Genomic DNA, 72089 nt, shown 5'->3' with positions numbered 1-72089 from the left:
CCTGCTGATTTTTAGTGTGAAATCTGTCCCTGACCCACTGCCAGTGAACCTGTCTGGGACCCCAGAGGCCCGGTTGGAAGCTCCATAGATCAGAAGCTGTGGAGACTGGCCTGGTTTCTGCAGGTACCAATTCAAGTAAGTGTCTCCGTCACTATCTTGGAGGCTCTGACTGGATCTGCAGGAGATGGAGGCCGGGTCTCCAGGGATGACAGACAGGGAGAGTGGAGTCTGGGTCAGCACAATATCCCCATTGGATCCTAAAATAATGAAAGAAAACAACAAAGTTCTGGACAAAATTTATGAAACAGTTTCAGAATTTCTCTTCTGTTATTGACGTCAGGCTAATTTTTTTTTCTTTTTGATTCCGAAGAATACCCAAAATACCCAATTTCAAAAAGAACCCAAGATTTACAATGCAAAGAGGTCTCTAGACGTCATGTACACTTGACCACTCTTTCTATGCCACCATCTTCACCAGAGGACAGACACTGCTTGTTCCTTCCAGATTCATCCTCATTCTCATATCACTAAACATCACATGTCTTTTGCAGAGGGTATGGTATGCTTCTAACATGTGGACAAAGACACATGAAAAGCAGTGGTGGTGCTCCCAGAGCTCACCCTCCCACCCTCCTTCTCATCTCCCCTCCGACCTTACCTGGGACCCAGAGCATGAGGAGGCCCAAGAGCTGAGCAGGGAACCCCATTTTCAGAAGCTGCAATTGATGAGTCCTGATAAGTCAGAGCACGACTGGAGCTGAGCTTTTATCTCACACTTGCAGGGGAAGGTCCTCCCTCGGGAACAACATGCAAATCCCCTGGTGGGGGAGGGGGGGCAGCTGTGTGGAAAGAGCCAGGGGGAGGGAGGAAGGGAGGGGCCCAACTTTGAGCAAAGTGAAATAAAGGCCTTCTGTGTTTGGAATAAAATGAACATCTAAAATCCAGACTTCTTGGAATAGTGGGAAGAAGAATTCCACTGTGAAAGTCCCGGTTGATTGCAAGAACACACTGCACGTGGCTTGTGGCTATAAGAAAGCATACGAGACCCTGAAGTGAAGGCATGTGGGTCCAGGGTCAATATCCGGGAGGGGAACAGTCATCTTGCTCTGATTCTTCCAGGCTGATCTAGATAAGAGAACAGCTCCTTCCCCGCTAGTACTGACCACCAGAACTTTCTCCAAATAACTGCATAGAGTTAAGCTGTTTCAAGAGCTGTCAGGTAAGTGCAGTTCCCAGGTTACCTGTTTAAGAATGTTAGAAACAGATGTTAGAACTGGTCTTTTCCTGAGACCTCATGAATTATATTTCAAAGACCACTTAAATCACAAGAACTTGACAGTAAAATGAAATACCTGAAAACCAGTTGTTTTACTCTGGTGAATAATCTATCATAGTTCTATGTCTGTCTCTCTCTCTCTGTCTCTTTCTGTCTCTGTCTCTGTCCCTCTATCTCTCTGTCTCTGTCTCTCTGTCTCTCTGTCTCTCTCTCTCTCTCTATATATATATGTTTTGTACATACACACACACACACACACATATATATACACATATATATGTCAGATTAATCAAAGGAAAAAATTCACTTGGGATGATGGAACATAATGAAAAAACAACGATTTTATATTATTTTTTCTGAGTGGTGCTTAGAAAAACTCATCTCCTGTTGACTCTTTCTCACCTGGTAGAACCAGGTCCTGCAGGGTTTCCTGGGTCTTGTCAGCTCTGTGTGAGGACCTAAGGTTCTCACTGGCCAATATGTTGGAAGCCACAGCCATCAGTCTACATTTCAAAAGGAGATGCCCTTTCTGAGAAAAGCAATGACTGGATCCTTTATATTTATTTATTTATTTATTTTTACTTTTTTGCAGTACGCGGGCCTGTCACTGTTGTGGCCTCTCCCATTGCGGAGCACAGGCGCTAGACGCGTAGGCTCAGAGGCCATGGCTCACGGGCCCAGCCGCTCCGCGGCATGTGGGATCTTCCCGGACCGGGGCCCTACCCGTGTCCCCTGCATCGGCAGGCGGACTCTCAACTACTGCGCCACCAGGGAAGCCCTGGATCCTTTATTTTAACGTCTCAGTGTAGCCTATGTCTATCATTGACACATTCCTGGGCTTTTATTTAAGAATGGTCATTATGGAACACAGTTCCAGACCACCACTGCTCAGGGCATCAGTCTGTCACACCAGCTTTCATTAAATAGGAAAACAACACGACTATTCTCATGTGTCAGCCTGGTGCAGGTCCTGTTGAATTGAACAGCTCCTGAAACATAGTGCCAATGTCAAATTGCTTTTGTCTTGAAAATAAAACCTTGGAGAAATTGAAAAAGTTGACTTTGCCATCTTATTAAAGTTTGGATAATTTAAATCCAAAGTCAGACTTAACTGACCAAGACAAATTAACTAATACGATACTATGTAAGATTCCACAAGAACATCTGGTCTGAATATTCTCTGGGAAATATTCAAGAATAAAATCTTGAAACAATGCTGAAAAAATAACCGAACAAAAATTATGTTCATCTTTAAACTCTGAACCCTATGGCAATAATCTCATTAACGGAGATAAGCCATGGTGTAGAGGTACAAGTAGAATTACACATGTTCCATATTTCACTGTTCAAAATATTATTTACTCTTTCATTTTATCTATTTCTTAAAGTTTTTGCTTTCCTTGACCTGTTTTGTTTTTTTTTTTAATGATAGTAGCAAAAAGATTCTGGGTTTTACTCCTGGCTGATGAAGGTACCAAGACAAATAGGTGTTTCTACTAGGTAGCAGGCTGCTATCCTGAAATTCCAGCCCTCTAATCAACCATGTAGTGAAAGAAGTCAAAAGATAAGCACCTGAAAGAAATACAAACAAATATGAAGCAAAATGGAGAAATTGTTATAAATATTAAAGCTACTTTTATAGGAATCTTTTAACATGTTTTAACTTAAGAACTGTTTTTATGCTCTATTATTAGTTCAATACTATTTCCCTAAACTTATATTGAAGTTTTAGCCCCCAGAACCTCAGAATATGACATTATTTGGAAAATATTCATTGTAGATATAATTAGGTTAATTAGGATGTGGTTATACTGTAGTATCGTTGGTCTTTTTATAACTGAAATATAATTAATGTAAAATATCATGTTAATTTCAGGTGCACAGCACAGTGACATATATATACATATATGAAACTCTTCCCTTATAGGTTATAAAAAAATATTGAGTACAGTTCCCCGAGCTATACAGTAGATCCTTGTAGGTTATCTATTTTATATAAAGTAGTGTGCATATGTTAATCCCAACCTCAGTGTATCCCTTGCCCCACCCCCCTTTCCCCTTTGGTAACCATTAAGTTGTTTTTTTTTTTAAAATTTTTATTGGAATATAGTTGATTTACAATGTGTTAGTTTCAGGTGTATAGCAAAGTGAATCAGTTTTATATATATATAAAATATATATATATATATACTCTTTTTAAAATTCTTTTCCCATATAGGTCATTACAGAGTATTCAGTAGAGTTCCCTGTGCTATACAGTAGGTCCTTATTAGTTTTCTATTTTATATATAGTAGTGCGCATGTATCAAAACCAGTCTCCCAATTTATCCCTGCCTTCCCCCTTTTCCACCCTGGTAACCACAATTTTGCTTTCTATATCCATAACTCTATTTCTGTTTTATAAATAAGTTCATTTGTACCATTTTTTTGAGGTTCCACATATAAGCGATCTCATATGATATTTGTCTTTCTCTGTCTGAATTACTTCACTTAGTATGATAATCTCTAGGTCCATCCATGTTGATGCAAATGACATTATTTCATTCTTTTTTTATGACTAAGTAATGTTCCATTGTATATATGTACCACTTCTTCTTTATCCATTACTCTTTTGATGGACATTTAGGTTGCTTCCATGTCCTGGCTATTGTAAACACTGCTGTAACGAACACTGGAGTGCATATATATTTTTGGATTATGGTTTTCTCTGGATATATGCCCAGGAGTGGGATTGCTGGATCACATGGTAGTTCTCTGTTTAGTTTTTTAAGGAACCTTCATACTGTTCTCCATAATGGTTGTACTAATTTACTTTCCTGCCAAAAGTGTAGGAGGGTTCCCTTTTCTCCACACCCTCTCCAGTATTTATTGTTTGTAGACTTTTTGATGATGGCCATTCTGACTGATGTGAGGTGATAACTTGTAGTTTTCATTTGGATTTCTCTGATAATTAGTGATGTTGAGTATGTTTTCATGTGCTTTTTGGCCATCTGTATGTCTTCTTTGGAAAGATGTCTATTTAGATCTTCTGCCCATTTTTTGATTGGGACGTTTGTTTTTTTGACATAGAACTGCATGAGTAGATTGAATATTTTGAAGATTAATCTCTTGTCAGTTGCTTCATTTGCAAATATTGTCTCCCATTCTGAGAGTTGTTTTTTTGTTTTGTTGATGGTTTCCTTTGCTGTGCAGAAGCTTTTAAGTTTAATTAGGTCCCGTTTGTTTATTTTTATTTTCATTATTCTAGGAGGTGGATCAAAAAAGATAGTGCAATTTATGTCAAAGAGTGATCTACCTATGTTTTCCTCTACGAGTTTTATAGTATCTGGTCTTACATTTAGGTCATTAATCAATTTTGAGTTTATTTTTCTGTTTGGTGTTAGAGAATGCTCTAGTATTATTCTTTTCCATATAGCTGTCCAGTTTTCCCAGGACCACTTATTGAAGAGACTGTCTTTTCTTCATTGTATGTTCTTGCCCCCTTTGTCATAGATTAATTGACCATAGTTGCATAGGTTTATTTCTGGGCTTTCTATCCTGTTCCACTGATCTATGTGTCTGTTTTTTTATGTCAGTACCATACTGTTTTGATGACTGTAACTTTGTAGTATAGTCTGAAGTCAGGGAGCCTAATTCCTCCAGCTCCATGTTTTTCTTTCTGAAGGTTGCTTTGGCTATTTGGGGTCTTTTATGTTTGTTAAACTTATAATTAATAATTAAAGTTATAAGACAATTATGGTAGATCAGAAAATATGTTACTCTGATTGAGACTGCAGTCTAATTCATCATGTCTTGAATCAAGTTGGGTCTAGGGTCTCACTTTGACAAACAGAATGTGATGACAGGAACCCTGTGCCAGTTCTGGAGTCTAGGTCTCAAGTGCCTTGCAGCTTCCACCTTCCCTCTTGGATATAAGAAAGCTGATCTAGCCTATTGGAGGATGAGAGGCCATGTGGAAGAGAACTGAGGCCCCTCAGCCAACAGCCAACACTGACCACCAGATATGAGGTCAGTGAACCAAGCTCACTGCTCTGAGACTACCAGCCCTGCAGGGAATGGGACAGGCTCTGCGGGACACAGGAAAGGAGGGTGAAGGCTGGGTTTACACACAGTGCCTGTGGTCTCGTGACAGCTCCTCAGTAATTATCCCCTTCTTGATAAGAAATGCCCTGAGCACTGGAAACTGAGATTCTCATCTATCTAAATTTAGGAATTCCCTAGCATTCAAAACAGAGTCAGACTTTTTCCAAAGTTTGGGAAAGCCTAGAAAACAGAGGCATAAAAAGGGAGCTCAGTCTGCCCCTTGGGTGATTCTTGTGGGAGCCTCACCCCTGGCTCTGGAGACGAGGGGAAGAAGGGTCCTGCGATGCTCTAGGGAAGAGGGAAGTAGCATGAGTAGTGAACACTGCCCCATCTGCTGCCTGGGAAAGCTAATAGTCTTCCCCACCTCCTTCCCTCAAAATCCCTTTTCCTCATGAAAAATAAAGAAAAGAAAAATCTCTGGAAAAGAGATTTTACGGTAGAAAAAATGCACATGAAACGTCACAGGCTACAGTGAGGGATGTATTTATTTTGTGGAATAATATTGATGACTTTCAGTAGAAATGATAATATATGGCTAGTAATATCTTCCATAGCACCCTCATTCTAAAATATTCAAGGGTGCATAAAATAGACCACCTGGGTACTCTTCACACAATATATATACACACACACACAAACACACACACTTTGTGGTGCATCATCTAGTTAACCCTCACAACACCCCTTTACATGTGTAGTGATCTATTGCACAGATAAGAGAAGAGTTCATCAGAGAGCATGTGTGGTTTGGCCAATGTCACATGGTCAGCGGGTGCTGGGCTGGGATTCAAAGTCAGATCTGTGTGACATTAAATCTGCTCCTTCCATGAGGCCACATCCATCCCATAAATGAGGACATCAGGATTCCATGTTTGTCTCTGCATTATCCAATTTTAGCAAGAATCCTGTTAAGTCAATTTAGCAAGAATCCCCCATCCTCCATCCCCAATACCTAATCAGGTTCCTCATCTTCCACCGTCCCCCAGGTGATGTCTTCATCAAGACTCCTTCAACAAGACTTCTGTTAGGGTGATTTAGCCAGACCATCCCATCCCCTTACCCCTGATGTTTCCTCTTAGTAATTTTTCATCCACAGAGTTTGTAGCCACACTTCTTGTCCATGCTGTCTATATTCAGAGCTGAACCTCTGTACTGAGGTCTCTTTTCCCCTATTGCAATTGTCCTGGACAAAACCTGTTTTTACCACTTAACTACTGCCCAGTTCTGATTCTCCTTTAACAAAACATGGGTGATGAAAGAAAAATTCATGAAAACAAGACATGGGTGATAAAGGAAAATTGGTGAAACTTATAAATCCAACTGTCAGGAGTGTGCCTCTTGTAGAAGTGAGAATTTCCAGGTCCAAAGTGATTTTGAGGTAATAATCTGAACCCCAGGGCTATCCTTCTATTGGAGCAGTTCTCGTAACCACATAGGTTGTGTGAACCCACATACAGACAGAGAAAGGAAAGCAACTCTCGGGTCCCCAGACCAAGGTTGTATGAGAACTGTCCCCTGTCCCCATGCCATCAAGTGACAGAAATCTGTCCAGAAGCCAATAGTCAGAGTTCAAACCTTAACTGAGAAAGGAAGGAATGATCCAGATATAACAGAAAGGGATTCAAGAAGATTTGCTGCATCAGAGCCAAGAGAGTCATTAGAAAGAGCTATACCAGGTTTCTTTTTAAAAAATAGGAAGTGTAGGGCTTCCCTGGTGGCGCAGTGGTTGGCAGTCCGCCTGCCGATGCAGGGGACACGGGTTCGTGCCCCGGTCCGGGAAGATCCCACATGCTGCGGGGCGGCTGGGCCCGTGAGCCATGGCCGCTGAGCCTGCGTGTCCCGAGCCTGTGCTCCACAGGCGGGAGAGGCCACAGCAGTGAGAGGCCTGCGTACCGCAAAAAATAATAATAATAAAAAAAAATAGGAAGTGTAATATACATGTATGTATATGTGTATATATATATTTTTAATTTTTATTGGAGTATAGTTGCTTTACAATGTTGTGTTAGTTTCTACTGTACAGCAAAGTGAATGAGCTATACATATACCTATATCCCCTCTTTTTTGGATTTCTTTCCTGTTTAGGCCACCACAAAGCATTGAGTAGAGTTCCCTGAGTTATACTGTAGCTTCTCATTAGTTATTTTATACATAGTATCAATAGTGTATTTATGTCAATACCAATCTCCCAATTCATCCCACCCCCCCTTTTTCCCTTGGTATCCATAAGTTTGTTCTCTACGTTTGTGTCTCTATTTCTTCTTTGCAAATAAGATCATCTATACCATTTTTCTAGATTCCACATATATTCGTTAATATACGATATTTGATTTTTTCTTTCTGACTTACTTCACTCTATGCCAGTTTTTTAAATGCAACTTTGAAACATACTGTAAGAAAAGAAGGATGCTTACCAAATACAGACAGAACATATTCTGGAAGAAAGCATCACCTGAAAAATAGAATGATATCCCTCACCAACATGCTGACCTGTGAAAGTACTTAATAAAGATAAATTCCATACAATGAGACCCCCAAAGTTGAGATGAATTAGTTAATAGAATTGAGTGGAAACGGAGATTTCACAGCTGAGGAGACAAATTGAGACCTAAACCAGCAGGATCAAAGAACGATTTCTTTAGTCTACACAATTCACACCCGGCTAGAAGCTAAGGGGTAGGGGAAGGGCTGTTTAGTTTCCTCCTACTCATCCTTGCTGGCCCAGCTGGCCAGGTATCAGCCTCAGGCACATAACAGCACAGACGTGGAGACTCAGATGAGCTTCCTGTATCCTGCTGCTCTGGGTCCTGCGTGAGGAAAGTGAATATGGAAGATTCTAAGAGAAGAGGAAGTGCCCCAACCATTCTCTGGTCCCACAAGAAGGCTGTCCCTCCACTGTTGCCCCTCCAGGTCTACCTTATCCACTGTCCCCCTTTTTGCAGCATCTCCAACCTTCCTCTCACTGAGCTCTCCTCCTAAGCTAATCAAAATGCTCAAATATCAGCCTGCTTGCCTTGGATTTGTGATTCCCTGTGGCTACCACACTTTTCTTTCCTTCTCTCCCTTTACTTTCTAAGTTAAGAACATTGCTCAACATCACTAATTATCAGAGAAATGCAAATCAAAACTACAGTGAGATATCACCTCACGTGGTCAGAATGGCCATCATCAAAAAATCTACAGACAATAAATGCTGGAGAGGGTGTGGAGAAAAGGGAACCCTCCTAAACCGTTGGTGGGAATGTAAATTAGTACAGCCACTATGGAGATGTGGAGACTCCTTAAAAAAATAAATATAGAGCTACCACAGGATCCAGCAATCCCACTCTTGGGCATATACCGGAGAAAACCATAATTCAAAGAGATACATGCACCACAGTGTTCATTGCAGCACCATTGAATGTGGAAGCAACCTCAATGTCTATTGACAGAGGAATCGGTAAAGAAGATGTGGTACACATATACAACGAAATATTACTCATCCATAAAAAAGAACGAAACAATGCCATTTGCAGCAACATGGATGGACCTAGAGATTGTCATACTGAATGAAGTAAGTCAGACAAAGACAAATATCGTGTGATATCACTTATATGTGAAATCCAAAAAAAAGTGGTACAAATGAAACTATTTACAAAACAGAAATAGACCCACAGATAGAGAAAACAAACTTATAGTTACCAAGGGGGAAAGGGGAGGGGAGGGATACATTGGGAGATTGGGATGGACATATACACACTACTGTACATAAAATAGATAATGGATAAGGACCTGCTGTACAGCTCAGGGAGCTCTACTCCATACGCTGTAATGACCTATATGGGAAAAGAATCTAAAAAAGAGTGGATGTAACTGATTCACTTTGCTGTACAGCAGAAACTAGCACAACATTGTAAATCAACTATGCTCCAATAAAAATTAATTTAAATATATATATATATATATATATATAAACTGGAAAAAAAGAGCATTTTTTGAAAGCCTCGTCTACACTGACTGCCTCCAATCCCTCACCATCCTCTCACTCCTCAAGCTGCTACTGAATGCCGCCCTCACCACGTCACTGAAACTGCAAAATCACCATTGCCAAATCCTCAATGGCCACGCAACCACCAATTCCAACGTCTGAGCCCTTCTCTTACCTGCTCCGCTTGCAGCATCAGACACTGTTGCTCATCCCCCCTTCAAATCCTCTCCTTTTGTTTGGGTGAGTCTCTTCTCTCTTAACTCTCCTACTTCCTGTCTGATGGCTCTAGCTGTCTTTTACTGAATACATTTTTCTGCTCTCCCTTTAAATGTTGGCACGTCTGGACTCTCTCCTCAGCTCTCTTTCTTTCTTCCTCTGCCCAGTCGACTTGCATACGTGAAAGCTCCATTAAACATAGAGTGTGCTTGTGATCCAGCAAAGGATCCACCTGGAACTCTGTGTAGGAACCCGTGATCCTCCAAAATTAACCTCAGCCCTGCTGTTCCCAGGGAAACTGCGGCCTGGGAAAAGTCTCCCATTATGATTTATTAACACCCAATAGAAATGATCTTTGTGAAGAATAAGATTCTGGTCCTCTAGAATCCTGTCTTGCCAGAAGTTACGTGAGCTTTTCAGAGTTTAAAGGTATGAGAAATGAATGCACAACTCATTTTGTGAGACCCTACCTCTGGGGAGCACCTCTGCAGCCCAGGTGAGAATGAGGCATCAGGAGCCCCGCTGAGGTTTCCTCATGCTGGTGGAAGCGGGGCGGGGGGGTGGGGAGGGGCTGGTGCTCAGGTCATATTCCGTGGGAAGGACCATAAGACTCTGGGGCAACATTTGTTTTCAGATTGTATGAGAGTCCCAATACAATATCAGGAGAAGAAGTTGCGTTGGGGGAAGTTGTGGGTGGGGTGTAGCTAGGAAAACTGCATATATGCAGGTAGCAGCTTATTTATACGATGCTTAGATTGTTGACAAGGAAGGACTCCTAATGCCTACCCTCCTTGCTACACACACACACACTCACACACACACCCCTCAGGTCCAGAAAGTGTGGTGAGGAGGAAACCAGACAGAGTTGCAGCATCTGGAGTAGGGCTGGACCGTCCGGAAGCATCAACCACGGCATTTGGAAACGAGAGTTCTGTTCTAAATTCAGTTCCTAACGTCTGTATGGCCTTGCTCAAGTCACTTCCTTCTTACGAAACTTGCTTTGCTCCTTTGTAAATGAGGAAATTGAACTATGTACTCGCTAGGATTCCTCCTAATTCTTCATCTCATGAGTCTGTAAATATAAATTAAGCAATATTAATGCTTGTGTTTGGAGAAGTTGCACTTACCCACTTTGACCACTAGAGGAAGACATGCGATCGTTACAGAGGCTGGGGTTTTAATTTATTTTTTTATTTTCTATTTGGTCGCTGTAAGGTACTCTTTCCCTGCACTTAAAGGCAAAGAATTTCTTGGATTTTTCCATTTTCCTCATCAGTTGTGATTATCAGAGAAGGTCAGAAAGAGTCACCTTTTCAATTTAACAATAATTTATCAGGAAAACCTCCTAGAGAACACATTTAAGAAGGAATGTTCAAAAATAATCCCTTTAGGCCTTGTATTGGCTAATTATGACTATAACATTCTTTAAGCATTACTTACATGACATTCACTTAAAAATGACTAGAAATCTGCATATTCTGTTTATCTCAGCATTATTTATATTAGGGAAAAATTAAATACTAGCCAAGAATTCAAAAAAAGAATGGTGAGGGGAAAGCATATGGTTCTTTTAAACAGTAATACTCACTAAAATTGATAATAGTAACTAAAAATAATGACATAAGAAAAACGTATATTGTTGAGTGAAAAAAATCAAGATAACTTTAAAATTATTATTACATTTCAATATTGACTATAAACATATAAAGAAAGATAGGAAAGAAATCAACCAAAATTTGAGAGAGTTTATCCTTGTTAATAGGATTATCAGTTGTTGTCATTTTTCTCTTTTTAATGTTACATGATTTTCAAATTCTTCAGTATGGACTGGTATTACTCTTGTATTTTAAAACAAATATGTAAAAACCCCCCAAAACCTGCCATGAACTTTCCAGTAGATTTAACTGATCAACCATAACTGTGTTTCTGGCATCAGCAAACATTGAACACACCCTTGGCACCATCCATTTCTTGGCTTTACTTTAAAAATGCCTGTGGTGAAAGACTTCTACTTCCCTCGTACATCCTACTGTATAGTTGGTTAGCTCTGATTATGACAACATTCCAGATACAAAGGCAAACTCTGCCTTTTTGAACTTCCACCCATCAGTTTGATTCTGCCTCCTGCCGCAAAGCCCATGACAGGACTTCACAAGTTGAAGGCAAGCTCACATGACTCCTTGGTCCTGCAAGGGTTCTGTTGTCCAAGCTGAAGAGCCACCATTGATTCCTTCATTCTGTTAATATTTAAGGGTCAGAAATTGTGCCAGATCCTGACATGTAGCAAAGAGCAGAGCTCAGGGTCTAACATAATAAACCATAAACCAGCTGTGTTACCGTCAGTGCCATGTGTTTGCTAGGAGTAAGCAGGGGCCCTGGGCCACACATGAAAAGACATCTCCTTGGACTTGAGAGGTTAGGAAGGCTGCTTCAAAGAAACATCTTCTCAACTGAGAGCTGAAAGGAGTGAGATAGGAAAACAGTAAGAGGTGGGATGTGGGGAGGAGAGCTCTAGGGCTTTAGGAGAACATAGCAGGAAGAGGATGTGCAGGGAACCAGAGGGGAGAGAGCTGGCGCCTTGGGAGAACATACTTCTCCATCCCCTCAGTCTTCATGAAGTCTCTGCTTTCTCAGGGTTATCCCATCTTATAAGCTCTTTGAGGACAAAGATTGTTTTATTAAAATTTTTATTCTCTCTTTTGTCTATCCTGAACACCCAGCCCAGTGCACAGAACATAGTAAACCACAACGAGTTTTTGTTGGATGAGTGAATAAATGAACATGCTAACACTCGTGCCATCTGATAAGCACAGAGTAGCACAACAATGTCATCTGTCTCCGTCAAAATATGGGTCTTCAGTTTTTTATTTCTTTTTTACTATAGAGGTCAACACTCAGTGATCTCTTAGACCTTTGATATGCCATAAAAGGTACAGTCACCCTCATGGACTCAGTTTTCACCCATTAAGTCACTATTGATCAACCCACGATCTAATTCTCCATCTTTCTTTCTTTTCTTCCCTTTCAATTAATTCATTTATGTGTCCCAGGGAAAGGAGCACATGATGTAAAATTCACAGGGGTTCCCAAGCCTCCAGCTTCTCTCCCTAGAGTCAGCCACTGCTTCTAGTTTCATGAGTAACCTTCCGGAAAGAGCCTATGTCCCCGCAAACGTGTATGCAGGTGCACTTTCTGTCCACAAATAGTAGCAGAGTAGGCCTGTGTACCATGCAAGAATTCAAAGCAGTTGGGAAAATGGATGAGTTGTGAGTTCCAAGTGTACAGGGCAGTTCCCGCACTGATGGACCCAGCAAAAGCAGGGGATACCCGATGCAACCATCACAGCAAATGAAAGGTAGTGACCATTCATTCTTGGTGTGTTCCTGGTGACTGTGGAACAGATAAAGGGCTTGCTTGCTTGGCAGATACTAAACGTTCCAGTTCTGCATTCAGCAACAGTGATGAAAAATTTCACTCTGGACCTAAATGTCCACCTGCACAGGAGTTTTTCACTAATTAGGAACAAGGGGGTGAGATATACACAATGCAGTGATTTCTTTTTTGAATCATTTTTAATATTGCCATGAGTACTGGTTCTATAATGAGCTAGACAATAATGACCCTCAGAGAACTAAGAGACATAAGTGGAAATTAACTAATTAATTTTAACTAATTACGGATCATACATCATGAACAAGGGGGAATTATCCCTGTGATGCAAGGATGGTTCAACATATGAAAGTCAATCAATGTGATACACCAGGTTAATAGAATGAAGGATAAAAATTTCAGGATCAACTCAATAGATGCTAGAAATGCATTTGACAAAATTCAACACACTTTAATAAAAAAAATTCTCAATAAGTTACATATAGAAGGAATGTACCTCAATACAACAAAAGCCATTTTGAAAAGCCCACAACTAATATTATATTCAAGGGTAAAAAGCTGAAAACTTTTCCTCTAAGATCCAAAGCAAAGCAATTATTTCTACTCTTACCACTACTATTCAACATAGTACTGGAAGTTCTCCTCAGAGTAATTCGGAATGAAAAAGAAAAAAAAAGGCTTTCAATTAGAAAGGAAGAAATAAATTTATTTGTTTGTAGATGGCTTTATCTTATAGATCATCTAGAAAACCCTAAAAATTCCATCAGAAAACTGTTAGGACTCATAAACAAATTCAGTAAAGTTACAGGATACAAATTTCAGCTATGTTTCTATGCACTAACAATGAACAATCCAAAAAGGAAATCAAGAAAACAATCTCATTTACATTAGCATCAAAAAGAATAAAGTACTTAGGAATAAACTTGATCAAGGAGGTGAAAGACTTGTATACCGAAAAGTATGAAAGGTTGATGAAAGAAATTTTCAAAGCTATAAATGGAAAGACATCCTGTGTTCATGGATTGGAAGAATTAATATTGTCAAAATGCCATACTACCCAAAGCAATCAACAGATTCAGTGCAATTCCTGTCAAAAAGCCAAGGAAATTCTTTACAAAAATAGGGGAAAAAACCCTAAAATTCATATATGAAAACAAGAAAGACTAAAAACAGCCAAAGGAATTTTGAGCAAGAAGAACAAAGCTGGAGGCATCCCACTTCCTGACTTCAAATTTTATTGCAAAGCTACAGTCATCAAAACAGTATGGTTCTGGCATAAAGACAAACAAATAAAACAATGAAATAGGATCAAGAGACCAGAAATAAACCCCAACATATACAGTCAACTAATATTTGAAAAGGAGCCATACTCAATGGAGAGAAGACAGTCTTTTCAACAAATGGTGCTGGGAAAACTGGATATTCACATGTAAAAGAATAAAAACCCCTATTGTACATCACTCACAAAAAATAACTCAATACGAATTAGGGACAAATGGACAAATGTCAGACCTGAAACCATGAAACTCCTAGAAGAAAATATAAGAAAAAAACCCCTCGACATGGGTCTTAGTAACGATTTTTTGGAAATCACACCTAAAGCACAAGCAACAAAATAAAAAGTAAATTAGTGGAACTATACCAAACTGAAAAGCTTCTGCGCGGTAAGAGAAACCATCAACAAAGTGAAAAGACAAGCTATGAAATGGGAAAAAAACATGTGCAAACCATATATCTGATAAGGGGTTAATATCTAAAATATACAAAGGACTCATACAATAAGAGTTAAAAATAAATAATCCATTTTAAAAAGCAGCAAAGGACCTGAAGAGACATTTTTCCGAAGAAGATATACAAACGGCTCAACATCATTAGTCATTAAGGAAATGCGAATTAAAACCACAGTGAAATATCACCTCACACCTGTTAGAATGGCCATCGTCAAAAAGATGAGAGATAATAAATGCTAGTCATGATATGGAGAAAAGGAAACCCTGTGTATTGTTGGTGGCATTGTAAATTGTCACGTCCACTGTGGAAAACAGTATGGAGGTTCCTCAAAATATTAAAATACAGCCACCATATGATCCAGCAATTCCACCTCTGGGAATATATCCAAAGGAAACAAAAACAATAACTCAAAAATGTATCTGCACCCCCATGCTCATAATAGCATTATATACAATAGTCAAGACATGAAAACAACTTGAATGTCCATCAATAAATGAACGGATAAATAAGTTGTGGTATGTACATACAAAAAAAATATTATTCAGCCATTAAAAACTACCATTTGCAACAACATGGATGGACGTTGAAGGCATTATGCTAAGTGAAATAAGTGAGACAAAGAAAGACAAATACTGTATGATCTCATTCATGTGGAATCTAAAAGAACAAAAAATCACCAAATCAGAGAGATCAGATTTGCGGTTACCAGGAGCAAAAGGTGGAAGGAGGGGAAATTGGAAGAAGATGGTCAAAAGATACAAACTTCCAGTTGCAGGATAAATAAATACTAGCAGCGTAATGTACAACATAATAACTGTAGTTAACACTGCTGTGTGATATATGGGAAGACGGTTAAGAGAGCAAATCCCAAAAGTTCTTATCACAAGGAGACTTTTTTTCTCTTTTCTTTTTATTGTATCTCTATGAGATGGTGGAAATTAACTAAACCTATTATGGTAATCATTTCACAATATAAGTAAGTCAAACCATCATGCTGTATAGCTTGAACCTTATGCAATGATGTATGTCAATTATTGCTCAGTAAAACTGGGAAGAAAAACAAACACAGAGACAAACGAAAAAATAGAGCCCAGAAATAAATAAAATAAAATAAAATAAACAGTCAACTAATCTTCAACAAGGGCACCAAGAATATAATGGGAAAGGGATAAATGGTGCTGGGAAGACTGGATATCCACATGCAAAAGAATGAATTGGATCCATGTCTTACACCATACACAAAAATAAACTCGAAAGGGATTGAAGACTTAAACCTAAATCCAGAAACTGTAAAACTCCTAGAAGAAAGCAAAGGAGAAAATATCTTCTTGACATTGGCCTTGATAATGATTTCTTGAATATGACACCAAAAGCACAGGGAACAGAAGGAAAAGAATGTGATTATATCAAACTAAAAAGCTTCTGAACAGCAAAGAAAACAATAAACAAAGTGAATGGGCATTCTGTAATATGGGAGGAAATATTTGCAAACCATATATCAGATAAAGAGTTAAAACCTAAAATGAATAATGAACTCCTACAACTCCATAGCAAAAGAAAAAAAAAAAAAAGGTAAATGTTGGTGAGGATGTGAAGAATAGGGAACACTTGTACACTGTTGGTCAGAATATAAATTGGTGCAGCCACTATGGAAAACAATATGGGGGTTTCTTTAAAAATTAATAATAGAACTACCATATAATCCAGAAATCCCACTTCTGGGTTTATATCCAAAGGCATTTGAATCAGGATCTCAAAAAGATGTATGCATTCCCATGTTCTCTGCAGCATTATTGACAATAGCCAGGACATGGAACTTAAATGTCTATCAATGGATGAAGGGATTGAGAAAACGTGATATTTGCTTACGTACAACCTTAAGAAAGAATGAAATCCTGTCATTTGTGAAAATATCAATGAACCTAGAAGATATTATGCTAAGCCAGTCACAGAAGAACAAATACTACCTGATCCCACTTATATAAAGAATCTAAAACAGTTTTACTCCTAGGAACAGAGTAAAATGGTGGTTACCAGGGGCTGAGAGGAAGGGAAATGTGGAGGTATTGGTAAAGGATACAAAATTTCCATTATGCAAAGCAATTAAGTCCTAGAGCATAATGCCTATAATTGATAATATTGTATTGTATACTTAAAAATTTGTTAAGAGTGTAAATCTTATGCTAAGTGTTAAGACAAAAAATAGATAGATGGGAAGATAGATAGATAGATAGATAGATAGATAGAGAACAGGAGGAAACTTTTGGAGGTGATGGATAAGCTTATGGCATTGATGGTGTGATGGTTACATGGGTATATACTTATCTCTAAACTCATCAAATTGTATACGCAAAATAAATACAGCTCTGCGTATGTCAATCATACATCAATAAAGTGATTTTTAAAATGGCCACAAGTAAAGAGGTAAGTCAAAAGACAAATGAGAAAGTGGGAAAATATATTGCAGCTTATATCACAGACAAAGGACTACTCTCTCTAATATACAAATAGCACTTAGAAATTGATTGAGGAATAGGCCAACAATACAATAGAAAAAATTTAAAACATAAAAACACAGAGTTCATAGGGAAATAATTGAAAATAGATCTTAAACATAAGGATAGTTGCTCAACATATCTCATAATAAGTGTAAATTAAAGCTACAATGATAGGGAGGGTGGGAGGGAGGGAGACGCAAGAGGGAAGACATATGGGAACATATGTTTATGTATGACTGATTCACTTTGTTATAAAGCAGAAACTAACACACCAATGTAAAGCAATTATACCCCAATAAAGATGTTAAAAAAAAAAAAAGCTACAATGAAATGCCACTTCTCACCTATTAAATTCAACAATATATTCTGTTGGTGAGGCTGTATGGGAACAGATACTCTTATACATTCTTAGAAGTGATACAAATGGTGCAACCCTTATGGAGGGAAATTTGATAATGTCTAAAACATTATACATGTATTTCTGTCTGTCTATCTCTCTTTCTCCTCTCAATAGTGAACTCATACATTTCATAGAGTCAATTGTTTTAATCAATTGCTTTCATTATCCTTTTTTGATATTCATGTTGTTCTATTTTTGGTTAATAAGAACCCCTTCATATGTATGTCTATGTCTTTTGACCCAAGCCATTACTCTTTAACTTCCTAGCTTTCTAGCATAAAAAATATGCCAGGATCATCTTGTATATTTCCCGCTCCAGACCCGGAATCAGCCACTCTTTTAAGAAATTCTGATTCCTTTTAGTAAAGACTAGTATTAAGAGGATCACATGCTGGTTCTGGGCACACTCATTGTTATCAGATTGTTATTGCTTCTAAGATTTTCAGGAGAGCTAGAGGAAAAGGAGAACATCCACTGGATAGCAATGAAAGCAACTCCCATAACAACTATTTAATATGAAAACTGGCAATTCAAAGGAAAACGTCAGCATTTATCCTATCTTATTTATATAAACTATATGAGCAAAATCGTTCTAAATGATGAGGAAAACTGCTGTGACAAGAATGAACGAGGTAGAAAAATCACCATTTTCAAAGCCTAATGAAAAAAGTTTTTCCAGGCAACTATTACTAAGGCATTAAATCATTATCTGTCACTACCCGAATGTAATGATTAATCTTAGCATCATGAAAATCGGAACAACAGACATTGGGAGCTTCCTTTGTGATGTGACATGAGGCACACTGCACCTCTATAAAGTATTTTTGCCACAGAAGTCAAACATGAATTTATTAAGCCTGTGGAGCTAACTTCCTTTTATAAGAAATATAGTAAACAGAGAAAGAAGATAAATGACACCACAAAGAAGCAAATAGACAAGTCCAAGTAGGAAGACAGCCAACCCAGTTAGGGCAGTTAATCTGATGTCTGCAACAAGTCATTGGCAAGGGGGTTAAAGGACAGAGGGGCCATTGTAGATTACAGACTCAAGAGTCATGACAACCAAATTTAATTGTTAAACTTATTTGGATCCAAGCTCAGAAGCTTGCTATAAAACAACAATTATGATATAGTTGGAGAAATTCAATTATGAACAACGTAATAAACGATATTAAGGAATGAATGTTTATTTTGTTAGTTATGAAAATCAGGGTCACATTATAACTTTTATGTGTTCTAGAAACTTTTGTGTCTGTGAGCCCCTTCCTCCATAGAAAAAATATTAAAAAGTGTATTTTATGACCACAATGGTGTAAAGACTATTTAAGTCCAAGGCGAATTCAATATTATGTATTCAATATTATTATATTTATTTTTTCTGATTTTAAAAGGAATAAAAATTAATACATTCCTCTGGGCTCCTAAAAGGACTGTGGGTCCTGGGCACTGTGCCCACTGTGCTGGATGGATCACTTAGCCGCAATGATAATGCCACAAAGAACTGAAGGAAGAGAACTTCTATGTTTTACATAGAAGAACTCTATGTTTTACACCATAGAGTGAGTCAATAGGAATTTAATTCAACAAAATAAGAGCCCAAAGATGAGAACATAAACAAAACAGAATAAGACTGAAAGAGAGTGCAATTCTAAGGAGAAAAAATGAGAACCCACATAAATAAAATCGTTAAAAATGAACACATAAATTAGAAACAGCAAGGAAAAGAATAGTCATTACCTTAGTCCATTTGTGCTGCTCTAATGAAAACCACAGACTGGGTGGCTTAAAAACAGCTGACGTGTATTGCTCACAGTTCTGAAGACTGAAAGTCTGAAATCAGGGTGCCAATTAATCAGGTGAGGGCCCTCTTCTGAGTCACACACTTCTCATTGTAACCTTACACTGTGGAAAGGACTAGGGAGCTCTCTGGGCTTCTTTTATAAGGGCACTAATCCCATTCATGAGGCTCCACCCTCATGACCTAATCACCTCCCAAAGGCCCCCATTTTCTTTCTTTCTTTTTTTTTTTAACATCTTTGCTGGAGTATAATTGCTTTACAATGCTGTGTTATTTTCTGCTACCTCCCACATTTTCTAATACCATCATCTTGGGGGTTAGATTTTCAACATATGGATTTTAAATATTTCTGAACATTCAGACCATAGCAGTCATCTTTCAAAATATTCTGTTGACTGAATAAAGACTGGTGATAATCACAATGAATTCATAAAACAAAGACTAAGATTAAAGAAATTAGTCTAAATATCCCCAGTTTTATTTACGGATCCCCAAGAGAATGAAACACATGCAGGGTCCTAGCCATTCACCTCTTGATGAGGTCTGGGTGACCTATGACCCTCTAAAAGTGTGGTGCCCAGAGTGGCATATAGTTTCCCAATTATGGTCAAATCAACAGAGAGTAGGGCAAAGCTCTGATATTATTTGTCTCCAATCAGTACAAACCAAGGATGATAACTGACATATCTGGATCAATGTAAGGAAACAGATCTCATCTAGGAATCTCAAAGAAGGATGCACTGTTATGCTTGGGAATTCCACTGTACTATTGTAGCTGGAAATGCGGTACCAGGTGCACATTCCTGTGTGTTCGTAGTACCATGGGAATGGGGTCACCACAGAGCCACCCTCCTTCAGAGAAACCTTCCTGGCCAATACGGGGACTTAGACCAGCAGCCATCAGACAGGAAGGGATAGTGATCAACAGCACCCTCTGTGGTGGGTGGGAGGGAATGGTAGTACAGTAAGTACCCTACATACGAACGAGTTCCATTCCTGGAGCGCGTTTGTAAGTCTAGTTTGTCCGTAAGTCCAACAAAGCCTAGGTACCCAACTAATACAATCAACTATATGGTACTGTACTGTAATAGGTTTATAATACTTTTCACACAAATAATCCATTAAAAAAACACAAAAAATAAAGAAAACAATTTTAATCTTGTAGTACGGTACAGTTCCTTGAAAAGTACAGTAGTCCAGTACAACAGCTGGCATACAGGGCTGGCATCGAGTGAACAGGCAAGAAGAATTACTGACTGGAGGAGGGAGGGGAGGTGGGAGATGGTAGAACTGCAGGATCGTCAGCAATAGGAGATGGAGGGCAAGTTGCAGTTTCACTCACACCTGACGTGATTGGACAGGCGAACATACGTTCACATCTTTGAAAGCTCTCAACTTGAAGGTTCGTATGTAGGGGATCTACTGTAGTGGTCCCCCAGGCATGGTCTCACCTGCCCTTGGAACCTCCTAGTTTGGACAGCATAAGTCTTCCTTATGACCCAAGGGCTAGACTTTCTGAAAGTTTGGATTCTCAAACAGTTTAATTTAATTTGCATAGTAGTTTGTAGCTATTACGGTTACATGAACTGATGTATAACATTTAAGAAAAATATGGGTTTTCTATGATGATAATTCCTTTTTAAATGATGGTAATTGCCTTTTTAAAACAAGTTAATATTCTCATAATATTCTTTCTCTTTTTTGTTGGTTGCTCAAGCCAGCCTCTTTTAGTCATGTTTTTAAATAAAGAATCAAATCTTGGTTTTTCATTCTTGGGTTAATATGTCTTCCAGTTTCAATTTTTTTTCACTGCTACAATTAGCTTTTTGCAAGGGCTGACTGATTTCTTGATTTTCTAACTATCTTAATTACTTAGGTAGGTGTTCCATGGAGGATTTTATTTTTCTTTTTAAAGTCTGGATTAATGTTACGTATTTTATACTTGCTGCTACTTTCCCTGCATCCTGTACAGTCACTGGTTTCATCTCTGGTATATCCGTCACCTGCAAATAGTTGTTTCATGTCTCCTTTCTGTTCGTGACTATGGAGTCACTGGATATGCATTCTCCTTGTCTGTCTGTGTATTGTGTGTGTGTGTGTGTGTGTGTGTGTGTGTGCGCTAGCATTTGATATTGCACTATGCCCACATCTGAAACAAATAAAAAGCAAGCCAACAAAAACAGTTGCCCAAGCTTCTGCCTGCAGGAATTTGCAGTGAGGACCCTCAGTGGGAGGTGAGAGACTGTTCCTCAGCCCACTAGGATGAGACCCCTTTGAGTTGTAATGAAAGAAAGCGCCTCTCCACACATCTTCAGACAAAGCCCTCAAAAAACTCCACCGAAGTTCCTGAACTTCGCCAATTGTGAATTAAAAGGACTAGATTTCCTCCGGGGGCCTGAAAAGTTCTCAAACCTCAGTGCCCATTAGAACCACATGGTGGGCTTCCTTGAACAGATTAGTGCCTGCGTCCCATTACAGATCACAAGAATCAGATCTCTGGGAGTGGGACCAGCTCCCGCAGGTGACTCTAACCTGTGATTTGCTGTCACTTGCAACAACTAAGACTTGGGAGCCCCCACGCCAGGCTACCCAGAGTCAATTTAGGAGCTACAACTGCTGGGGAACTCCACTGGCAGCTGTGGCAGAACAGACAGTAGAAAAAAACGCCCGTGGAGAACCCACTAGATGAACAGCAAGAGTGAAGGTAAGAAGAGGTAGATGGCAAGTGCTAACACCCATTGGTCCAGCGGCTTTATCGGACTTCTCTCCTACGTGTGACAAATCGGCAAGGATGATGGTTTTGCAAACCTGATTACTTTGAAAAAGTTAATTTTTTTTTTTCAAAAACAAAATTACTTTGTTCTTCTTTCCATTTTTCCTGTCCTTAGGGGTCCTTACAACGTAGGGGTTATTACTCCTTGACAAACGTTCGGGGCTGTCAATAGGTTGTTAAATTGCTCTGCTGTCTGAACTATGGAAATTAAGTTAGCTGCGCTCTGCTTGGTCTCTTTTCCTAACTCTGTAAGTCTGTTCCCTGTTACCTTTATTCAGCTGTTAATGACTCCCAGCGTGCCTCTGAGGGTCTAATTGTATCACGTACCTTACTGAGAAACGAATTCTTTAAAGCTTTAGAGCTTTTAAGTAGAAGAGGTGAGAGCACAAATGCCTTGAGCTAGGTGTAGTCTCTAAAAAAGCTCTCCTCTCCCTCGGTCTCTTTTCCTTCCCCAGGCAAGTGCGGGGGTGAGAGAGCGACCCTAAGCCAGTGTGGGGTGGTGAGGAAATGGAGCGGCGGGGGGGGGGGGGCTTCTAGGTTTCCCACTGTGCTCTCCTGCCTACTTTATTTTTTTATTTTTTAAAATAAATTTATTTTTGGCTGTGTTGGGTCTTTGTTGCCGCGCGGGCTTCCTCTAGTTGCAGCGAGCGGGGGCTCCTCTTCATTTTGGTGCGTGGGCTTCTCATTGCGGTGGCTTCTCTTGTTGCGGAGCACGGGCTCTAGGTGCGCGGGCTCAGTAGTTCTGGTGCACGGGCTTAGTTGCTCTGTGCATGTGGGATCTTCCGGGACCAGGGCTTGAACCCCTGCTCCTGCATTGGCAGGCGGATTCTTAACCACTGCGCCACCAGGGAAGTCCTCTCCTGTCTACTTTAATTTTAAATTATACACTGCTGCATCTGGAAAAACCTGCTATGACAACCTTTCTTCCTTTCTTACATTCCTGCTTGCTTGATTTCCTTCCACTCTCCTTTCAATTGTTCTTTCTTTCCCTTCTTTTTCTCCTTCCCTCCCTCCCTTCCTTCCTCCCTTCCTTCTTCCCTCCCCCACTTACCCACCTTCTCCTCCTCCTCCTCCTTTGTGACCGCCCTCCCCCTTCCTTCTCCGTCCCCTCCCCTCCCCCTCCCCCTCCCCTCCCCACTCCTCCCTCTTCTTCTTCTTCCTCCTCCTCTTGTTCCTGTTTCTTCTCCTTCCCTTCCTCTTCTTGTTCTCTCTCTTCCTCTCCCTCTCCCTTCCCCCCTTCCTTCCTTCCTTCTTTCCTTCCTATCTTTCTGTCTTTTTTTCTTTCTCTGCCTATTATTACCTGGAGAACCTGAGCTGAGGAATCTACTGCTTGCTTGGGCCCTCACTAGGTCCAAGTTGAAATCTCTCAATGTTAATTATTTTCTTGATCTCTAATCACAGTTTTCTGGATTCGTAGATACGAGTAGTAGAAATTTAGGCATTTTCTTCCCAATTTAGTCAGGACCAAGAGCATTTCAGAGGCGTTTCATTATTGTCAATAATGATGGCTTGAGTATCACTGCATGATAACCCCTGTGCCAGTGTCCTTCCTGCCTTAACTCAGACCCTGCCCAGCCGGGGCCCCCGAGCTTCCACCTCCATCAGCTGTTCTTACTTCTAACCTTGAGAGTGCTTTTCAATCCGATGAGTCTAGTTGCTGGTACTGAACCAAGCCTTGCTTCCCCTTCTGTATAACATTTCTAATTTAGTCACTGGGCTCTCAGTCTGATTTTAGTTCCTTGCCTGCATCATATCCCCATTACCATTTACAACGAGGCACTAGTCCAACTTACATAACAGGTGCCTATAACTCACCTCCACCATGTTGGGGAAGGGGAATCCTTCTTCCTCTTTCTCCTTGTCACTGTGGATGGGCATAGCTCTCCCCTAAGGAATTACTGTACTGGGGCGTGGGCTGAGGTAGGAAGAAACAGACAAGTCATTTTCCACTCTACATCTGGGCTGTTACTGGAGAACAGTCAAATCATCTGTTATGTTCAATGACAGGTATCTTTTACCATCTGTCAATCAAGATGAGGTTACATCCTCAGTGTTTCTCCAAATTTCCAAGCCCAGTCCACAGTTACCCAGATGATCAATGGACAAGATAGGTTATAAACTCCATATTCCTCTAGCATTTTATGGGACCACTGCAGGGAATATTGGCTTCATTGGATCACATAAGCATCCACTGCCCCTGATTCTGGAATAACAGCACCTGGTAGCTTTCTTCTAGGGAAACGTTCTCTCCCAACTCTCAGCCCTTTTCTTCTGATGATGGTACTGAGTCCATCCCCCGCTCCCAGGATGGGACCGTGAGTCATAACAAACTGACCAGAGCCTTGCGTTCCCTTAGCCATACTGATTGGTTCTGGGATCAAGCCACATTTGAAGTCACACCCCTAAACTCTCACCTGAACTGACAAACTCCATCTTTGCTCTAGCAGCTCTGGGTTAGCGTTCTGTCCCTTGCGACCATTAGAGCGCTGATGATTCATCCATCGGAGCCTGGCACCTGCAAGGGTGTTCCCAGATAAGACCAGGTGCCGGAATGCAGGAACGTGGCCTTGGGTCTGTGAGCAGCTTCTCTGACTGAGACTTCTGGGGAGAGAAGAGGCATCTGGGAGACAAGGTGAAGTGGGATGTGTGAAGACAGGATGAGTGTACAAGGGGCCACCGGAGTCCACTGTCAACCCTGTCCAGGGCCACCCGTCCCCAGGCCTCTGCTCTGACTCCCTTCCAATCTGGGCCTTTTTGTGCCGCTCCTTCCTCCATTGTAATGAATTCAATCGTGCAGTCATTGTGCGTCATTTTGTCACTTTTCAAGTCCAGTCCAGACTAGCCTCTAATCTTTCTCATCAATACCCAGGGCTCATAAACAAGAAGGTAATCTTGCATTTGTGAAAACATGGTGAACTTTGAGGCTTTATGCTAAGTCAAATAAGTCAGATAGAGACAGACAAATACCATCTGATCTCACTTACATGTGGAATCTTGAAATAAAAAAAAAAAAACAAGATCATAGAAACAGAACAGTTTGCTGGTTGCCAGAGGCTGTGGCGGAGGTGGGGGATGAAATGGGTGAAGGGGGTCAAAAAAGTACAGACTTCCAGTTACGAAATACCTAAGTGATGGGGATGAAATGCACGTATGGTGATAAGCGTTAACAATATCATATTGCATATTTAAAAGTTGCTGAGAGAGTAGATCTTAAAAGTCCTCATCATAAGAAAAAAATGTTTTGAAACTACGGTGACAGATGTTAACTAGACTTATCGTGATGATCGTTTCACAATATATACAAATATTGAATCCTTACATTGTACACCTGAAACTAATATAATGTTATATGTCAATTACACTTCAATTTTTTTAAAAAAGAAAAAAATACCCAGGGCTCTGAAGCCTGTTTTCTTCTCCTTCTCCTTTCACAGTCCATGGGAGTGGTCGTCAGCTGTCTCAGAAACCCCACAGACCCTCTTGAGCCCTCACCTTAACAGCCAGGCTCTCATTGACCACCTTCGGCCAAGGCCAAGTTTCCCCAACACACAGTAGTTCTGAACTCTCGTGGTGCATAGCATCACGGGAAAAGATTGGAGGACACACCCAGGCCTGGGCCACACCTGCAGCTCTTCTGATGTAATTGCCCATGGGTTGTACCTGGGCATCAGTATTTTGTAAGATTCCCCTCGTGATCCAGATGTACACCTATACAGCATGGGTCTCTTTACAATTTCTGGGGAAGGTCTGAGCATGGCCTTTGTACCTGCTCGTTCAGTTTAATGGATAGTCTGGGCAGGAGCACGCAAAGCCTCCCGTGGCTTTGCAAATGATGTCAGCCTTTTCTTAAAACCTTCCCGTGGGTCCCACTGCACAAGGAATGGCCTGGAAGACCCTGCGTGATGTGACCTCTACCCACCTCTCACCCTCCCCTGAAAGCCCTCTCTGTGTCACACACCGTGATCCAGCCCCACGGGCCTTCATTCTGCTCCCTCTGCCTGGGAACCACCCTCACGGGCCTGACTGCTGCTCATCACACAGTTCTCGGCATCCCTGTCCCCTCCTCGGAGTGGCCTTCCCTGATCCCCACCACCCACCCCGGCTGGAGTCGTTCTCCTTCCCTGTCGCCGCATTGCATCGTCTCGATCCATTTTAGAGCACTTAACACTAAAGTCATCTTGGGTTTTTTTCTGTATTTATTTATTTCCCACCCCCAACACATACCCCAGAATGTAAGCCCCAATAAGAAAACAATTCTTTCTTTTCTTTCACTTCTACATCCCCAACATTGAGTACGTGACGGTGCAACTGGCCATCAGCAAATAACATGCTAAGTGGATGCATGGCCCCTAGTGGGAGGTGCAGATGCAGTGAGACCAGAAGATATCAAATTCTACCACATGGTGGCAGCACATACCTGGCCAACTGAGGTTCTTCTATAATACCTTACACGGAGAATATGCAGAAAGCCTGGAGAAATCGTCAGCCATTAGGCCTTCCTGGCTTTCCAAGCTTCCACACCTGTCTGAAGAACCTACATGCAGTGAAGACCAGCCATCAAACCATTGTAAAGGAGTCTAAAACTTTACATTGTTCCTAATTGTTCTGTCTTTATAATGCGCACATTAATATTCTTCCAAAATATTGTTTAATAATAATAATAAATTGCGATTGTAAGGTCCTTTACTTTTTACAAATTTTTGCCATGTGTTTGGGTACAAAAAATTAATATGTGAAACATGCAGCGATAAAGTGCTAAACCTTGGTTGTTTAGCCGGTTAAAAATAAAGAGGGCAGTGTGGAAAGGGAAAAGAAAACATGGCTTGGAGAAAGAGGACCTGAGTCTGAATCCTGGTTAGGTCTCTGTCAGTCACTCAATCTTGAAGTAAGTGTCCGGTTTCAGCACATGACTGGCGCTCCGTGCATGTTTGTACAAATGCATTTGTAAAGTGGGAGTGATCGTAATAATACTAGCTTCTGTGGTGGTGAGAATTAAATGAAGTCATGAATTCAAACGGGCTTTGTAATTCATAAAATGCTATGATATATTATGTGTTATTATTATTGGGACCTAACTGTGCGGTCGAATAATAAGAGAGCCTGTAGTCGGAACAGAGGGGTTATTGTACACCAGAGGTCCCAGGGAAGGCTTCCCAGAGATGGGGAGGGAAGACAAAGTGCTACAAGGCATCCTTCTCCATCACAACCAGCAGATGTGCCCCCAGGGGAAGCTCTCCAGGCAGCAGGAGCGCAGTTTACCCTTACTACGGTGGGAGGTGAGTTCTTCTTCAGGAGCAGAGCCCACATACAGTTCCCTCACGGCTACATCCTCTCAAGGCTAACGGTTATTTTCCACCATACTGGATCTGATCATATTTCTGGTAGGACTCCTTCCACCCCACCTCACACAAATTAGCATCCTCGGGAAAAAGGCTCTTGATCGATTCAGCATCTTATTATTGCCTCCATAATTGTTATAGTTATGACTATGACAGTCATTCTAAGGAAAATCATCCGTATGTGGAAAGCAGAGGGAGGAAGAGGCTCTATGGCTCTGAGCAAAGTTAGAAGGCCAGCAAAATTGAGCGAGGTGTCCATGACTGTACGCTTCCCAGCATACGGGGGAAGCTGGCTGTGAGCCGCAGGGGTGGAGAGTAACTATACTATGTCAGAAAAGGCCCTTTCTTTCTCCTCCCTGCCCAAGCGTTGTACACCTCCTCTTCCAATGTCTTCAGTGCCCCTCACCTCCTCTCCATCCCCTCTGAGACTGCCCTCGCTCAGGTCCTCGTCACCCCATGCCTAGATTTTTGCAGTGTTCCCATCACCCACCTCCCAGCCTCTAGTGAAACCCCAAAAGGGTCTTCCCCAAATAGATGGTATCATGTCACTCCCCTGTTCAAAGTCAGCAAGAGCTTCTCATTTATTCGAATGTACATGTTGAAGTCTTCATCGTGGCTTGAAAACCTTCATAGACTGGCCACTGCTTTATCCTATCAGCCCAGAGACAGACAGACAGACTCATGGTGCCTGTACACGCCCCACCCGTTCATGTCTCGTGTCCCCACTCCTCTTAGCCTGATGATCTGGAAGTACCTTATCATCCTCCCTTCAAAGCCCTGGCTCAGACTGCGTCCTCCAAATATTTCCCAATATTGGGATTATTTTCTCCTCCACCTCTCCTAAGCATTTTATTTGAGTTCAGGATACTCTGCCTTGGATCTGAGCTACTGAGTTCATACTGTTAGTTCCCCCAAATCGACAGGTCAGGATCTGTGCCTGAGTCACTTCCTGCATTACTATTTAGCACCCAGATATAGTTGGAGCTGAATAAATGCCTGGTGAGTTGCAAGTGTATTTCATCACCTTCCTTTGACTTATTCTCGCAAAGACTCTGAGGGATGAGTCCTTGCGGGTAATGACCGTGGGCGTTACACATGGGCAGACCAGAGGCCAGATAACTTGGCCCCGGCCAGACACCAACCGATGGAACCTTACACAGAACCAAGCTCCGTGCAAAAAAGCAAGAGGGCCCATCCTGGGAGGGCGCCTCCTCTGTGGGGACGTGCCCCTGGTGACTCTGATGAGTCATAATACTGTAAGTTAATGATTAAGAGTCCAGACCCTGTGTCTGGATCCTGGTTTCATCATTTCTACCTCTACGATTCTGGGGACGTTTCTTGACCTCTCTGATTCCTCATGTAATAGCAACCTCTTAGAACTGCAGATAAATTAGACAGCATGGAATACCTCGCACTGAATCAGGCACACACTGATACACAACTAGAGGTTTGTGGTTATTAAACCAGCACTAAGAGCATTAAAAAACAGCATCAGATTTCTCTTTTGTGCCTGGGAATAGCGGTGAAGAGTCCAAAGTACCACCCTAGGAATGGGGAGGAGAAGGAGAGGCTGGAAAAACATCCCCTGGTCGCCAGAGCACATTCCCAAGATACCAAGCCACGCATCGGCATTTCCCAAGCAACAAGTCACTGTCATTTCCTCCCCAATGCCCTGGGAAAGTGCGCAAATTGAGTTCATTCCACGAGACGCTGTCTCCTGTTCTCAGGCCCAGTCGTGACCCTCACCAGCTATTTGATACTCAAGAGCCAGGTATCCACCATATTGAATGTGGTCCCAGGCTTAAAGCAGTTTGCTCAGAGTCGGTGTACACAGGGAGATCTGCTCGGTGCTCTGTGACCATCTAGATGGGTGGGATAGGGAGAGTGGGAGGGAGACGCAAGAGGGAGGGGATATGGGGTTGTACGTATACATATAGCTGATTCAGTTTGTTATAAAGCAGAAACTGACACACTATTGTAAAGCAATTAGACTCCAATAAAGATGTTAAAAAAAAAAAAGTAGGTGCACGGAAGAGATGCCACCTTTCTTCTCTGAATCCAGAGAAGTATTAACTGAATTCAGTCAGCCAAATGGAAGGCAGAAGACAGAAAAAGATGAGACGATTCAACAGTGACTGGGAATCAGGAAAAGGCCGCTTCCTAGGAAGCAGTACAGAGGCTTACGAGTTCAGTCCCTAAAGTCAGCCAGCCTGGGTTCAAATTCCTACCCTATCACGTCTAGCTGCATGGCTTTGAGCAAGTTATTTAAGCATTTTGCAATTCATTTCCTCGCTTAAAAAAGTAAAATTACGGCCAGCATCTGTATCAGAATTGTGAGGGTTAAATGAGGTAATGCACATAAATGCTGCCTCGGCCAGGGCCAACGTTCACTTGGGTAAGAGGCTTGGTGGTGATGCTAATTTGACCCTAACACAGCCTGGCTGAATATTTTTATTCCCATTTCACAGTTGAGTAAACTCTGACTCGAGAAGTTAAGTGCCTTACTTGAGGTCCCACGGACGGTACACAGCAGATCTTCTAACTCAAGTTCTTCTCTGTTTCTGCCCAGGACTCCAGCAAGGGATCCAGATGCCTTAGGGTGGAGGAGCTGGGACCAGAATGGACATCTTCTTGGGAACTCAGAGGATAATGAAGGTGCACACCAAGAACCAACGGAGCCTCATGGCTAGGTAAAATGTCCACGCACTCCAGATCACTACATAGGACCAGGTAAGAGCACGCCTGCCGAGAAAGTCTCTCTCCTCTATTTGCCTAAATAGCCCAACTTGTGCAAGATTTAACTATTCTTCCCCTGCCAGGTTTGTACACCTGAGGTCATTTAAGTCATGGGAAGTCTTATTACAAGGGGCAGATGTGAGGTTTCTTCTAGAAGGAGTGCAAAGTCAGTGGGTATCAGCAGGAAAGGCAGGGAGGCCCCAGGCTTGCCCCCAGGGCTATTTCAGGGTGGCCTGAGCTACAGAAAAAGACCACCTCTCGAGGACCCCCATCTGTGGATGGTTGATCCCAGGTAAAATCAGCTTAATCGAAGAATCGAGGCAGTATCGATGGGTCAGGAACTGCAACTGGAGTGTGTTAGGACGAGGAGGACGGGGTGACCTCAAGGATTACGAATGACTTGAGGGAGTCATGAACTGTGGCATTCGTCACCCTTTAGCTATTGTTGTGATGTCACTGGGAATTCGCCTTTGACTTATTGCTCTGGCCCCAGCACTCATAGGATGGCTTGACAGGTGGTCCATAGACACCTGTCAGATGAACATATACGAGCCACCATCATTCGAATTGAGCTTAGGCACACCCTCAAGCAGCTTCTCTTTCCTTTGGTCCTCATGACATCACTGAGGGTTCCGTGTGGCACACGCGGTTATCCAAGATATGCAAAAGGCTCATCTGGGAGCATCTAGCTTCTGAGCACAATCGTGTGAGCTCTCTACGCTGCCACACTTGGAGTGATGGGGATGCAGGGGAAGGGGGAGGGGCTCTGCCTGATGCATTCTGGGACAAGTGCCAGCTCTTTGCTCCCTCCTTCCTTTCTCCTGCACGGGTTGCAGGAAGAACCAAAAGTTTGGGCCCATGTGGCATCCGCCTTAGGCTGTCCTAGCTGTCACTCTCACTAGCTTCTCTGAGCAGAAGAGCCAGGGGAGATACTTTCAGAAGAGCTGTGGCTTTTCAGTGGACAGAACTGGAGTCTAGGACCAGCTCAGCTCTCTGCTGGCTGTGGCCCCTTGGCAAGTCACAAAACGTTTCTGTTCCTCACTTTCCACATCTGTCACCTGGGGTGTCGTAACGTGGACTAAATGGCAATGGGGATGTGAAGGACCTTGGGTGGTATCTGGCACATTACGGGTCCTGGAAAAATTGTCATGAGGGGTAAATGAGAAAATACATGCCAAATGCTTATCACAGGGTAATTTGATACCTGGGTTCAATGAATGTTGCTACCACAGTTATCGTTTCCGACCAGCTCTCATCCCTGGGGTGTAACGTCTGTGCAGCAGCCTTACCCCGAGAGCTCCCTCACTCTGGCCACCATGCTTTCCTCCTCCCAGCCTCACTGACAACCACCCACTGCCTCTCCACCCTCACTGGGCTCCCCGACCACTCTAGGCCACCCATCACCCAGTCCTCTGGGCTTGAGTCTTGTCCAGCCGGGCCCTCAGGGTCAGGCCCGTCACCATCCTCCCTGACCTGCTGGAACCCCTGCGTCTCGAAAATCCATAGACTCTGTCTGCAAACCCTGGGTCATGTCACGTCACCAAATGCCCCATCATGCCTTTTCTGTTTCCCTCCTCAGTTGGGCAGTTTTAATCGTCTCGTGTCCATTTTGAGCACGTTCTTCACCTGAGTTGCCCCAAACCTTCTCCAGCCTCCCAGGGTGCCTGATTCTACCCCAGCCTTCCTTTCTGGCAGGTGACTTTGCCTTCCTCGATGAGCACCTCTCCACATCCCATGAGGGATGAGCCACAGACCGCATGGCACAGCTGTGGGCAGTCGAGAGGGAGGGGGACGGAAAGGGTAGAGGTGGAGGATGTGGGCATCACGGGAGTAGAAGTGGGCCTGAGTGTAGGCCTGCAGACCCACTGACCCAGAGCCCTGATCAGGAGAGGCAAGGCCTATCGTGGAGCCTGGCACGGCATAGCTGCTCAGTAAACACCCCCTTACTCATGCCCTGTGTTGACGCGGAATATTTTTTATTGTTTTCAAAACCACCTCAAGAATGCTGGTGTCCGGGATCGAGCTGCCCACAGCTCTGCCATCTTTTGGACTCCATGTCTGGGCAGGGATTGAAGAGGGGGAGGCCTACTCAGCTCCTATAACCCAAGGTAATATACTAGTGATGACCCAGAGCCCTGGGGAGGAGACCGGGGGGACTCTGCTGGGTCCGTGGGAAGCGCTGGAGTCTAGGGGAAAAGATCAAAGGAGGCCCAGGAGCAGGTGGGAATGTATATGCTGATTTTCAGGAATCAGGTGTCCTCAGAGGTTGTGATTTTCAACGTCCCATGCCATCCAGGGCAGTAAGGTTGCGGGCCATGAGCCTGGTAAGAAGCACCGGTGTCTGATGTCGTGGGGGACACTGGTTACCAGCCTGGCTCATCTTCTGTGCACGCAGACGTGGAGTGGGAAGCAGGCTGCAGGGACCGCTCTGTGGAGGGGACGGCCCAGAGCCCCACAGAGGGCCCGTGGCGGCAGGGCAACACGTGCAGGATGGAGTTTGGGAATCGGCTTCTCATTTGGGCTCCGTAGCTGACTGCGTGTGGGGCAAGGAAAGTGGCCCTTCTGCCCACAGGGCCTCCATTTGAAATTTGGAAATTGGTCAGGACCAGTGGTCTTAAACTTGGGTGGGTACCAGAGTCATCACCTAGTGGGCTTGTTAAAACACAGATGGCCGGACCCTACCCCGTCAACAGGTAGGGGTGGGGCCTGAGTCTGTATTTCGAACAAGTTCCCAGATGGAACGGGTGCTGCTGACCCAGGGACCACACTCTGAGAACTGCTGGTCTAGGTGATGACGACTAGAGCTTCTTCCAGCTCTGAGGTTTTAAGATCTGATTTCCAAGAAGTACGTAAATGGGAAGAAGACATTTTAAAATAAAGGAGAATTTTTGAAGAAGTAAGGGGAGATATTTCCAAACAGATGACCTAGCTGTGGCCACAGGCAGGCACCCAGTCATGGCCCAGGCCTAGCAGGAATGGGGCAGCAGGCCTGGTGAACCTGCTCTCTCCTCCCTTATGCTCTCAGGATTTCTTTTCATTGGATTTTCATTGGATTCTACGTCCGAGACCATATTTCATGACGCCAGCTGCTTGAGTCTGTAATGAAATACTTTATGTGAAGGCAGTTTGCAAATATAAAGTATAAGACAGGGGCTGATTTTTAACATATGTTTATATTTTCTGTTTTATCTCCTTCAAAACAGCAAATGATAATTGCAATAAAAGACAGACATGTAGTTGACGGGAGAGAGTTGAATGGGATGGAATGGAAGTGATTTGAATTAAATAAGAGTTGCATTATCCCTACTCATAGAAACCAAACACTGAATGTAGGTGGGAGGGGAAGCCCGGTGACTCCAAAGATGAAAGAGAAAGGCTGTCCCCAGGGACTGAGAAGTGGACGGCACAGTAGCGTAGGGCGTGGGTGTCATGCCGAGTGCTGTGTGTGGAGAATATGTGCTTTCAGGAGACCTGGAGCCACGTGGAGACGTGGTCTTCTGTACCCGGGAGCCTAGACTCTGGTGAGCCAAAATGCCTTGGGGCTGCAGTCAGAACATTTGGTGACCAAGTCCCAGAATGAGAGCTCAGGCTTCCTGACCCCTGGCCAACGTCTTTCCCACCATCTCAACATCCTTCCATGGCCTTGCAGTTTCCCCGCTATCGGTACGGCAGAGCACCTTAGATGTGGACCCAGCCCCTTCCCGTTTGGGCTTTCTGTCTACACTTGTGCAACTACTCCTTCCAGCCATCTACCCAGATGTGCCCTCCACACACACAAGCACAGACATCTACAGGGACTGAAGAGCTGGTTGAATGCCGTTCACCCACGAGCAATACCGCCTTCGACCCCAGGACAACCAAGGCCCCTGACCTAAGTCCTTTGACTCCGAGGGCCTTGCGTCCTAAGCCTTGGGTCTTCCCATGAGATGAGGAGTCTGAGGAGCTAAGGAGACAAGCCCACCGGGAGCCCCCTGCCCACCTGGACCATGCTCCAATACACATGCCTACGCCTGGGGGGGTGGCCGAACAGTGGCTGTTACGGGGAAGGGCTGCAACGGAACCAGGCCAGCCACACATCGGTGTGCAAAGCCCCTGGGGGTTCAGGTCAGAGCTGGGATGGGAGGGCAAGTTGGGCCCCAGGCCTGCCCATAAGCCTGAGGAATTATATTCTATTTGTACTGGGAAAGAGGCGAAAGAGAGGCAAAGCCAGAGTCGTGGCCAAGTCTCAGCCTCTAGATCTGGCGAGAGAAGCCCAGCCAGGTGGGTGCCCCACCTGCAGAGTCCCGTGGCCCCTAAGGAGGGCCCACCCTGCTGGTGGAATCACCCAGCGTCACTCGAGAGTCCTTCTCCGAGGGATCAGCTGCACTCTTCATGAGAGTTGTTTCAAGCCAAGATCCCAGTTACCCTTGAGAACGCTCGCAAGTGGACTGCTGGCCAGGATGGCGCCAGGCAGCCCAGACCTCAACAAGCCCACGACCTTCTTCTGACCTCTGCATAGGAACAGGGCCAGCAGAAGCCCTAGATGGAGTCCAGTGGGCAATGTGTTTTGGAAACACAGCTGAGGCACGAAGGACCTGCTTTCTGTGGGCGGCACTGGAATTTAAACAGGCTGGGGCACTGAACGCTCACCAGTCGGATAAATGTAAGTCCTGGATTTAGGCTCAAAAGCTCAGCTAAACAAGAATCAAACGGAAGAGACCCCAGTAATCAGATCATCGAGACCGCAAACTGTCAGCTTGCCACAAACTTATCTGAGCCAACAGCCGGCTAAAAGAAAAACAGAAAACAAATGCAACCTTAGATTGCATTAAGTATAAGAGCCCAAATACAGCAGGTAGAAATGGGTCAGGCCATATGTGGTGTGTTGTGCTCTGTTTTCAGGCCCTTTTTTTTTTTTTTTTTGCGGTACACGGGCCTCTCACTGTTGGTGGCCTCTCCCGTTGCGGAGCACAGGCTCCGGACGCGCAGGCTCAGCGGCCATGGCTCACGGGCCCAGCCGCTCCGCGGCATGTGGGATCTTCCCGGACCGGGGCACGAACCCGTGTCCCCTGCATCAGCAGGCGGACTCTCAACCACTGCGCCACCAGGGAAGCCCCTAGGTAGCCCATTTTTAAGACTATAATCACAAACCAGAATATTCTCTAATCAGTAGAACGACATGGTGAGGAGCTTAGAAAGTAGCCTTGAAAGAATTTTTAAGGAAAGGGCTGTTTAACCAAGAAGAGCCAGGAATCCCGGAGATTTGACCGCTACCTTCCGATATCGCGGAGTCATATGGAAGAATGCTTGCTCCAACCCGGGTGTGACAGCGGATGTTGAGAAACACACCCCGTCAATAGAATTGACACGCTTTTTGGAGAACAGCATGGCCTTCCATACCAAGGCCCCTAAAAATCCTCATGCTCTTTGGTCCAGGATTTCTACTGCTAGGAATTTAGCTCAAAGAAGTACTTAGAACGTGGCAAAGATTTTCCTACAATGATGTTTACTGCCGTGTTATTTATAATATCGAAAATTTAGAAACAACCTAAGTGTCCAACAGTAAGGAAATGGTCACACACATCGTGATACAGCCATGCCACAGACAATTTGGCAACCGTTAAAAATATGTCTTCGAAGACTATTCAGTGTTCTGAGAAATGTTCACAATGTCAGGGAAAAGAATGAGCGAGATACAAAACCTATAATGAAATACAAATTTTGTAAAACACATGCATACTTCTTCCACAAATAGGAAGAAATACACCAAAGTGCTAGCAGTGCTTATCACTGCATGTTATATTTATCAGTGATCTTTCGTTCATATCCATTTTTTTATGCTTTTCAAGTTTTCTGCAATGCGTATGCATCATCTTTATAATCAGAAAAAGAAGTATTAAAAGTATTTGGGGGCTTCCCTGGTGGCGCAGTGGTTGAGAGTCCGCCTGCGGATGCAGGGGACGCGGGTTCGTGCCCCAGTCCGGGAAGATCCCACATGCCGCGGAGCGGCTGAGCCCGTGAGCCATGGCCTCTGAGCCTGCGCGTCCGGAGCCTGTGCTCCGCAGCAGGAGAGGCCACAACAGTGAGAGGCCCGCGTACCGCAAAAAGAAAAGAAAAGAAAAGAAATTTGAAGAGCGAGGATTTCCCTGTCTGTCCAGTGGTTAAGGCCCCCTGCTTCCACTGCAGGGGTCTCAGGTTCGATCCCTGCTCAGGGAACTAAGATCCCTCATGCTGCACAGCGTGACACACACCCCTCCCACCCAAAAAATTTGAAGAGCAGTTGTGGGCTGAATAGGCGATAGACTCACGTATGAAATAGCAGCTAGAGCTGCTCAGTACCAGCTTCCCCATGAGGTGGAGGCCTCCCTGTCACTGAGTGTCAGGGACAGGGTGGGAGGTTGAACAAGAGGGCTGCTAAGTGTGGGAACCAACAGGGTGAAAAGGGAAAACGACATTTACTGTGGTCCTGCTATAGTCAGGTTGCTCCAAGTCTGAGCTCTACCAACAAAATAACTCCCGTAATGAGGTAAAGCTGGTAACAGTTAGAGCTGGGATCTCAAGCCAGGACTTCCTGCCTCTTCAGCCCATGTTTGAAAGAGGCTTTTCCCTCTGCAAGAGCCAGGCCTGCTCTAGTCACCTGTTTATACGCCCAGCCTGCATCCCTTCTTAGGATCAAGGAGCAGGTAGGAAATCTTGCAATTACAGAGACTTTTCTCCCATAGATTTGTGAAGGCCTAGGGTGGAGATCTCTCTGGTACAGGAGTTGCTCAGCGAGTAGCTGGAACCCAGCTGGATTCTCAGACTGCAGTTCCCCCCACCCCATCACCAGGCATCTTGGGGGGCACTCATGTGGATCAAAACTCCAGCTGATGGCCTCCCTTTTAAAGTATGTAGAATAGTTTCCTTTTCTATCCATGAAGCATGAAGTTACCCTCAGAGGCAATTCATCCACATGTGAAATATCCTATCTTCTCACCTCAACTTTGCTGCCTTACTCACCTGAAGCCATTTGGCTAAGGTGTCAAAGAGCACAGAGCCCAGTTCCCTTTCACAGAGGGCAATACTGAGTCTGCTGTCAAAAGTGCTAGACACGAAATCTGGGACAGCTATGTGTCTGTCTCCGCTCAAGGCTTTGGACTTCTAGAGGGTTACTTGAGTGAGTTATTTTCATGAGAGACCTTCAATGGGCCCTAGGAAAAAAAAACAAGCCACAAATGTAATAGTGGCTTTCTCTGCACAGATGCATTCTTGTGTTATCAGCCGCTGCTCCTTTCCCTCCCTCCCCCCACCAGCTACACACACACACACACACACACACACACACACACAGAGTCTTCCCCATAAGGGCTCTGAGGGTCATCTAATTCAGGCAGTTCCTGACTCTTGCCAACAGAGCATGGAGAGCAAGGGCTGTTTTCAGGAAAGTCTGGTCCAAATGTGAGAGGGTAATGTTTTCAGGGGGACAGGCCCCACCAGGAACACCCGTCGACCAAAGGGAGGTCAATTACAACCTCCATTTACAGACACCAGTCTATCAAGGGACTCGGCTCTGAGGGTCGATGTCACTTGCATAGTCTGTCAAGAAATAAAATGTCTTCCCATCTCAGAACCAGGGGAGTAGGAGAGGGGGGAAGGAGTATCTTGTTTTCTGAGTTTCAAGAATTTAACAGTAGCCTTTAGTTGAAAACAGTATAGCAGTTTCTTAAAAACTAAAAAAAGAACTATCATATGACCCAGCAATTCCACCCCTGGGTATATATATGAAAAAAATGAAAACACTAGTTAGAAAAGATACATGCACCCCAATGTTCATAGCAACACTATTTACAATTGCCAAGATATGGAAGCCACCTAAGAATCCATCAACCGATGAATGGATAAAGAAGATGTGGTATATCTATACAACAGAACACTACTCAGCTAAGAAAAAAACCATGAAATTTTACCATTTGCAACAACATGGATGGACTTGGAATGTATTGTGCTAAATGAAATGTCAGGCAGAGAAAGACAAATACTGTTTGATTTCACTCATATGTGGAATCTAAAAAATACAACAAACTAGTGAATATAACAAAAAAGAAGCAGACTTACAGATATAGAGAACAAACTAGTGGTTACCAGTGGGGAGAGGGCAGTGGGGAGGGGCAAGATAGGGGTAGGGGGTTAAAAGATACAAACTACTATGTATAAAATAAGCTACAAGGGGCTTCCCTGGTGGTGCAGTGGTTGAGAGTCCGCCTGCTGATGCAGGGGACGCAGGTTCGTGCCCCGGTCCGGGAAGATCCCACACGCCGCGGAGTGGCTGGGCCCGTGAGCCATGGCTGCTGAGCCTGTGCTTCCGGAGCCTGTGCTCCGCAATGGGAGAGGACACAACAGTGAGAGGCCCACGTACCGCAAAAAAAAGAAAAAAAAAATGCTACAAGAATACAACATAGGAAATATAGCCAATATTTTATAATAACTGTAAATGGAGTATAACCTTTGAAAATTGTGAGTCACTATATTGTACATCTATAACTTATATGATATTGTATATCAACTATACTTCAATTAAAAAAAAAATAAAAGTAGCCTTTAGTTTTCTTAAGGTAAACTATATTTCCAGATCCTCCTACATCTGAAACATTTTCTAAGAAAAGGCGGTCTTTGACCATGAATGCATACTTAATGAGAATCAGAAATGCCAAATTGGACCATTGTATCCAGCAGGAGAACACTTCACTGCCAGCCTCAATAACATCATCTCCAGAGGATATAAATATATTCCCCTAGAACAACCAAAGAACCCTAATAGCCCACTATGGGTACCTAGCTGTATGACTTGGGGAGCTCATTTGACATCTCTTGATGTCACTCTTCTGCTCTATAAAGTGAGAGTGTGGTCCCCAAAATTCCTCCCAGTTTTAAATTGTATAATTCGACCCACCTATGAATTTTATGAATTTACCTAGACCCAGGGTTAGCAAACTACAGCTGGCGGGCCAAATTCAGCTCGCTGCCTATTTTTGTAAATAAAGTTTTATTAGCACAGAGTCGAGCCCATTTATACCTATTATCTATGGCTACTTTTGGACTACATTGGCAAAGTTGAGTAATTGGGACAGGGTCGCCACAAAGCCAAAAATAATTACTATCTGCTCTTTTACAGAAAAAGTTTGCCAACTCCTGGTCTAGACCATTAGAAACTGAGGTAGTCCGAGTCAGACAATGGGAAACCAGATGTTCTGTAGGAAACACACAACAGTACATCCATAGGCTGGGAACCTATTTATGTTTTGAGCCTGTGCCATCTCTTGGGATGGCACAGCAGGCAGCAAACCTATGGAACGTGTTAAGGAGATCTTTCTTGTTTACCCCAAACCGCTGCGTCTGAGCTGCAGTGAGTGTGCCCTTGGCAAGCTCACCTATCTCCTCCTGCTTCGTTCCCTCCACTACCCACTGATTCCCATCACATCCCTGATCACCCTTCTTCTTTCCAAACTTCACTGATTGGTTTTTCTAAGTCTGTCCTCAAACAGAAGGCTCTCCTTCCCCTTGAGCATTTTAATTGCGCTTCTCTGGACCATGTCCAGGTTCATCATGTCTCCCATAAGCCTTGCGGGCTTATGACCAAAACGGCACTCTTTCAGGAGCAAACCGTGGCGTCAAGCAAGGAGGGAAGTTTGGGCCATGGGGCTCAGGGGTGAGGGGCCAAGCTCTGTGGTTGGACCTGGATTGAAATCCTGACTCCCAAACCTCCTAGTTATGAGGTCTTCATCAGTAACCGCCAGGCTGCCTCCAGAACCTCTAAGGTGGTTGTAGGCATGAGCTGATGAGACACGGGACTCAGAACAGAACCTGCAAGAATGCACACCTGGGATGGAGAGCTGGCTGATGGTGCTGTGTGGATTCCCCTCCTCAGAGAAGTCGGCCATGATTTCAACTGTATATTTGTACATGTTATGTGTGTGTATATAGATATACAGCTGAAATCATAACTGACTTATCTGAAGATAAGAATCTCTCTCTCTCTCTATATATATATACATACATCCATATATATATATATAAATATATATATATTTATATAGTTGTTTTGATATTAAGTGTGTATATACTTACAGTTGTATGTTACTGTTATACATACAGTTGTATGTATGTTATACATACATATTAAGTGTGTATATACATATAGTTGTATAATATATAATACAATATATATATTACCATATATATACATATTTACTTACATATACTTATACCATATTTTTTAAACTAACAGAACGTTTCCAAGCCGAGCACTAAGCTCCTTGCAGGCACTCAGCCTCACCCATCTTTCTGCACATCCAGGGGCCAGCATGGCACATGTGACATATCAGACTGCCTTGGTGAAGGGACCCCAAAGGCCACAATGCGGCCCGGAAAAATAAATTCCAATAGAATTTAAAGCTATAAATGAGGAGCTATAATCACTCCATAAATACTTGGGAATTCATGTTTTAAGTGGAATGGCTCTCAGAACCTGCGTGTAAAAAGTTGTTTAGCCAACCCTGATTGAACACCGACTACGAGGCAAATCCCTTCAAATAGGACGTGTTCTTTGCACCACTAAGTATTGGTTTACAACTCATTAGCCATTTGACAGGGCAGCTGGGAGCGCAGGGGTGGAAGAGAAATGTAACCCTGGAGGGTCCCGAGCCATTGTCACCTGGAGATAATGCATCTCTGTGATGTGAAGGAAAAGCCCGTGAGAACCCATTTCCAGTCACAAGCACTTAGTGGCTACCCAGACATTTAGGAAATACAGAATATTCCCAACTCTTTGGGTCTCTGACCTTGGTGCCCTGCATCCTGTGAATACAGTTGGACAGATTTCCCTCTGAACTGCTTGCCTTGCAAGTGGCTCCTTTGTCCCTTCCCTGCTGGGCCACAACAGCAGAGACGGGCCTCAAGAGGCCCTTGTCCCTAACCTCAGAGTCGACCATCTCAAACACTGACAGCCAGAGGAAGATTACCTGAGAGCTGAGAGGAACCCAGAGCATCTCCCGCCCCACCTGGATTTGCCCTGGGTAAACCTGACTGTTTCAAAAAAGCAAAAGCGTTTCCAAAGGCCTCCGCTCGAGGCTCCCATTACTCCAAGCAGACCGCTATCTCTAATCGGGATCACGCATTAATGACAGAGACAAGTCCTCAGGAAGATGAAAGGCCTTGTATAATTAAAAAGATAAGAGCGATCCTGGGAGAAGGAAATTGGGATTCAATTAACACGAGCGCTCTGCCCCTACCCTCCCCCGCTATCAAATGTTCCACTGAGAAGTACCCTCTCTGCTGCCCGAGAGTGAAAGGCTGAAGGGCTCTTATTTATGGCCTGGCTGGAGTGGGGCCTGGGGCCTTCCTCGGCTGGGGAGTTTGTTTACTTAGAGCTCGAGAGGGGAGGGGAAGAGCAACACGAATCCTGAAAAAGGAGGTAACAAGCTGCTTTTGACTCCTTTTCTTTCCTCGTCTCAGCTCCTCTGATCTTCTTGACAGGGGAAGAAAAATACTCAATAGAAGGTCTATTTCCTTCCTCCTTCAGCCTGAGGCTGACACAACAGGCTAAGGGTCACTGCTGAGAAAGCTCTGCGGGGTTATTTGTGTTGGGAAACCAGGCCACTTCCCCCTTTCCGTCTTTCTCAGGTTTCCGTGGAGGCAGAGGGAAGATAAGGTTGGAGACGCAGCTGCTCGAAGGGTCTGTGGGACTGGACGTGTGGGGAGACCTGCCTCGGGGAACCCTCCTTCTGGGGATCCTCTGAAGAGTTCTAAAGGCAGGAGCAGAGTTCACTGGGGTCTGGGGTCTAAGCCGGGGTTGACAGGGTGGGGACAGCTTAGGGTGCTCCAGTACCCTAAGATTCACAGCTTAGGGTGCTCCAGCAAAGAGCAGCAGCTGACACCAGGTCTGTGGGAGTTGGTCCCAAGGTGCCTTTACTTGCAATTCTTCTACTTCGCAGCTAACTTAGCGGTAAAGGCAGACCTGGGCCCCAGGACCTTACAGAAATATTAGAACATGCTGGTCCACATGGATGGATGAGCTGTTTTGAAAACTGCTTTGGCTGAAGGTTGGTGAAGCTTCTTTCTGCCTCTCTTTTCAAGGGGCTCGTGGAACCCTCAGTCAGAACCCTCCCCACTAGAAGGCATCTCCCAGTCACCCTGCAGGGCCCTCGAGGCTATGCGCCACCAGGCCAATGGGGTCCATGAAGCTAAGGAGGATGGCTTTGAGGAAACCAACCCAGGACATCTGGGACCAAGAAGACAGAGAATAGTAGAACAGCTGGAAGGAGTAGAGAAACTTGCAGACAAAGCAGAATAATCAGGATATTAGATCTTGTTCTATGCCCGGTTGATCATCTGGAAGCTCTAGTCAAGGTTGTACATTAACCTCACTTAACACACTGCAGACACCTCAAGTTCAAGACATTTAAAGCCGGACTCCACATTTTAACCATCCAGCATCTTTTCCTCCCATGTTCCCTATTTCAGCGAATGACTCAATTAGGACTCTCTAAGCCTCAGTTGTTCAATCCACAACATGGAAGAAACAACGCCAGCTCTGTCTGCTTCAGAGTTGACAGAATCAAGTAGAGAGCCCAGAAACAAACACATTTTGGAAAATATCAAATGCAAGGCAGATCGCCAAAGCTGGAGACCTTGACTCTCCTCTCCCTCACTGTCCACACTGGTCACCTCCTTACTGACTCTCAAAGAAGGGGCTCCGTGTCACATGAAATGAGGATGCAACCGCACTCCGGAAACTGCAGTGAGCTGCACCTGTGAGTGGGTGAGAAACCAGTGCAACCCAGCTCCAGAGAACTCCCTCAGGTGCAATGAACATCCATTTCTGCAGAACTTTATTGAAGACTGAAACTGAATTTTTAGTGTGGAACAAGGGGCTGACAGTGTAGCAGGAATTCTAAGCTAGATGGGAGAGGAGAACGGTTGCATAGCGGGTTTGAAGGAGAGCTATCTGGACCAAGTTATAATGTGAAGACCTTAGAGACAGTCAGCCATAATCTCTGAGAGAGGGTGTGGATGTCAGCCTCCAAGATGATCTCCTGGAATTCATGTCCTTGTGCAGTGCCCTCCCAGGCTGACGGGGGCTGGCCTGTATAACCATTAGGATATTGAGGAAATCACAGCTTGTGACTTCTGAGCCTAGCTCACAAAGCACATTGTGGCTTCTGCCCTGGATCACTCACTCTGGGAAGCCAGCTGCCACGTCATGAGGACACCCAAGGAGTCTTTTGGAGAAGCCCATGTGCTGAGGAATTGCAGCCTCCTTCCAACATCCACATGAGCAAACCATCTGGGAAGCAGATTCTCCAGCCCCAGTCAAGCCTTCAGATGAGTGCAGCCCTAGACAATGGCTCTACAGATTGTGAGCCAGAACTTCCCAGTTAGGCCACTCCCAGATTCTTGATCCACGAAAATGTGAGATAACAGACGTTTGTTATTTGAATTCACGAAGTTGTGGGATATCTATACAGCAGTAGATAACTAATACAGAGAGTGTATGTTACCTACTTATGTTCTATATTTTCACAATGTATCCGGATCATTATCTCATTTTATTCTTATACTTATTTGTTCTCTCAAAAGGAGAGAAGCTGAGGCTTGGAGAAGTTAAGTAGCCTTTCCAAGTTTACATTATGCATAGTGGCAGAAACAGGTAAAGAAGCCAAGCATTGCAACTTGCTTTCTCTGTGCACACAATCCAGCTTCTGAAATCACATTATGTAGGCATCTGAATCCTTTGTCATTGTCTAGGGCCTGCTCTGTTTTCTAAGAACTGCTTGCTGCATGCTCTAGGGCACAGGTGGGGACAGCATCACCGGTAGATTAAGAAGTCACCTCAACTTCAGCACAACCTGCTAAGCTAGTCTGAGTATTCCCAGCCCTCATCTGACAAGCCTCAACGGAGTGCCTGTGTATGACTAGTGTCAGAGAAGCCACATCTACAGGATGCATTTCCGAGAGGCACAGTTCAATAGAGAGCCAGGGGGTGAAATAAAAGAGAAAAGAAAAAATAAGAAAGCTATAACATTTGAGCTTGAAATGTCACAGGGAGCCAAGGAAGTTGTCTGATGGATTGCCCTGTCATCTCCAAGCCAAAAGAAAAACAATTTCAGATCCATCAATGTGTTCCTGCCCTTTTAATCCAAACAATATTTTACAGCATCAGAATGCAAAGGTGTTATTGTCTTAAACATCCAGCAATGTGTGAGGATTGCCAAGCACTTCATCAGAAAACAGCAAGTGAGAACCACAGGTTGTTCTAACGTCTGCACCTCTTCTTGACCCAGATTATATGTAAAAATATACTATAACATACACGAGAGCCTACATGGTGCCGTATGTTCATTTATTCATTCATTCACTCACTCATTCATGGGGAGCCCACTGTCTACGTGGCTCTGCCCTAGACAATGAACATGAGGGACACCTGTGTACCTATGCTCCAGCTGCCCAGGTCAAGGACGTCTCCTGCCTGCCCTGGACCTGCTCCTCCCTCTGGTTGACTTCCTGGTCAGTAGGCATGCTCTCCACTGTCCTCTCCTCAGGCTTTTCCCCCTACTCTTCTACCATCTGCCCCGTGGATCAAATGTTTGGCTTTTGGGATCAGGTAATATGGGAACAAAGATTTATTTGCAGGGTAGGTTGAAAAACTCCTAACTTGGTATGAAAATCTGACTGGCAGCATGAGGTATATGCTGAAGCTTTGAGAAGGACAAGCACGAAAGTACTGGCTTCGTAGCAAAGGCTTCCAAGTGAGGTGCAATTTGATGGGGTATTTGCCAGTCCTCAAACAAGTCCTGCCTTCTCTCATCCCCAGGTCTTAACTCACACTGCTTCCGCCTCCTCCAAGCAATCCTTCCTGATCCCCTCAGTCAGTGTGATCTTCCCCTTTCTCATCATGTTTTTTTCCTCTAGCTCAGTGATCTGCTTTGTATTTTAATTACCCATGTGCGCACCTACCTCTCCCAATAGATTGTGAGTCATCAGTGGGCATGATTGTATCTATATCCCTATACAATAACTAGCACAGCGAATAATAAATCTTTGTTCCAATGACTATCATTATCTACTCTCATTATACAGATAATGAAATGAAGGCACAGAGAAATGAAATAGATTTCTCAGGATCATACAGAGAAGAAGTGGTAGAACTGGGATTTGAACCCATATCATCTGACTGCAGAGCCTGTGCTCTTAACATCTTCACAGGACTGGAAGGTATTGCTTGCTAGTGATTCCGTACCTACCTGTCTTCAGCTTCTCTGTTTTCTGTGGGAAACCAAGTCAGGAGACAAAAACCTTTTCTACCTCCTTTCAAATGTTTTAGGACAGCAAGGAGTGTTTCCGCTGAATTTTCTCTTTTGAGGTTTAAATATCCCTTCTCTCAAGTGTTCCATAAGGTGAGCTCTTTCTAGCTCCCTCACCGTCTTGGTCATCCTGCTGAATAAATCTGAGTTTGTAATAATTCTCATAGAAGATGATACTAGAAGTAAAGGCAATATTGCACATGTGGTTAAACCAGCATGGAGTAAGATGAGATGATGATTCCCTGTTTGAGGCGGAGCAGAAGACAGACACCTAGGCTTAAGGAAAAGCCACTTATAAGGGGACAAGGGTGATACTGAGTCAGAAAAGGAGACAGGAAACCATGAAGTGATAAAGCGTTAGGGAGGATACAAGAAGGGTACATTCTAGTAAAAGTTTAAAGTGCTATGAAAACCTAGAGAAGAAGGAGTTTAAAGACACAGGAAGATGGCTTGCAATGTGAGATTTTGAAGAGGGGTTAAGGATGATAAGAACAGAAAAGATGGACAAATCTGCTGGCTTGGGGAGAGCAGTTGGGAAAAAAAATGCAGGAGTCATGGAAAGAGCAGGCAATGAGCAGTGTGACTTCATGTTACAAAAGGAAAGGGAGGAGGACAGTGGCTTGTGGGAATAGGGGCAGGCAACAGGGTCACGTGAAACATTGTTTACTTGCCGTGGAGGTGGGGAGAGGGGTGTTTTTCAGTAGAGAGGATGAAGAGGGGAAGATTGAATCTGCTGGAACCAGGATAAGATGAAGGGAGCAGGCCAGATGAAAGGTAAACAGAACAATTTGCTGGTAGAGACAGAAATATTGGAAGGTCTGAAGGTGCAGAGAAGGGGGGTCTGGTAGTGACCCTCACTTTGTGCTTTATGGGGTGCAAAACTTATCCATGTTTATTATCTCATTGAATTGTACACCAATCCTGAGAGGGACGTATTACTATTTCTGGTTTACATGTAAGACAAGGGAGGCTCATAAAAGGTAAGTGACTTTCCCAAGGTCCAAGATTTTCTGACTTCTAAGCCCTTTTTCTGACCCTAGGACTGCAGCCTATTGCTCTGTGTACCAGTGTGTTCAGTAAGGCATGAATCAAGGCCATGTTCTAAAAGGGAAGCAACAGAAGTGGGTTGCTGAGTAGTGTTAGAGGCTAAGGAGAGCTGAGAAGATTGAGCACACAATTGCAGAAAAGGGGTCAATGAGAAATGAATAGGAAATTTGTCTGAAAGCATCAAGGTAGCCAGCCTAAGTTTGCACTGGTCCAAAGGAGCCCAGCTCCAGTCTTCTCCTGTACCCTGAGAAACAACAGCCCACCCATTGATTCCTCTGAGCTTAATGAGTACCACTGTGTCAAAGAACCAGTAGGCTCCTCAGGGCAGGAGTTTTATGTGGCCAGAGACAGGGTAGATGGCACAAGATATACATGAATCATGACAGTGCCCAAATATGGCAGAATGTGACCAAAGAATGAAGAGTCTTCTTGGACACCCATAGGAAATGGAGGCAATTCCATGGGAGTGGGTAGACTGAGAAGGTTCCTGTGGAGGGTTAAACACAAACCTTTACAGATGCTCAAGCATGGTGGGGAAAGTAGCTACAGAAACTGAGAAACCTTGGTGTTAATGAATGTAGGTAAAGTCAAGTCCTGTTACTTAGAAGGGCTGGAAAATTCCTCCAGAAGGCCTGGAAAGGGACTTGGAATTATTTCAGTGGAGAATACTTTTCCTCAAGAAGGAGAATTATAAAGCATCAGAAATTACTTAAAGTTACTTAAAGATTCACTAACAGCCACTAAGGAGAGCCTCAGAAACTTGGGATTCTCTTAGGCAACTGCTAAACTCTCTTCGCTCCCAGAATGCTACTCTCAAGGTGCTGCCAGGGTAGGACTCAAGGGCCGGGAGACCTAGGCTACATCCTTTTTTTTCTCTGCCCAGTTCTCTATATCCATCTTCAACAAGTGATTCTGGGAAGAGCCCAGTACTGTGGGCAGAAAGTATGAGGGCAGGCTTGCTTGGGCAGGAGCCCCACAACCGAGGCGAAGTGGCCACACAGAGTCACAGGCCAGGTCCAGCTTCTTCTGCATCGCCACCAGCTTGTCCTGCAGCCTCTTCCTTCTCCAGTCCAGGTAGCGCCACCGCAGCCAGTGTGCCTGCCAGTCCAGGAGCACTCCAGAGGTGAAGGCCACCAACACAGACAGCTACAGCAGCCTCTCGAGCACGTCCACCATTGGCTGCCGGGCATGCAGTGCCCAGACACATCCTTGAGGTTACTAAAGCCTGGCCAGGGTCTCCTGGTGCCATGTTGTCATGTGAACAGGTGTCTAACCAATCTCACCATTGTCCCCCAATCAATACACCCCTGGAGGACCTTGGCCCTCGCTAGAACTTTACAGTAAATGCATGAGGGGGAATCCGTTAGAAAACATTTCTGTGTAAAAAAAAAAAGAACCAAACAAACTTTAAAAGCTTCTCTCATTTTTGAGAGTGGAGACAGTTTGTCAGTTGCCGGGAAGAATGCCCACCCCCAGTTCTGCTAGAAATCTGGGCTCAGTTAGTAACAATGCTTTCTGAACCCCAAATTGAACTGTGCAATCTCATCTACAATTGTATCTATGAGGAGGATGGGACAACGTGTTTGAAACTGGTTCAGCACATACAGGCAGTCACCATTGTGTAGCAATAAGGGTTCCAGTTGGCCAACCCGAGTCTGAGTCCTGGGAACCTCACTTGCTCTGTGAACTTGAGCAAGTCTCAGACTCCCAGAGTCAACACCCAACCTCAGAGCGCCTCGTGGTGTTACAAGAATAAAACAGACCAATCTTCTAAAATGGCCAAATGATATATTATTGTTATTATGTTGCCAGTAAATAGTAAGAAAGTCTTTAAGTTAGACTACAGAGCCTAGACTTTAAACATTTGATGATGACTATCCCAGCATGACATTTTTCCTCCTCTGCCATTCTCAGCTCAGTAACACATAGCAAGTCTCCTTCTGCCAGTTACCCTCAATCATTTTTAGCAGAGAAACTTCACAGCCCCTTGCCCTCTAAAATGAGTTTGGAACTAAATCAGGAGGTTTGAGGAAGAGCGCTTCGTGAACTAAAACTGATGATTCATTTGGGAGCCTACGTCTTATTTTCATGTAGCGTACTTCCGAGATTTGACTCACTTTGGGCTGGAGCTATTAGAAAATATCCATAGGGCCTTAGTTTGGGAGTGCTCCCAAAGCACATCCTCTGGGACCATCCTGACGCCAGGCACTTTCACATCCTTTAAAATACACAGTTTAATCCAATCCTCAATGAAACTTCTACGGTTGAAATAAGTATTCCCATTTAACAGACAAGGAGACTGAGGCTCAGAAAAAAATGAGAATGTACCCAAAGTCATACAAATAACTATCAGGGCTGGAATTTTAACTCTTTTCTTCAAGCCCCATATTCTTTTCACTATACCACCCCTGTAAAGAAAAGTCTCAGTGAACCAAATGAATTATTTGGGGCTCCTTCTCATAGTATATTGACTCAAGAGCTTCACTGAGTTCTTCTAGTCCATCAGCAGGGCTGAGATAGACAAAGTATCCAGTGAAATAGACTACAGAACCCAGAGACAGAACTGCATGTGGACGGACACCGCTTCACATAGAATACAACTGGTGTTGCAGATCAACAGAGAGAAACTAGACAGTTCAACAAATCTTGCTGGGACAACTGGTAAACCATAAAGAAAAACTAAATTTTAATCTACTTCACAGCATATATAAAATCAGCTTAATATCTGTGGAGAGTAAAATTTAAAGCTTTAGAAGAAACTGGGGAGGACTATCTTTATGACCTCAGGAGATGAAATACTTTTATCTGCAAACACAATATAAAAAATAAAGCTCATAAAGAAAAGATTGTTAACTTTGACTAAGTGGAAATTAAGAACGTGGGTTCATCGAAATACACTATAAAGAAAATAAAAAGACAAGCCACAAACTGGGAGAAAATATTTGCAACACATAATCAACAACAGATTTTCAGAAGAGAACTTCTGCAAATCACTGAGGAAAAGACAAACAATTTGACAAAAATGGTCAAAAGAAATCATGAATAATCATTTTACAGAAGAGGAAACGCAAGCCGCCAATAAACATACAAAACTTCACTCAACCTCACTGGTAATCAGGAAAATTAAAATTCAGACAACAATGAGAAACAATTTTGCACCCCAAAATTTAAAAGTCTGATAATACCAAGTGTTGGTGGAAAAAGTGAAGCAAGCAAAGTCTTATTACTGGGGGGAGTGTACCCTGATACAGCCACATCGGAAAAAAATTCGCCATCATCCATTACGTTGGAAGATAAGCGTTCCCTGTGACCCTGAAGTTATACTCTTGGATATATACCACAAAAGGCACTTGGCCCTTGCAGCAAGAGAGTGAAAAGAATGTCCATGGCAGCATTACTGTAATAGAAAAATATACTGGAAACAGGTCAGCCAAGCAAATGTTCATTAACAGGAAAATGGTTGAATAACTTTTGACATAGTCCTGCACGGCAATAGCATACGGCCATGAAAAGAAAGTACACATGCCAACATCAACACACAGGAACCTCACAAGCATCTGCTGAACAAAATGAGAACAAACTCAGCTGCACAAGAGTATACATATTGCATGATACCACTTATATAAAATTCAAAACTATGAAATATTAAGCAATCTATTGTTTGGAATACATAGATTCAGGGCCAACTACAAAGAAAAGTAAGAGGAATAATGGACCCAGAATTTAGGATACTGGTCACCCCTGCTGGGAGAAAGGGGTCTGGGGTCTCCAGTGGTTCCACAGGTGATGTTCTAACTCTCAAGCTGTGTGATGTTTATATTGGTGTTCATTATGCAAGTCTTTCCACCTTATATATTCTATAAAGGCTATATTGTGAGTGTGAGTTTGGTAGAGGACCCAGACAAGGAATATTAATATTTATAATTCAGAGTGGACAACCATCTAGTGCTCTGGACACACCTCAGCCCAGTACCAACACTACGTTCTTCTTATTGAAGTCTATACAGCCAGCGCCTGGCACATAGATCATTACAGATGCATAATGATAACTTGATGAGGGAATAAACGGTAGAGGATTGATTAGATGGATGGGTGGGTGGACAGATGGAAGACTGAATGAAGTGGCCAGCTCAGGGCCTAAATAACATGAAGGTATTTAATAGAAGTTCGAGGGTAAATGGGAGAAAGAAGCAGGACGCTAAACAAGACTTGAGAACTACAACCAGAGCTTCCTTTCTCTCATCTCTTGAATGCACTCAATAAGATAAAATTAGAATCATCTAATTTAACCTAAGCCTGATTGAATCCCTCTTTATTAAATGGAAAGAAGACTGACTATTAATTCTACACAGTCCTCTCACCACTACCCCACCCTCACTAGTCGGCTTGGAGAATTGCCTCTTCTTTCCCAACTCACTCGTGCTTTGCCCTGACCCTTGTTCGGTCTTTCAAACGCACTTTGATTATGGACATTCTTTACTGATTTGCAAGCGTGATGCCCTTCTCAGCCCTTCTAGGCTGTAGGCTTGATGAAGGGAAGTGTGTCCTATTCATCTGTTCATCCTGCACCTATTACAGCACTTGACAGATCACATGTTGGACACATACTTCTTTTGAAATGAACAGATCCTGATATGCGTTAAGAGCAGTGAACCTAAGTCAATGACTCCAAAACTCAAGTATCAATAGATTAGCAGAGTAGGGATCTCAAAGTCAGAAGGAAGGGTAAAAATACGAAGTAGACTCTAGGCTGATTATGGCTAGGATGTAAAAAAGCAATTTAAACTGAAGTCTCGCTGGGTCCTCTCAAGCCAAGCAAATCTGATGCACGTAATACACCTAGCCTGGGCCACACACAGCCCAGGGGATAAAGTGGGTCCATAAAGTTTGGGCTGAGATACCTTGAGAAGGTTGAATAGAAGCCAGCTTTGTGAAAATACGGCATTTGAAATGAAAATTCTTTCGGGTATTGATCCCTGGAAAACACATTAGGGCGCCCTGCAAATAAAAACAGGCAGGTGACAAGGCCAGGAAGACGTGCAGAGATACAGCGAGGTGAGTGAGGCGGGTGGAAAGTCATGCACGGAGAAGTGTGAACCTTGGGTGGAATTAATCACACCTCCAATCGCTCGGGCCACAGTCTGCATTGATCCTATAGTAATTCTGGTGCAGTAGGCAAAGCTCAGTTGAAATTCTTCCAGCACACACTGCTGGAAACTCCTCTTTGAAAAATCTATCCAAGTTGCTTTATTTTATTTATACACTAAATGCTTCTTTGCATCCAAATGGAAAGGCAAAACTCGAGGAAGAGATAGGTTAGAACTCATAATTGGATCTGATGATTATTTCCTTCTTCCTTTCAGGACTATTTTCAAATATTGGTAGTTTAGCCTGATTGGTGAAAGCTGTTATTGTTCAGATACTGGGTGACGTGCCTCACAACAGCAAACAGGGCGGTTACAACTTGTTGACCAGTTGACTACTCACTACGTGCAGGCACTATCTTAATCAGTGAACGTGTGTTATCCTTGTAGCAGTCATAATAGTGCCCTCAGGTCGGGATTACTACCCGATTTTCTATATGAGAAAACTGAGTCTTGAGAGATAAAGTAGACTGAGCAGCAGTTTGTCTCCAGGGCCATCTAGTTTAATCTCCTTCCAGCTGATTTTCATAAAAAGACATCTCTAAGGAGCACTGGGCTCTCTACAAGTATTGTCAGATATTTCTACCCACATTGAGGGCAAAAAACAACCACCACTAAATCATGGGAAACTTGTGGGCAGGAATCAGCACAGAACTGGGTATCATGAAACTCAATACATGTACTGACTTGAATTTTGTTTGGGGACCGCGTGAAGCCTCAGGGCTTTGAGAATGTCAGCCGATGAGAACTTCCCATTGTCAGTGGTCCTTCTTCTTTCCTTTTCCTCTTTTCTCCCTTCTTCCCTTCTCCTTCCTTTCTCTCCTGCCTGCCTTCCATTAAATGAGTATTTTCAAGCACCTACTACGTATAAGCTTTGCACTTGAGGTGGGATACAGAGATAAAGTAACGTGGACCCCGCACTCGGGTACCTTGAAGGATAGACATGGGAACACACCACGGCACAGTGCGAGAGAGGCTACACAAACTCCAGGGAACAGAGGACAGGCAGAGTCAGGTTCAGGTCCTTCTCTTCATGTTCAACTAGTAGGGTACAGGGCCATGCTTCCAAGTGGAAGAAGACCTGGCATGTGAAGGCAGGTCTGCAAATGAAGCAAACCACACATTATGTACAGGAAGGACAGTGCAATCACATGAAGGAAGAGCCATCTGCCAGGGATGGAGAGAAAGAGGGGACAGGAGAGAGAAATAATTGTCCTGAGCCCTAGGAAGAGGGGAAATCAGCGAAATTCCCTCCTGACCAGTCACACACTCACTCCCACCCTCACCCCTTCTGTCTCCCAAGGAGGACTTTGACTTCTCTCCATACTTGATCTCGTAAATAAGAATGGGGAATGTACATTTCATCAACACTGAAGAGAGCAGGACAGAGCTGGAGCCCGCGTGGCAAGTGGAGGGGGAAGATCAGTTCCAACATTTATTATTATTATTATTGCGAGGAGAGGGAGAAAAGGCAGAAATATTTCCAAAATGTCAACACTATTAAGGAAATTGGAACACCTTAATCCATTTAAATGTCAGCTAGAATCAGGCGTAGGTTTTCAGGAGGGGAGAACGAGAAAGTAAGGAGGGGCAGAGGGAATTAATGCCAGATCCCACATAATCTATCAAAGTTTCTTTCTTTTCTTAATATATTAAATATTAAATGCTTCTTTGCATCTGAGTGAGAGAGGAGAGAGAAAGGGACCAGTGTGGAACTCATAAATGCCTAGATAATTGGTTTTGAGGGTTTTTTTCTTCTTTCTTTCTTTCTTCTTGGCGGATTCTCAATTTCCCTATAAAAGAGAAAATTCATTTCCAGCCGCTAATGTAATGTCAGCGTGCTGTTTACTAAGCATGGATGATGTATAGGGGGACACTACTTTCAGAGGACTACTTAATGATGCATAGAATTAAATCCTGAGCTCCTCAGCTGAGCCTCCTCCCTCCCTCCTGGTTCCCAGGCTCCCAGTGCATCCTGGGAGAAGCAGGATTGGCCTAACCTGCCTCCCTGGTCACGAGAATTCTGGGGTCTCTGCCGGGGAAGCTTGAAGATAGCCCCTTAGCCTCGGCAGACACATTTGCCCCTGGCATAGCCTGGGATGACCTCCTGGGCAGAAAGAAACTGATGGACAAGGGGAAAGATGGCTGCTCAGTGCTGGGGAGACAGAAGAAGGGCGTTAATGGGAGGCACTGGTTGGGGGGTGAGGGGGATGTGGGGGATGGGAGGGCAGAGGGCAGGGTGAAGTTGGAGAGCCTTGGGAGGGACAGGGCTGACCAGGAAGAGCTGGAGGTGGAGCTTCTCTGAGCTCACCCTCTGCCCTCTGGGAACTGCAGCATTTGGTTGTCTAGGAAAATAGATGTGGGCAGTTCAGCTGCATCCCTGGGGGCCTACGAGGCTATCATTGCCAGAGCAGCACCTTAGTTCTTCTCCTGCACCAGCAGCTCATGCTGCTTTCACAGCGGGGCTGGGCAGCCTGAGGGGCAGCACCCCACAGTGGGACAGCCCAGCCTCCTGCCCTGTGGAAGTGACCCAGCCATGCCACCTAAGAAACCGCTGGTGGGCCGGCATGGAAACTGGGAGAGAAGGTAGGAAGGTAGACAAAGGGGCTGGTGGTGAGCTGAGGGTAGTTGGGGAAATGCACGTCTAAGTGTGACGGTGTGAGGAGGGGGTAACCACCCAGTCTGTTCTGCATCTCCTCCAGGGCTGCTCTGCCCCCCTCCATCCTACTGAGGCTGGTCCCCCTTCTCCCCCTGGGTAAGAGGGTGGCCTCATTTTCTTTGTCCTCCTGGGCATTTGATCTCACTGACCACTTCTTTCTGGAAGCCCCCTACTCCTCTGGCATCGTTGACACTGCTCTACTTCTGACAGCTCATTGCCTGTATCCCTCCTGTGTGTCTTTTTTCCCTCCCATCTATCCACCGTAGACTTTCTATGGGCGCTTTCTTGGGGGCTCACTCCTTCTCTGTGTGTTTTCACTCCCTATACAGGTTCCTGCCTTTCATGACTCCAAACTGCTATCTCTAGTCTGACCACACTCCTGGGCTCCCAGGACACATTGGCAACCACTTCTAAGCACCTCAGTATAAGGGCCCAGCTCTTGGGGCACATTCAGTTTCATCCCTACAGTCAGCCACCCTTCCTCTGCCCCATTTCTGCCCATACATTTGCCATTTTCCCAAGCTCTCAGATCAGAAAACTTAGAGTCATCATTGTCTCTTCTCCCATTTATCAGTTTTGAAATGTCCCCTGGCTTCACTCTTGCCTATTCATCCCCTGACCCAGCATCACCCTGATCTAGCTCTTATGCCTGGACTCCTGCCAAGGTCCCCCAGGTTTCACCTGCCCCCAACCCTGAACTCTGAGGCCAGACTCATCTTCACAAAACAACATTTCCACTAAGTCATTTGACAGAGGCTGGTCACCACCTACTCAATTGTGTCCAGACTGCACAGCACCGAGCAGACCCCACCTGAAGGAAGAATCAGCCCTGGGGGAACAGCATCATGTACCAGCCCAAACTGGGAGGAGACCCCAGGCTCCAGCCTCCCTGTGGAAGAGTGATTGAAGAAACTGAGAGTTTCCAAACTGGAAGAAGGGAGGCTAAACATTTGAGCTTAATTTGAAAATCCTCAAGGAGGATCAGAAGCTGATTGACACAGAGGGACATGTCTGGAACCAGAGGACACAAGAGATCATGAGCTAGGACTTCCCTGGTGGCCCAGTGGTTAAGACTCCATGCTTCCAATTCAGGGGGCACTGATTCGAGCCCTGGTTGGAGACCTAGGATCCTGCATGCCATGTGGTGGGAAGGAAGGAAGGAAGGAAGGAAGGAAGGAAGGGAGAGAGAGAGAAAGAAAGAAAGAAAGAAAGAAAGAAAGAAAGAAAGAAAGAAAGAAAGAAAGAGAAAGGAAGGAAGAAAGAAAGAAAGAAAGAAAGGGAAAGAAAGAAAAGAAATCATGAGCTAGATTTTAGAAGACCTTTCCAACAGTCAGAGACATCTAAGGATGAAATTGTCTGCTCCTGTCTCTTTATATATTTCAACAAAGATTGATGATCACAGGTAGGGTTATCATAAAAGAGACCCACGTGTGAGATTAGCAAGGTAGGAAGAGTTTTTCTAGAAGGCTTTAAAAGTTCCTCCTCACCCAGAGGTTCTAGACTATTCTACCTGACTTCAAGGCCCTCCTTCACCTGACTTCATGTCTGAATCCATCTTCTTTCCAAGTCTGTGTCCAGACAGGCCAGATTCTGCACTGTCCACACCATGCTCAATGCATCTCTTTGCCCATGTGGCTTCTGGAGTGAAGAATGGCCTCTTGTTGATCCTTCAAACCCACTCAGTCTTCTCTGCTCTCTCCCGCCCTTGACTCACAGCCATTCAACCACATGATCTCATACTGTACTCCTTCTTCTTACCCTCAAATTTTTCTAAGTGTGAACCCCTCATGACCTCATGATCTAATCATGATGCTTCTTTTGCACTTCCACAGTATCTAACACAGACCCTGGTGCACACTGACCATTAATAAATATTCGATCAGTTAATTGATTAACCACTAGTATATACACATTGTCATTGCCCACCTTGAGTCTGGCTCTGTCAGCCTTGTCAGACCGAAAAATGTCCTGGAAAGAACAATCCTGTGCCTGGCTTTCTAGCACATACTAGATAAAATACCATTTCTTCAGCATGATACTCAGAGCCCATCACACCCCGATTATCAGCTATCTTTTCAAAATGTTTCTCAAACCCAATCCACACACTTTGCTCTGGCCATGACAGACTCTCACCGTTCCCCCTGCCTGATATATGCCCTTCCTGTCTTTGTTCATCTGGAAAATTCCTATTCACTCCTCAAAAGGCAACTCAGAAATCACCCTCTCTGTGAAGCTTTTCCTGCTGACCTCTAAGGCGGCTCCTTCACTCCCTCCTCTGTGCTCCCATGACACTTTGGGCAGGACTCCATTATATCACTCAACATATTTTATTATAGTTAATTGTGTACACATCTGCCTTCCCCACCGTATGATGTGCTTGCCCTTCAAGGGCAAGGACAATGTCTTACCCATCTCTCATCCTTCTAGTATCCAGCAGAGTGTATGGTATATAGTAAGTATTTAATTAGTAGGAAAGGGGAGAGGAAAGGGAGGGATGGAGGAAGGGATACAGGAAGGAAGGAAAAGAGAGGAAAAATCATGGGCAGTGAGGGTATTATGACAAGAAACTGATGAGGGACATATGCATGGCCTGCAAGTAGTAAGTGACCAAGAAGAAGGCACTTTGTGAGACTTCATGGGTCTTAGACAGGGATCTTTGCCTTATCTTAGGAACATCCACTCTGGAACATGGTTACAGCTTCCTTGCATTCTAGGTCATGCTGATTGAAGCAAAAATCTCTCTCGCTTCTGGGACCCTGAGGTCCTCTTCTGTATAAGAGAGAAGAGAGTATTTCCATGAAGGCTGGAGATCTTGAGTGACGGGATAACTTGGTACAGGGACTTGGGAGAGTGTATTGCCTGGCATTGTGATTCATTAAGCCCATGGGTAGAGAAGGTGGTCCTGGGCCTCACAGTGGTGTCAGGATAAGTCAGAGTAACTCTCCTTGGTTGCCAGTTCTCAGCAGAGTTGGTCCTCAGGAAAGCTCTGACCCTGGGCTATCTGCCTAGTCAATGCTGTTAACTGGAATAACAGGGTCTCCCAGTTAAGACAAAGCAGAGACTCTGGTACAATCTGGTAGATGGACTTGAGAAATAGATCTCTCCCAAGAATCCGTCTGGGTCCTTGCTTAGAGCAGAGCTGAGATGGTTCCCAGAAATATCTTGAACTGAGTCTGTAGGAGTCTGTATATAAAAAAACATGTCTGATGAACTCTTGGGTGGTTCCCCCTGGAAGCCCACTTGTAGGAAGGAATGACAGGGACCTCGTAAGATAATTCACCATTAGGAAGAAAATCTTTCAAAGCAAGCCGGACTCAATGGCAGCACCAAGGGTTAGAGGGTCATGGTATCGTGTGCAGCATGAGTTACTTCAGGAACTTGTCCCAAATCAGCTACCTTGAGGACACAAGGGAAAAAATAGCTCTGTGTGTCTGTAAATTGAAAGAGGTATTCCAGTAAATTTTGATTCTTTGGGGGTATAGGCAGCCCTGCTTGGAGATTTCCCCCAACTGAGCACAGAGGGTACAATGTTCTCACTTCCTAAGAGCATTAGTGGTTGAACAGTGGCTTCGGATGACAGGGCCCCAGTGTTGGCATTTCTGGGAAGAGCAAAGGCTCTTGCTGACCAGCGGAGATGACAGACCAAAATAACAGAAGTCAGCACCATAGCAGCTCAAACTAAAATGCCTATAGACACTACCCCTTGGGTAGTACAGAAATGTTTGAGAGAAGGAAAAGATTGCACGGAGAAGTGGGAGTCCAAGTTAGCAAGCTCCAAAATTATTATTAAGGTGTCATCACCTGAACCCACAGACAGGTGAGAGTCAAGACACTGAGAATACTCTCTTTAGTTGTTGTAGTTGTCATCGTCCTTCTAACTTTTTTTGTTTGTTTAAACACAGAGGGTGATCGTGCAGGCCAGGAGAGGAGAAAATAAAATAACACTGGCAGATGCAAGTCATGACACCCACAGCCATGTTGTTCTCTGAGCTCAGGCTCTGCATGAGGGGCATCCACCCCCTAAAGGTGAGAGGTTCCAACTGGAAGACTTGGCTTCAGCCCTGAGAGTCAAGTATACTGAGGCTGAGTTGGTGAGAGTGGGAGGCAGAGCTCAAAGTCTGCCTCAAGGGTGTCTGAACTGTTCTTCCTTCCTGGAAGGCCCCTCAGCATCAACAGAAAGAGATTTCAAAGGATCTCGAAGAAGGCAGACCCCTTGTCGCTGGTTAGTCCAGCCAAGAACTCGGCTTGGCACCAGTTTTGTGTGTATGAATGTCTGTTCCTATGGCCTGGGCACAGCCAGTATTTCTTTGTCTTTGTGCTATTTCTGGAACCCTTGACTTTTCACTATCAAATATGAGTTCCTTCGGATTATGTCTTCTAGATTTTGCCTTTTAACATACTGACCTTTGTAGAATATCCTGATTTCTCTCCCTTCTCATCTCTTTCACAATCCAACCCACCTCCGTTTCCAGGCCTTTGGTCTTAAAAAAAATGGACTGGCCCAAGGAGGACGTGAAGACCATACAAAATCTGTCCATCCAATAGTTCAGCATTCCTCTCCTCCAAGTCGTTGGGTCACCAGTGCCTCCAAACCTGGTCCTGGACTGGGCCCCGTCTCTTTCCTCAGCTCCGCTGCTTCCTGCTCGTCTCAGACTCCAATATCCTGGGTTCTGTAAACTCTTCTGGGTTGAAATGTTAATGGCTAATATGAGTAAATGGGTTACATTTTCCTGGGGTCTTTTGAAGTCACCAAGGCAGGAGAGTTCCACTCAAATTCTTCACTAGGAGGTACTTGAGACACGCACATTTCAGTTCTGGGGAAAGTACCATGACCAAGCTGCTGGAAGATCTGTGCCCCTGAGAGACACACCCCACCTACTCCACGCCTCTTTTGTTATGTCCTGACCAGTCTCAGGTTTGGGTCAGTGTCTCAGCCTCACGGCTCCTGGGGGTTCCCCACATTGGGGCCAGTCACCACCCCCAGAGGACTTTGACTCTAATCCATAGTGTCTGGTTGTTCTGGGTACATCAGCCAAGAAAGAAACTTACTTACTTGGAAATTCCCTGGTGGTCCAGTGGTTAAGACTCTGCGCTTCCACTGCAGGAGGCATGGGTTCGATCCCTGGTCAGGGAATTAAGATCCCACATGCCAAGCAGAGCGGGAAAAAAATAAATAAAAACTTACGTATCCCTCCACCTCTCTCTCTCTCTCTCTGTCATAGGCCCTCATTCATGCTTCCCTGCCTCAAAAATAGTTCCATGGATTTTTTTCAAAGTTAAAGGTAGAAAGACTTTAAAGATCCTATCTGGGGGCTGTGATGAAATAAGGGACATTTCATCCCTCTGGATAACTTTTGAGACGGTTATAAATGACTAAAATTAGAAATTTGGGATGGAAAAAATTTCCCAGCTGTTAGTCTCAAAGCTAAGAGTAGAAACAGACCCTTCACAAAGGGAGAGGGCAGGGAGGACTACAGGGGGGCACTACAGGGGAGAAGAGTGAGGAGTAGAATAAATGTTTCTGGACTAGGAAATGAGACCTGGGGATGGGAAACACTACTCCAAACCCTCCTCAGGCCATAAAGACTCACTCACATGCCCTCCCACAATGACACTTCCCACACAACATGTGTAAACAACAGAAGGGGCTCCAGTGAGCTGGGCCATAAGCAGGGGAGGAAGGGGGGTGTGGATCAGTCTGTACTCCAAGGATCTCAGTCCAAAGTCTGCTGAAGCATCCCTCTCCCAGGTTGGGATTTGGAAAAAGTGTGCCTCAGTTTCCCCATTTGTAAACGATAATAACCAAAGCTAACAGCCACTGAGACTTCTCGATATGATAGACACCACAAAGTTCTTTACATGCGTTCACTGACTTACTCCTCACAACAACCCCACGAGGTGGGTCCTATTATAGATCGCATTATACAGATGTAAAACTAAGGCTTGGAGAGATTAAGCAGGCAGCCAGAGGTATACAGTGCACCTGCGATTCAAACCCGAGTCTGCCTATCTTTCTACACTGCTGGTCTGGAGGCTGGTAGAGGAGCCCTTGCATCTTATTATTCCCTGGGGCTAGAGACATCACCCTGGGCCTTCTCCCTTCCATGGTTCGTTCTCCTAATCATCAGACTAGAGGCAGAAAGAGGGTGAGTGAGTTTCCTTAAGTTGGTCAACTAGAAGGTTAGCCAGTGCCAACAACCCACACACATGGACAGCACTTCTGGTTTGTAACGTTCTCTTACATGTGTTCTCTTTTGGCTGTCACAGTAACTAAATCTATAAACAGAGGCATGTTGCCTTGCCTATAGAATGAGCCTAAAATCACCTACCTTGCAGAGCTGGTACAAAGATGAGACAATTATGGGAAAGCCCCTGGAACAGAGTCAGGCCCAGAATTTGCTCTTTCAACAAACGTTGAGGTCTTTTCCAACTCTCTCCAAAGACTTCTTCTCTGGAAGCAAGCATGTCTTGGCACCCTGTGTCTCTTCTCTGGGCTACGTTCCTCCTTTTCCCTTTCTGCTCCTCCCGCCCCACCTCAAATGCCCCTTAACTGCAAGTCCTAAATGGATTTACAATGTGATACTGTGTTTTAGGCCAAGAATCTAAAAGAAGACCCAGGTTTCAAATGGGTAAGGGCTCAGGTCACGGAGGGGAGAAAAGGCACATGGCACTGAGAGATGGACAGGTGAGTGCACACAAGTCAGTTGGGCATGAGTAGCATGCATGTACACATGTGTACACACACACACACACCAGTAGGGGCCTGGGTAGAGCACACCTCTGGCAGTAGTGGTCTCAGCAAATGAGCCCCTGCTTACTCTAGAAAAGAGCTGCTCAGGCAATCTGATCTCCAGGAAACACTCCTTTTTCAGGGCATGTGTCAAATATGTCTAATCATATATCATTGTTTATGTGGCCAAGTGTGTGTGAGGACCAGCGCCCTCTGCTGCCCCTGAGGTACCTCCAAATTTCCTTAGGGCTCCACGGAATATACTTTGAAAAACACAGCCTTAAACCAGAGAAGGAAGAAATATAGAGTTTTGAAGTTGGAGACAGAGGGACCATGGTTGACCTTCAGATCACATGATGTGGGCAGTTACCAATATGGCTTTGGAGGGGTGGGTTGCCTGGGTCTTTAGTAACTTGGTGGAGTCCTTTGGTGACAGTGCTTTGCTGTCACATCCACATTCCTTGCTTTGGGAGGGACTGATACACCCCTCCTTTATTTAGGCCACTTTATTTGGATTTCATGTTACACGTGGGTCAACTCTGGCCTTACCTGATCCATCATGCTATTCATTCCTCTCCTGGCCTCCTGCGTCACAGGCTGACCTCTCAGCCTGATGCTCGCTCTTTCCCCTGGAGCCGACATCTCTCACTCTCTTCATCTACACAAATCATTCAAGATGCCTGCCCTGCCGGATTCATTGCAACATCCCCAGGTCTCAGATCCATGCTTAGCACACAGTAGGCACCCAGGGAATACTTCTTAAGCAGAGAAATGAATTATCTAAGCAGCTCTGCCCTGTTCCCATTATCCTAGGGCCGTTCAACGTCCATCTCAAACCCTGACCCCTTGGCCCTCTCCCATCTCATATTTCTTATTGTCCATGGAAGATCTCTATTTGTTTGACCTTCCAACCCCTGCAACAAAACTTGTATAAAGCAGAGCTTGTTATCTTTCCTTCCAAACCAGAGCCCCTTTCCACTTTCCCTATTACTGCTGGCAGCTCAATTAGCCTTAGGACGGCACAGTCATCGCTCTTCATTTTTCTCTTTTCTTGGCATTTACTCCCTCTTTGGGTCCTGTCTGTTCTTTCTCAGCAAGGACTCCAGACTCCGAGTTCTCCATTCTCTCACACCACTCCTGATCCAGGCGCACCCTCTGTGCTGGGAGCCCCAGAAGGTTTCCTTCACGACATCATCAGGCATCTCCATTGCCAGTTCCCTGATCCAGGTGTGTTCCAGAGTGAGTGTTGGGTGCCGGATGGATGATCCCCACACTGGCTTCTCCTTGGGGAGAGGGGTCTTCTCTGTCCTATCTTCCCAAGGTGGACACAGTAATTTCGAGGCTTGTCTTAATTCTTCATGTTTCTTTCATCCTCAAAACCAATCTGAAAACATAACCCTGCTCCCCTACCTTCACACCATCCACTCTCTGTCCCTTTCTCCTGATTCTGGACCACTGTCCTTCACGGAGTAGCATCCACATGACAGCTGCGGAAGGGGCCGTGATGGGGAACCACTGGTGATCTCCACAGCCTGCTTGTGGGAACAGGTGGTCTGGTTCATTCACCTTCTCCCGCTACTGGACTTCCCAGCTTTTTCCTTCACCTCTGTCTAGAAAACACTCCAGAGTTCCTGTTCCCTTCAATGTTCATCCTATGACGCTATCTTCCAAATAAATAAACAAAAAGAAAGGAAAAATTCTCCCCAGAGGCAAGGCCAGCTCATTTTCCCACCACACACCCACAAACTCCAACCCTAAACCTACCTAAAAATGCTCCTCACATGAAGAATGGGAGAGAGGATTTTCGCCCACGTTAGCATGCTTTTCGGGTATAACTGTACATCCAGGATGAGGCTTTGGGTTCCCTGCACTCTCCCCTTCCATACCACTCAGAGTCTATCTATGTTGACTGACATATGCAGGGCTAAGACTCTTCCTGAGAAAAGTTTGGGATTTGGACGTACACAGGTGACATTGATGGGGTCTTCATGGAAGCCAGATTGTGGTGAGGAACTCCAGGCACCATTGAATCAATCTGGACATGGGACCTGAGCAGCTGATGGAAAGGACTCTGCACAGGGCGAGACCTCCACTCTGTGCACTCAGTCTGCCCAGCCTTGCTGGTGGCTGGGATGTTCTTCCACAGAGAAAGGGCTGTGTATATGCACAGTTAAGTGAGCAGCAAAGTCTTAGGGTTCAAGCAACTCTGCTCCAACATGCTGTAAGGGAATCACAGAAGAGAGGGGCCTTTTCCTTTCCTGTTTTGCAGATGCTCAGCAAATAGTCATCCAGAGCAACGGGTGGTGGCCACACTTCAACAAGCCACCTGAGCAGAGTGACAATGGGAGCGCCGCCAAGAAGCGAGCAGCGTCAGCAGATGACGAGAGCCAAGAGATTCATGAGAGCATCATGACACCCCAGGCACTGCCTGAGATGGATGGGAGGAGCCATGGGAAGGTGAGGGGGTGGCGGAGGGGGGATGATGGCCTCAAGTTCCCAGAAATGATCTCGCCAGTACCAGGAACCAGGCACACGGATCACTGTGACCTCGTTGCACCCACAGGCAGTGTGGCGAAGGAGCATTCAGATTACATAAGGACTCCTCCAGGTCGAAGTACATCAAACAAGTCCAAAGAATGAAGTAGGGAGAAAAGAAAAACAAGACGACAGGGCTTCCAAAGCATTGAGCACGTTTGAGACAGCTGAGTACAGACAGTGCTCGGTCAGAGGCTCAGTTTGGTTGGAGTTGGATGGGAGAGGAAGGATGCAGCAGGAAGTCAGTCCCTGGTTCTCCCCCAGCCCACCCGGAGCCATCACTGTGCTCAGAGTCATGGGAAGCTCAGGGTGGTCCAAAAACAGTGAACGCCTTGGAGACCGGTGACTCCAATTCCTCCTTTTCATCGATGGGCAAATGGGCTTTGCACAAAAGGAAATAATTAAAAGTATCATTTGGACAGCACGTCACACGAGGTCCCCACTAGTCCACGTAATTCTCACAATATCCTCAAGAGATACGGCTGTCATCGCTTTAAAGCTAAGAAATAAAGGTTCAGCGACATTAAATAATACCCAAGGTGCCTTGGCTTCCCTGCACACCTGTTAACGTGGAATTGGTGGGGGTGGGGAGTGGTGGTGGTTATGAGAATGTGGTGAAATACTGAGCCAGCCCCTTTATCAGTAAATATGATGCATATGAAAACATATTCAATATTTTTAAAAATTATCAAACACAAATTGGGCAGATTTTTAAGAACTGGAAAGTGCCGTAAAATAGTGAGAAAATATGAGATTCAGAGCAATTCAGGAAATACCTGCTCCAGTGCTTGGCGTGCATTAGAATTCGTTTAAAAATATATACCTGGGACTTCCCTGGTGGCACAGTGGTTAAGAATCCATCTGCTAATGCAGGGGACACAGGTTCGACCTCTGGTCCAGGAAGATCCCACATGCTGCAGAGCAACGAAGCCCGTGCGCCACAACTACTGAGCCTGTGCTCTAGAGCCCGTGAGCCACAACTACTGAGCATGCGCTTTAGAGCCCGCGTGCCACAACTACTGAGCCTATGCTCTAGAGCCCGCGAGCCACAACTACTGAGCCCACATGCCACAACTACTGAAGCCCGCGCACCTAGAGCCTGTGCTCCACAACAGGAGAAGCCACCACAATGAGAAGCCCATGCACCGCAATGAAGAGTAGCCCCCACTCGCCACAACTAAAGAAAGCCCGTGCACAGCAACGAAGACCTAATGCAGCCAAAAATAAATAAATAAAATAAATAAATTTATAAAATATATATATATATACATGTGTGGGCCCCATCCATAAACTACTGAATCGGGATTTCTGGGGGCGCCTCCCTATACCCACCAAGCTGCCCAAGTGATTCTGCTGTATGTGGAAGTCTGAGAACTAATGATCTAGGTTATAGTTTACCTTAGTTTATAATTATCAAGACAAATAATTAACTAGTTTGTAAAAGTCACGTTTCTTGATTACTGTCACGTTTCACTCTGATAATGCTAGTGGGTCTTCATGGGGACTTACTCTCTGCCATGTATGTCTATTCTGATTTCATTTTCATAAAGAACTCCGCAGGGTGAGTAGTAGTATCCTCACTTTATAAAGGTAGGACCTGAAGTTCAGGGAGATGGAGGGATTTGGTTGCTCTTAGGCATCCTGTTAGTATGTGGCAAAGCTGGGATCTGCCTGCAAGCCCGGGTGGGTTCGTTTCATTGTACCCAAGACATGCCTCCTCCTTTGCCAGAGGCCAGGCTGGGAAGAGCAGGAAGAATGTCACATGACTCCAAAAAGAAACTGATGAGTTCTATTCTCAGCACAGGTGCGGACAGTTCTCACAGCCACAGATAAAGCCTTTTGAGAAGAAGCTGGTGAGGAAATACAAGGAGCGTGTATGGTCTCAATAATGTCCAGAAGGAACAGGGAGCTTGTCTGCGAAAGAATGATGAGAGATTCGAGAGGGAGTTTGAGGTGAAGGAGATAAGAGCGGATGAGAAAGGGAGGCAAGCTTGAGGAATGTAAGTAGTTTGGACCTGGAATCTGGGGAAAGTGAAGGAGTGAGGTGCTGTGAAAGGGAAATTGGGTAGAAGGGAGAGGAAGGAAACTTCCAGAAGGAGGGAAGGGGTTCAAGGATAGGGCTGCTGTGAATGAAGGGGGTGGAGTATGAGAGCAAGAGAGGGGTGAGGGGGCGGGGAAGGGGGAGTCAAGGAGTGGGCTCACTATTTCTAAGCCAAACTCAATCAAACGGATAAATAATAAATTTCAGAGACAATCTCTGGTCCCACAGTTCTCAAAAGTTTGCTCTCAGGGTCTCTTTACACTCTAAACAATTACTGAGCAGCCCAAGAGCCTTGTTTATGTGGGTTACAGGTATCAATATTTGTCGTCTTATAAGTCAAAACTGGCACATTTTAAAAAGATATATTTATTAATTCATTTCAAGGTAATAATAAACTCATTCATGTTAATATAGGTAATATATTTTTATGGAAAATATATATTGAAAACCGAGTGAGCCAAAGGTCATTAGTATCCACATTTGCACATCTCTTTAGTGTTTGATTTAATAGGAGACGGCTGTCTCCTCAGACCTGCTTTGACGCTCAGTGTTGCCATATGTTGTTTTGGCTGAAGTGTATCGAACAAACTCTGGCCTCACCCAGACATGTAGTTGAAAACGGGGTGGGGGGGAGTATTTATTAACTCCTTTTCAGGTAATTGTGGGCATTCTTCTTCTTCTTCTTTTTTTTTTTTTTTTTTTTTTGCAGTACGCGGGCCTCTCACTGTTGTGGCCTCTCCTGTTGCGGAGCACAGGTTCCGGACGCGCAGGCTCAGCGGCCATGGCTCACGAGCCCAGCCACTCCGCGGCATGTGGGATCTTCCCGGACCGGGGCACGAACCCGCGCCCCCTGCATCGGCAGGCGGACTCTCAACCACTGCGCCACCAGGAAAGCCCGTGGCCATTCTTCTTTGACACGACCTCACAATTCAACAAATGGCACCTTCTTAAAGGTGATTTGCAGTGTCGAGTCTGAAACCCTATCAACGAGGTTTTTATTCCCTCCGACTTTTAAATGCATCGATCTGATTTGCATCCTGAGTGGATGTTTCACCCAAGCGTGATTTGTAACATCACGCATTGGTCACTTGGAAAATGTTAGCTCACTGATCTCTGCAGATCTTCCAAATGTACAATAGAAAACCCATGTACACCCGGGAACAAGTGAGCGAGGCAGAAGCAAACGATTCTGAAGTAGTGTGGACCTCACAGGCCCCCTGGGAGGGTCTCAGGTAGTCCCGGAGTCCCAGTCCACACTTTGAGAATCACTGCTGTTGTATATTGAAAAGTGTCCTGAACTGGGAATCAGACAACCCCAGGTACTAGATCGTACTCTACTTCTCATTAGCTTGGACAAACCCCTGAACTTCTCTGAGCCTCTTCAACCAAACTGGGTGACTCACTATCTCTTAAAAATTCTCCATGAATCCCTCCCACCAAGCCTTTCTTCGCTCTGTCTGAAATATACTCTTCTCCACCCAGTTCTCCAATCGCCACCTGTCACCCTCATCCCCTCTGGAGGCCCAGCTGCTTAGCCAACCCTTCTGTGACGTATTTCTGATTTTCCCTCCTTAGGTCCTCTGTTGCTTTTGTTTGGACGTCTCTTGGGGATCTTACGTCATTTTGCTCCAAATGAGACTGTCATATTGAGTAAAGTAGTCAGAGAAAGACAAATATATGATATCACTTATATGTGGAATCTTAAAAAAGGGTACAAATGAACCTATTTCCAAAACAGAAATTGTCACAGATTCAGAAAACAAACTTACAGTTACCAAGGGGGTAAGGGGGGGGGGGGTGATTCATTGGGAGATTGGAATTGACATATGCACACTATATATAAAATAGATAACTAATAAAAACCTATCGTATAGCACAGGGCACTCTATTTGGTGCTCTGTAATGATCTATACGGGAATGGAGTCTAGACGAGAGTAGATATATGTATATGTATGGCTGGTTCACTTTGCTGTGAAGCAGAAACTAACACAACATTGTAAATTAACAATAAAAATTTTTAATTAAAAAAAAGAAAATGACCAGAGTGCTTGTCTGGCCCCTCCCGCCCCACTCCCAACCGCACTGTGTGTCCCTGGAGAGCGGAGACCACCAGTCATTCATGTTTGTGTCTCCTTCAGCTACAAGCCCAGTGCCTGATGAGAAGTAGGTGCCCTGTGGAAGTGAAATTAATTGGTTAGCATGTTTCAGAAAGATCTATCTGTAAGACTGAATGGATATTTATGGGAGAAGAGGCAGGGACGAGGTGACTGGGAGGTGAAGGAAGAGGAATGACAGCAAATGGAAATAATGAGAAGACTGATGGAAGGAGACAGAGAGAAGAGGTCAAAGTACGCACCTAGAAGCTAGCTGAAGAGAGGGGATGGGACCAGGGCATGGTGAGAAGATAAGAAGAGCATTTTAGTGTGGATTTAGACGATTGAGGCGGGTGGGATGCTTGGGAAATGGCATTCCACTGGATTAAGAAAACTAAAGGATGCCTGGAATGACAATCCTGAGAGGCTGGTGGACAGAGAGGGCTGAGTCCTGAGCAGGACCGGGATGGACACCTGCGTGAGAGAGGGGCGTGAACAGCAGGTGTGGGAAGCCGGTCCACGTGGCCATGTTTCTAATTCTCTCTGCTATCAATTTCAAGGATGCTGCTGGCTCCCAGGCACCCAGAAACCCCTGCCAGCTCCCACACATCTGGTGAGGAATGAGCCCGCGCGAGGCAGAAGTGGAAAAGGGCAAGACACTCAAAAACTCTATTTTTTTCTCTTCAAATATTTGCAGAGAGGGAGTGTGGCATAGGCACGGGAAATACGGTGCTTATTGCTCACACTACATTAAAATTCAGATTGGCTTGTGCAATATCCCCGGCATAACCGCTCTGCACCGATATTTTTATAACTCTTAATATCAAACAAATTGCCTCTTCAATGAGACAGTTTAATGTGACGGGGGCTGTGCCCACCACCTTCCTCACGCCGGCCCCATAAAGATCACCGTTCTGTTACTGGGGACAGAGGAGCCATGAATTTCTTATCAAAAATATGGCTGGATTATGCAGAGTAAATCTTGGACCGTATTAAAGGGACCACGGTGTTTTAATTTCTTTTCTCTCCCCCACCCCCATATCCCCCATTGCATCTCTTCCTACTAATAAAATCAAGTGAGGGGCCTCCAGATTGAATCAGCCATGAATCATCTTTTTTGGCTGAGGTCCCTATTTTTGTCACATTCATGCCTCTTCCCCAGTCATCAATGGATGCCTTCTGCCCCACCCACCCTCCATAGATGTCATCTCTCTCTTTCATGATCTAAGACTTGAATGGATTTTCCTAGGAAATCCCCACCATGTCGTCAACCGCAGCGGCAAGAGTATCTTCTTGTGTTGGCAGGTTTTGCCTCAATGGCAGTGGCACAGAGAACCACAGATGACATTGTACTCTGCATCCCAAGCTCGTTCCCTCAGAGACTCCCTTTATTACCCACCGTGAACTCCTAAGTGATTAGGGAAAAAAGACCAAGTTTATTAAACAATTGGCTTTCCCTTCCATGTATTAATCAAAGACCTAGAAAAAGGTCAATCAGAGCAATCCGTTTGAGATAATACGTGGAAGTATCATAAGCTGGTAGAAATCAACCCAAAGAGAAATTGACATTGTATTAGCCCGAGATGCTTTATAGTAAGTAATCCACATATCTTTTCAAATATTGAAAATAGTTCATGGACTCCTCCCTCCTCATATTTCTGCCTCAGAGAGCCACTCAGGGCACTGAAGTTTATAACAAGTGATGTAAAGTGTCCTCAAAGGCCCCAAGAAGTAGATTGATTGGAAGTGTTGCATCCGTAGACATGTCACTACAGGACATGTAAATTTTTATTTGTTTATAATAAAAGTGCTGGTGACAGCACGAACTCAAAGAGCAAATGATCAGATTGTTTTGCCTCAAAACAGCCTTCCACGCTCCAGGCTGACCGACGGACATAAAGATGGACACCTTGTTTTCCAAGGAAAGGTGATGAACCTTCACCTCAAAAGTGCCTGATCACTTGGGTCACCTGTGTGGGGTCACTGAATTCCAAATTTTTCTGCAACATCTTTACACCTCAAATTCCTTTCTTCTTCTCCACTCATATGCTACTAGACCGTCTTCATACTAGACTCTTAGCGTGATCCCACCATTTTCAAGTTTTACGTTTTAGGACACTTTGAAATGAGTAGGTTTTTAAATTACGTAATTAATTTGGCTCACATCTTATTGGCAAATGTCTTACAAAGATTCAAGCTAAACAACCCTTTTTCTTCAAATACTGTGTCTTTGTGGGTTCTTAGAGAAGCTGGAGACGTGTTTGTCTGTCTTGCTGGCAGAACATTCTCAGATCGCCCTGGTTTGTAGATTCTGGTGGTCTTTGAAACCCTATAAAGTTCTAGAAGGGCCGATCCAGGGTGAGCTCTCAGATCAGGCCCAGTGGAGTTGTCGACTTCTAAGATATGTCACATCTTATTCTCATGAAGCCAGGAAGGAGCAGAGGTCATTGCTTTTCTCACTGACTATTATAAAAATAGGGTAATTTGGATCATGCTAAGGTTGGCATATCTTTATAACAGCAAAAATTTAGAAATAATCGAAACGAACAAAAACGTGTGCCTTGGTAAAGAAGTCGTACACAGAACATACAAACATAAAATCAATAAACTGTATCCATTTAAAATTATATCTTAGAATATTTAATATCATAAAAATATCACAATATTCAGTGGATAAACGACAGGACCTTTCTTTTCAAACTAGGATAGATACCAAACTGTAGAATTAACAAGTGATTTTTATTTTCTTGCCTCTGCTTATCTCTATTTTCTTAATGTTTGACAGACTAATAAGTGTATTGTTTTTAAAATAAGGGAAAACATCATCTGAAAAACTGGCCCCAGTGCACATCCCATGGGAGTTGAAAATGGAGGCTTGAGTTTGCAAGACATCCTTGTGTTGGTGCAATCACTTCCTCCATAGATAGTACTTGGGCACTACCATGAGGCAGCCTTAAGGTAGGGCAGGAAAACCCAGGACCTACCACCTGCCCTCAGGGATCTTACAGTCGGCTGCGCAGACAACCAGAGGAGTTAACCCCCGGCCTTGGAGGTGAAGCCTTGGTCTTGCCGCAGCCAAAACCTCCCACTGCCTCCTATCCTGTCCCAAGTGGTGCCTGTGACCAGGACATGAAGCTGTTTGAGCTCCCGTGGGATCTGGGTATGACTGAAGTAGCCCGGACCTCAGTTGCGAGTGGCCACGTGCACACCCACCCATCCAAGGCCGCCCGTGCCCTCGGACAGCCACCTGCCACCCACGCTCTTGCATCTCCCCCCACCCCTTCCGCCTTTGTCCGGTTTCTTCCCAGGCACCCCCAGGGACCTGCTGCTCCAGCCCCAATCTGTTGCTTGTGCCCTTCTAGGAAGGTTTCTGCCCTTTTCAGCGCCACATCCTGGGGGGAGAAAGAAAGGCACCCCGAGGCTGAAAGTTCTTCTGGGGGAGGGAGTTCCCTGGAGTCTGCGGCAGATGGGGGAGGCCCCAGTGGGGCGCACGTGGATGAATTTCTGGGAGGAAACCACGTACCATCCGCTCTCGCTCGCTGCCATCCAGTGTTTTCTTCCCCCAGTGAGTCTCTTAATTTTGCTCATTTATCTTAAAGAGCTCCGTAAGCGCCGTGGGCTCCGGTGGGGGGCCCCGCACGGGGGCTCCGACACCCGACCCCCACGCCTGCCTTCCAGAGGAGCCATCCAGCGCGGACCAAATCTCATTTTCCTACAAATAGTTTGTCAGAAGCAGCAGGGCAGGTAATAAATCACCGAGAGCGGGAGCGGTGAGGGAAGGGGGGAGGCTGGGCGAGGGGAGGGCGGGGCCGAGGGCGGAGGGAGGGCCGCGGGGCGCAGATGCAGGCAGCCTGGCGTGGGGCGGGGGGTGCAGAGGGAGGGGTGGGTGGGGATGGGGGCACCCGGGGAAGAAAAACAAACAGAAAAGGAGGGGTGGGGGAGAAGGGAGGGAAGGAAAAGAGAGAGCAAGGGATGAATAGAAAATGAATTTCCAAAGGAGTCATGAGATGTCTGGTCAAGAGGTAGACCAGAAAAAGGATGGCGAGCAGAGACGCCCCTTGCCCTCCTCCACATTCTGTGTCCTGCGCTGTCGGGGAGCCTGCGGTCTCCCTCCTTGTCCTTCTTCCCACCTCTGTCCCTGCTGCCTGCTCCAGGTGGACAGATGCAGGATGCAGGTCACGTGAGGTCATCCTGGGGTCCACTATGTTAGCCAGCCTAGAGAGAAAGTCTCCAGTCACTGCATTGAGTGTGGTGTGTGTGTGTGTGTGTGTGTGTGTGTGTGTGTTATAGAGAGGAGAGGGGAACCTGCATCCCGA

The 72089-nt window shown here is 44.6% G+C and overlaps 1 long non-coding RNA gene and 1 gene segment (V, D, J or C); one reads left to right on the top strand and one right to left on the bottom strand.

Annotated features, from left to right (window-relative positions):
- The window catches only part of LOC113632142 (immunoglobulin kappa variable 2D-29-like), a 1315-nt gene extending 584 nt beyond the window's left edge, over nt 1-731 (bottom strand). The window contains 2 exon segments of the V gene segment in view: nt 1-257; nt 659-731. The exon segment at nt 1-257 is cut by the window's left edge and continues 584 nt beyond it. Of these exon segments, the coding sequence occupies nt 1-257; nt 659-707 (306 nt within the window).
- A 30205-nt stretch (nt 732-30936) lies between these two features.
- Nucleotides 30937-59418, top strand: LOC113632140 (uncharacterized). Its single transcript, XR_003437702.1, has 3 exons — nt 30937-32315; nt 45301-45435; nt 58277-59418. It is a non-coding gene; the product is annotated as an uncharacterized LOC113632140 (long non-coding RNA).
- Nucleotides 59419-72089: the final 12671 nt, after the last annotated feature.

Source organism: Aethalodelphis obliquidens, unplaced genomic scaffold, assembly GCF_003676395.1.
Source record: "Aethalodelphis obliquidens isolate GAN/ISIS:26980383/991018 unplaced genomic scaffold, ASM367639v1 scaffold35, whole genome shotgun sequence".
Taxonomy (NCBI): Eukaryota; Metazoa; Chordata; class Mammalia; order Artiodactyla; family Delphinidae; genus Aethalodelphis; species Aethalodelphis obliquidens.
This window is presented reverse-complemented; position numbering and strand designations above follow the sequence as displayed.